Source organism: Natrix helvetica (genome assembly GCF_964273705.1).
Source record: "Natrix helvetica genome assembly, chromosome: 3".
Taxonomy (NCBI): domain Eukaryota; kingdom Metazoa; phylum Chordata; class Lepidosauria; order Squamata; family Natricidae; genus Natrix; species Natrix helvetica.
This window is the reverse complement of record NC_138549.1, coordinates 137,454,836-137,526,924: the sequence shown is the minus strand read 5'-3', so window position 1 is coordinate 137,526,924 and position 72,089 is coordinate 137,454,836. Positions and strand designations below refer to the sequence as shown.

The 72,089-nt window shown below is 36.7% G+C and overlaps 2 protein-coding genes across 9 annotated transcripts; both read left to right on the top strand.

Moving 5' to 3' along the window:
• Positions 1 to 9,422: 9,422 nt before the first annotated feature.
• SIKE1 (suppressor of IKBKE 1) lies at positions 9,423 to 18,557 on the top strand. Of its 4 annotated transcripts, none has more exons than XM_081946158.1 (7): positions 9,423 to 9,534; positions 10,888 to 11,105; positions 11,192 to 11,356; positions 11,466 to 11,571; positions 12,624 to 12,766; positions 14,034 to 14,147; positions 16,504 to 18,557. In XM_081946158.1, the coding sequence occupies exons 3-7, from the start codon at positions 11,198 to 11,200 to the stop codon at positions 16,618 to 16,620; spliced, it is 639 nt and encodes a 212-aa protein (XP_081802284.1). In that variant the 5' UTR covers positions 9,423 to 9,534; positions 10,888 to 11,105; positions 11,192 to 11,197; the 3' UTR covers positions 16,621 to 18,557. The 4 variants fall into 4 exon arrangements, with proteins under 4 accessions (XP_081802284.1, XP_081802287.1, XP_081802285.1 ...); XM_081946159.1 differs by lacking the exon at positions 9,423 to 9,534 and adding an exon at positions 10,563 to 10,591 and having other exon boundaries at positions 10,940 to 11,105; XM_081946161.1 differs by lacking the exons at positions 9,423 to 9,534; positions 10,888 to 11,105 and adding an exon at positions 10,480 to 10,591.
• Positions 18,558 to 31,788: 13,231 nt separating this feature from the next.
• Positions 31,789 to 71,615, top strand: CSDE1 (cold shock domain containing E1). Of its 5 annotated transcripts, none has more exons than XM_081948581.1 (22): positions 31,789 to 31,948; positions 36,973 to 37,364; positions 37,996 to 38,155; positions 40,115 to 40,261; positions 42,071 to 42,269; positions 43,205 to 43,314; positions 43,674 to 43,766; positions 44,159 to 44,256; positions 47,961 to 48,042; positions 48,884 to 49,012; positions 49,436 to 49,561; positions 49,763 to 49,975; positions 51,590 to 51,730; positions 51,829 to 51,987; positions 54,018 to 54,125; positions 54,665 to 54,840; positions 57,564 to 57,676; positions 62,710 to 62,829; positions 63,413 to 63,588; positions 67,388 to 67,551; positions 69,229 to 69,361; positions 70,317 to 71,615. In XM_081948581.1, exons 3-22 carry the CDS (start codon positions 38,030 to 38,032, stop codon positions 70,362 to 70,364), a joined length of 2,661 nt encoding a protein of 886 aa, XP_081804707.1. In that variant the 5' UTR covers positions 31,789 to 31,948; positions 36,973 to 37,364; positions 37,996 to 38,029; the 3' UTR covers positions 70,365 to 71,615. The 5 variants fall into 5 exon arrangements, with proteins under 5 accessions (XP_081804707.1, XP_081804706.1, XP_081804709.1 ...); XM_081948580.1 differs by having other exon boundaries at positions 63,410 to 63,588; XM_081948583.1 differs by lacking the exon at positions 40,115 to 40,261 and having other exon boundaries at positions 63,410 to 63,588.
• Positions 71,616 to 72,089: the final 474 nt, after the last annotated feature.

Below are 72,089 nucleotides of genomic sequence, written 5' to 3'. Positions count from 1 at the left end.
AGCGTTTAGTCCTGCCATCCACGTGACCACGGAGACATCTTTGGACAGTGCTGGCTCTTTGGCTTTGAAATTGAGATGAGCACCACCCCTTAGAGTCAGGAATGACTAGCACATATGTGCGAGGGGAACCGTTACCTTTACGATGAAGTAATATGCAGACATTGGAGAAGCAGAGATCATTTATCAGGATAGGAAGCTACGGAGGGGCATAGTTACTTATAGAGGGGTTTTCTCCCTTTTATCTCCTTTCTTTTAATTTCTTTTTTCACCTCTTTTCTGTGTTTAGCCTTATGCTAATTGACCTGAAAGGGAGTTGTGCAATGTAAGTGGATAAATGGCAAATATGCTAAGCCCAAACAAGCAAACCATATAAAGAATGTGTGGTATGTGAACCCAGATAATTGAATTAAAGGACCAGTGCTCTGGCTTCAGTGTAAAGTTGGTTCTTATGATCCATTTGTTTTACTGAAATTCTTGTCTCATTACAAGGTCATTTGGTCAATATTTAATAAATATGAGACAGAGAATTTGTGTTCGTTCTTACATTATACAGTCCTCCTGTTATAGTGGACTATCAGAATACAACAGTGGTAAATAATTAAATTACATTGGTTAACCACTTGACTTTGGCTTGTTGGAATTGTGAATGTTTGTTCCAGTGCTACAGCAAGTGTTGAAACACATGATACTAAAATGTAGAAGGTTCTGTTCACTTGAGCCAAAAATTAAAGAAACAGATTTTCCTAATCATTTGTGGGTGAATGTCTGCACTTCCTTAGAGTGCACAGCAGATAAAAATGTGCTCCATTGTAAACAGATGCAACACTGCTGATTCTAAAACTGTAAAACATTCAGAGTTGTATTCAATGCTGTTAGTCAGCCAGTAGAAAATATTCCCACCAATAAAACTGTTCTGGGAGGATGGGGATCATCCGGGCAGATTGAAGAAGACTAGAGATGATGGGAATTGAACAAGGGATACTTCTAAAATGGAAACAGAGAATTTGGGGTTACACCCCCCCTTTTTTTTTGGCATGGAGCTAAAGAGGATTCTTAGCTCTTACTGACTTTTTCCAAAAGTACTTGAAATATTTACCCAGTTTCATGCCTGTTTTCTGTAAAGGCTGTGTAGATGAATACTCACAATTTACTGTAAAATTATAATTTTGTCAGCATTTTATTAAAAAAAATAGATTAGAACAACTGTTTTTGTAACTCATGAATACATTTGAGAGGAAAGGACACTGAAATAATATTTATTTTAGTTATATACAATGATTTAGCATCAATAAAAAAGACTCAAGTCTAGTCTGTAATAATCTGCCAGAAATGTTTCTTAGCATTCTGATAAGTTTTCTATTTTACTTTTTTTAGATTTAGAAACAGGAGAGTAACATGCTACAGAGGAAAATATTGGCTTTCCAATGTCTTTCTCACAGAGACTTCCAAAGCATTCTAAGAAAATAAAATGGGGGAGAGGTCAGGGATGAAAGTTTTGTTTGTATTCTGGTAGCTACGTAGGTACTTGTGATTGGCCACATGGCAACCATTTCATTTGACTGATTTGAACATGCTCTCAAAACTCCAATGTTCCAGCTAACATAAAATGTTCAAACTGCCCAGGCTAAAACATATATACTGGATTCATACATTGAACCAAGTTTTCATTTTCTAAAACTTGATTTGTTGACTAAGACTCAGTTAGCATGATTTACACAATGCACTAAATTTATACTAGTTATTTATACAAGTTATTATTTATAGCCATGTGGGTGAGTCCAGTCATAATGGGCATAGGAGTACAAAGAACCTTTTAGTTGAGTGATCCATTGGAAAATTCCTTAGCTGCTACAGGAAACTCTAAGAAATGATAAGCTTCTAAACTTCTGAAGTTGCAAAGTGAACTAATTTATCATTTTTACTGTATCTTCAGATTCTACCTGTGCAAAAGTAAACAGTAGACAAACAGTGGGTGTACATACTGTGATTGTAATATTTAACTATTATGCAATGGCATTTTCAGGAAATGTAATTCACTGTTTTTCTGTTTAAACTTAAGCTGTTTAGGAAAAAGACTTTGTTCTTTTGTACCTCTAGATTTGAAAAGGGAAGCTGAAACATCACTCAAAAGCTGCTACCTTAAGCATAATTTGGAAACAAGGCAAGCACCATTGAACTGAATGAAACCACACATTCCAAAAGCCATTCACTTTTATATGGGCATGTATGCCTGTTCTATCAATGCATGGTTGCCAGTATTTGTGTCACAATCAGAACAGGCTTACTGAACTTTGAGATCTATGTAAAAGCTTGAATAATGATTAAGCAAGTAATGCTTAAAGCAAATTCTATCCTTCCTCTTACAATATTTATAAATCAATAGAAGTGCCATTAGTTAGAGATGCTAGATGTTGATCTCAGGAACATCTGAAAAGTCACCCTACTCTAAATGAGCTGGAAAAATGAACTTCAGTGGAATGAATATTTGATTTTTTTAAAGCTTTTAAAAATATTTACAGGTTGCACATGCTAGACATGCAGTGCAATTCTATGCATGTCTACTCAGAAGTAGATATATTGAAAGTGGTGCTACCAGATTCGTAATTTTCTTCCAGACAGTTGTTCATGAAAGCATGAACAATAATTCTGATTCTTTGTTTTGTAAATTTAATTCAAAATTAACTTGTCATAGTCTTGCATGCACTACACCAAGAATGAATAGTTCGATGAGTATTTATGTAGATATCTATAAATAATTTTAGTTAAATGCCAATGCGATCCAATAAAATTACATTTATTTTTCTACTGACCACACTATTTATGGCCCTTGCATTCTATTCAAAAGCAATGCAGAAGCAGGATCAGTAATTACAGTATAATTCACTATCTCTTTGTACAAAGAATCTCAAAATTGGAATGACAGAGCAATCTTTCTACACACACACATATACATACATACATATAATAAAAACAGCTTTTTGAAGTATTCATCCTTTTGAATTTCTGAGCTTTGTTACCTTTACTACAGAATCTTAATAGAGCTTCATGTGAATCATATGAATATATAAAGGGAGACTGACTAAACAAAACATCAAATAATGATGCTTATTTGGTTTAGTTCATTAAAAACAATCAATACATGACACACCAGTATGAAAAACAAAGTATGTCAAAATCAGACATGGTTTTGAAATTGAGATCACCATAAATACAATGTAATAAGTACATTGTTAATTTTATAATGAAGTAAAAGCAATTATATGAATTAACTCTAACATCTGAACCAGTGAAGCTGATGAGCAACTATTCTGTCGCCTGCCATGTAATTTCTATGGGTGGTATAACAAACATAGAGGCAAGATGTTTATTGTGTTTAGTTCATTATCAGGTTACATATCCCCCCCCCCCAACATATAGTAGTTTTGCCCTTTTAGAAGAAGCATTAGTTAGCTTGTTCCTATCTGTATTTTTCTTCTTGGGACAGCTTTGTGCTTTATTTGACAAAACACAGCCATGTGGCTAAAAGTTATTAAAAGCATTAAAGCATTAACCTCTCATAACCTCATTTTTCACTTTGTACACTTCCATAAGGATTTAATCGAACTGGATTTAAACAGAGAAAACTTGGAGAAGTCAACTTTCTACATTCCCTTTGGTTTACACAAGGCCAGTATGATAAGGAAAAGACAAAATAAAGCCGTATGCATAAAATACCTATTTTTTTCTTCATAGTAACTTATTTAAATTGGCTCATGGACAAGGGTTAGTTTGATATGGACAAACTTCTGGATGTATGCTATGATTTCTGTATACAAAGATTTCTTCAAAAGTGCTAGGAAACGTATGGATAGATGTATGGAAAGTATTACATCTGAAGAATGAAAAGAATATACATCAATCTCACTATATATTTTTGAATCTTACAATGCTTAGTAAACGCATGTCATTGAAGGAGTCTGTACGTCTTTTTCCAGATGCAGCTTTTTATTTTGTATAAAGAAAACATCTTTGTCAATTGTAATATATTATGGCTACGACTGAAACATCAAAATACCAACAACTACAACTGATTCTTCCCCATAATGATGCCATGGAATTTTGAAAATATTTTCCCCTCTCAAACTATTTGCTTGTTGGAAGCTGCAACCTCTTTAATACCCCATAGTAATTGCTTGACAGTAGCAACAGGACTGCTGGGATGTCACATGACATCACACTTTACAATGGTATCACTTAGTGACAGAAATTCTGGTCCCAACCCACAATAGAAAAATGGTTGCTGAAAATGATAGAACTTGCTGAAAATGGTGTCTCAATTGACTGCCTTGATTACAGAAGAGAAAGCATCAGGAGTCGTTCCTGTGTTCACTTCATGCACACTTTGCAAATAGAATAGAATATTCTAATAGTAATAGAAAAATGAAGGGATTTTTTTGTAAATCTACAGTAAGGGATAATTTGGTAGTCATATTTGCTGCAAAGGAAATTGGAAGCTTCCTTCCATTTCTTTTCATTTCTGTACTTTTTTCTCTTTTTCTGTTTCATTTATTCTTTGTTGGTTTGGGTTAGTTTTTATGATACACACACACACACAGTTATGTATATATGTCTATATTTTCCAATTAACTGATGCCAATTAACTGAAAACTACCTGTATTTTATTAGGTTCACATATTTTGCTAAGCCAAATGGATTTGGTGCTGATTTACATTGTTGTGCAATTAATCTGACTGTAGCTTGTTCAATTATTTATGTTTTAATAATGCATGTTTTACCCAATCTTAGACTAGACCAATTGAAATCAGTGGGACTTGGGGACTTAAATTAGTCATGAACAATTTGATTTCTAATTGATTCATTTAGGTGAGATGGCAATGTAGAAATGTGATGAATAAAAAAATAAACAAATTTCCATACTATTTTTAAGGATGGTATGCTACCAAATTCTACAAAATTGTGTTAAGAATCAGCTTGAAGGATACCACTGTAGTCTGAAGTTGCAGCAATTTTTGATTCAAGGTTTAGTCATGCTATTTGAAAAGTCAAATAGCTTTGAGTAATTACAAATAAAGAAAAAAACAGTCCATGAACAAAGTCGGATTAAGCTTCAAGGACATCAAATCAGTAACAGTATCTTCTCTTAGCAAATAAGTAACAAGGTTTCCAGTCCCCATTACAGAATGTCTGGAATGAATGTGTTTTAAATGGAATAGAAAGGTCTGCTATGAAGAGGAACAAATAAGAATATTAGATAAGGAGACATATTGACAAATCTCAGCCTGGAATTCATTAAACACTATTTCAGATGGTATTTAAATAGATAACCAGGGCCTATCAGGTCAAGGAGAGCAGTCGACATGCCATGCAAATACACCAATCCAGCTATTTACAGTACCTACCGTAAGAACAGTGAATCGGGTATAATTCAACTAATGTTGAGAGTTAGGAAAGCTGTTTTAAATTATGTTCCATGAATTCCCTAGGGTTTTCCAAGAACGATAGATTTTAAAAGCAAAGTCTTTCAAAAAAAGTTCATTTGAGTGAAGTCTTTTTCTATCCCCAATGCTTCTCTATGAGGGGCTGAGTGGTTTTTATTAATAGGTTTCTGAAAAAGTTTGAAATCTCACAAGTTAGAGCATGAATAAATGTAAGTCCATTTTTCAAAGAGCACACACATGCTGTAATGATTAGATGGGTAGGTAATCAGGCATTTGAAGATGTTACTGTTGCTCCCATTGGCCACACTGACTGCTGCAAGTGGGAATTGGTGTTCATCAAGAATTGCAGAACCAAAGATTCATAATGCTGGTTGAGTTAATTGAGTCATTGGGAATTGAATTCTCCATTCAATTATGAAATTAACTGAGAAATGTCTCTCAGTGACAAAAGTCACACAACATACTAATCTACAATGTAATTTGGGCTAAATACTCTGTAATCCCAAATAATTTAGTCAGCAAAATATGGTTAAGTAGAACAACTAATATTAGAATTGTTGATTTGTTACAAAAATGAAGAAGAGCATATATAAAAACTTGAACGATTTGAGATAATGCTTTTCTGGGAAGAAGACATAAGAGATTACATTGTTAAATAAAATTAAAAATTCAGATCAGCTAGTTCTTTAGCAGTGCTAACTTCACACACTGAGCCAACGAACTAGCTAATCAGCTTTTATCCTAGCAGGGTGTGAACCTAGTCATTAGCGTAAACAAGAACCCAGCAAACTGAGTTGAGTAAGCCATGTTTAAGTTATATAAAATAAGAATGTAGACCAAGCATAGTTTATGTATTCTGCCTTTTGAGTAGAGATGACTGTTTCGGACTCCGTCACATTCTTCAATGATCGTTCTACAATCCATGACATGCTTTTGCATTTAAATACAGAACCAGGTCAAAAATGTTCCTGCACAAAGTCACAGAAAACTCAGCAAAGTAATTGAGACGAACAAGCTATAATCAAAATTGGAAATATTTTTATTCATATTTTCAAGAGAACAAAGCAATGCTTTGTTTTCTGAGAAATATTTGATTGTTTAGACTAATTTTTGTCCCCCGCAAGTTATTCAAAAAACCCGAACAATTGTACACAAACTTTCACCATCAAAGCAATGGAGAGATTTCAGGCCATTTTTTTTTTCCAAACTACTTGCCGTATCAGCTCCTCAGATGCAACAGCAAATGAGAACATAGTGCAATGGGATCTGTTTATAAATTTTGTTTACAGAAATGTTTAATTTGCCAAATTTTTGTTTCTTGGCATCATAATGGTTTAAAAACAGCATTCCTTACATCATCAAATTCCTTCCATCCACGAACAGGCCACTCTAATATAAATTGTGGTGGGGAAGTAAGACCCCATTAGAGGGGAGGTACAGAGTACAATTTTGAAAATGTGTATTGGGCAGATTAATTTAATTGCTTACCATCCAGCTGCTAAAATCACTGTGGTTTGCTTGGTTTTAATTTAGAATTATGTGCAAATAATCCAGCTATTCTAGATTATAAACCATGGTGTATGGCAAAAAACTGTTACCTTATTCAGCAACTATGATGAAACAAATCATATCTTAATGCAATGTTACTTGTTACTGGCTGATTTAATAGATTTAGTATATGTCAATTTACTTACGTGTAAGCCTTAGTATTTAATAAAACTCTCAAGTAAGTATACAAAGCAATAGCTGGATGATTGTGATTTGTAACCCTTGTACTTTAATATTTAAGTAAATTTTACTCAGGTTCATACTTGGTGCTGAATAATAATAAAATGTGTTTAATTTTTGACCTAATGTGTACTGTATGAATCAAACTCTAGTGGTTTGTAAGTTGTTGTTTATAGTTTAATATTCTGCACAAACTAAACTAATTGTTTTTATTCTATAAACTATGGTTAAGTATATCATAATTTAATATATGATCCTAGTCTTTAGGCCACATGTTTTAAGAAAGAAAAGATGGAAAATAAGCAAGCAAAGTGATTTACTTTAACAGAGGCAAATTGTTTAGCACCTTGTTAAACCAATTGCTATTATACAAACATTGAGACTAGCAAATATTTTCCCTTAAAAGACTCTTTGATGATATTTCCCGGTAGCAATATATATGCTTAGCATTTGTAGCATATTTAACTAAAGCAAGACACCAAGACATTACACTAGACTACTTCTTCTGTAGTATTTTTGCAGTCTTGTATACATTTATTTAGAAGAAACTTTTAGTTGATTTTACTCAACAAATTAATATACAAAGTTTTAATAATCTATGCACTGCATTAATGTTATACAGGGAAAACAAATCAACACAGCATCAGAAAGTACAAGGATACAAACATAAAGCTAGTAGCTCAGGGATCAGGAGTATATATTTTTTCTAATAATAAACAAAGTGTTGTGGTTTTCAACTCCACAAGATGGAGGGGTACGTGTGTGTGAACATTAGAGTGAGTGTGTGCCATCAGTCTGTTTTTTTATTTGATTTGACAAACAGGACTTCTAACTGGCCAGCTACTGAGGCAGATAAGGTTGCTAAAAGCATGGAACAAATGTTTTTTGGAATAGCACCCAAAATGTGGGATTCTCCTTCCTTCTTTGTTTGGTTTTAAGGGGCTTCAACTTTTATTATTCTATCTAACTATACTATTACTCTGATACTTAGTTGACAGATTTTTAAAATTGTTGTTGCTATTTTAAATATATAACAGTATTGTAGGTTGCATTTGGTCATTATGATTTATTGCTTAGAAAGAACATCAAAATTCAATTTCTGGATATATTTTTATTTCATTACCATCAATACTATTTGTTTTTAATAAAAAATGTAATTAATTGATTTGGATTTCTGGATCAGGTTTTTTGAAAATGTATATTCTGGGCCATTATCCTGAAACATAACCTCTTCCCATGCTAAATTGACTTTATGAGGAAATCCAATATAAAAATTGGGGGGAATGATGTGAAGGAAAAATTGAATGAAAGCAGAGATATTGACTTTGGACCAATTGAAGAGGATGGTGATAATTTTTTTACGCCATGCTGAGATACAAATATGATTTATCAGATGTAATTCTGGCAATATTTATACCTAAAACATTTAATATTGTTTGTATCAGCAGCATTTTCAAGTTGTGAGACACCTGAGAAATTACAATAATAATTAAATTTTTGAAAACTAAAAAAACTTATTAGTTTTAATAGATAATTCTTATAAATAAATCAGCTTGATATACAAAAATTAAAAAATGAAGGATTCAAAAAATATAGAAGTTCTTATATTGCTTGGACAATTGAGAATGTCTTAATTTCTATAGCAAAAGTGTCAATGTACCTTAAACTACAACTTACACAACAACAAAAAATAAAATTTGGAATTTATTGGACTCCAATAAACCTATATAAAAAAGTACTGTCTGGAACAGTATTTTGTTTGGAATATAAGAATGACAATGCTTCTTTAAAAAAACATGTTCTTATACTTAAGTTTTGGGAGAAAATAGTGGACTATATAATTGTGACTCTATGACAAGAGTTAAAATTCCCAGAGGATAATATTCTCTTGAATTATGTACCTAGTTCATGGAACATGGCAGCTAAATGGCATCAATTAATTCTGTGTGCCCTATGACTAAAATTTGTTACTGCAATATTGGAAAGATATGGCCACATTTGCTCAAAATATTTGCATTAGATACAATAATACAATAATAGAGTTGGAAGGGACCTTGGAGGTCTTCTAGTCCAACCCCCTGCTAATAATTATGTAGATAATTATGTATAGAATTGTAACTTTTTACCGTAATGACATATGCTTTATATTTTGCTTTTTCTGCTATATTTTTTCACTAACTTTAAGCTACTTAATTTTAAATATATATTTTATTACATATGCCTTTTATGTATGTGTTTTGTCTGTTCTGTTATTTTAAAAAGCAATACTTTTTTTAAAAAAGCATTGACATTAGCTATGCAAGACTTCTGGGGTTAAGGGACTAAGGCTGACACAGCTTCTTTTTGGCACTAAACTTTAGACCAGCATGTCAGTTGGGCAGCATTGATTGCCTTCCAAAAACAATTTGAACCAAGCTCTTCTGGATCACATTTGGGCTGCAATTCCATTTTGGTTAGATTATCATTGGTTTGTTATTTAATGTTATTCTTTTTAATAGTTTTCAGGTGTTTCACTTATGCATTTATTGTATCTTGTGTATTATGTATTTTATCTTGTAAGCTACTGATAATCATTTGGGATAGCAGTCGTTCATAAATGCAGTTAATAAAGTTATCTGAGATTCAATTTAATATTTTGCTCATTACATACTTGGGGTAAAGAAGATGGTAAAATCCCAAAGAACATTGCAGACAAATTTCTCATATAAATTTAAAGCTTCTCAAGCAGAACTATATTTCTGTGTTTATTTACTTGAAAGTTAAAAAAAAAATTGAAATCCACTTCTTGGATTTCGTGTTCATATCTGCCAAGAGTGGCCTGCGAGAACATTTGGGTTTAGTCAGGGAACGAGGCAGCAGTTTTAACCAGTTAAAGAATTATTTTAACTCTGCTCTTGATTAGGCTGCCAGGTCTTCTACTCGGCTCAAATGCTTGTCCGCTTTAGAAATCCGTTAGAGGGGCTGCTACTTTGGGGGCTCTTCAACGACTTTCGAGATGTTGTACATTGTACACCATGTACACAACCAATTTCGTTGTATACATGATGGACAATGACAACGAAGGCTATACTATACTACTACATTATGTTGCGTTGCTGTATAGACAACTAACCTCGCGCATCACTACCACCCCGACTAACAAAGGCAAGCTACACCAGATGAACGCCCAGCCTGCGCGCGTAGATTAAACCCAGGCTCGTGTCTCGCCTTCTCGCCCCCCCTTCACCCGCTTCACTGGGGAGCGGAAGTGCCTTGGGAGAATCGTGACGTCCTTAGTTTCCGAAGCCGAAAGTTACACCGGAAGCGACGACGGTTCAGCGACTCGGAGCCCGTCACCTCTGCGCCCTCTAGTGGTTCTCTTACCCACTCCTCGTTCCTTCAGCTAAGGTCCAGTATTGCGTGGCCAAGTGGGGGCCGCCACACAGGTGTGTGTGTGTGTGTGTGTGTGTGTTTGTATGCGCGCGCGCGAGGAAGAGACATTGCGGGGAAGGAGGGGGGGGTGTTCCTCGGGATTTCCAGGTGAGCGGTGGGGAGTGTGTGTGTGTGTGTGTGTTTGTATGCGCGCGCGCGAGGAAGAGACATTGCGGGGAAGGGGGGGGTGTTCCTCGGGATATCCAGGTGAGCGGTGGGGAATGTGTGTGTGTGTGTGTGTGTTTGTATGCGCGCGCCCGAGGAAGAGACATCGCGGGGAAGGGGGGGAGGTGTTCCTCGGGATATCCAGGTGAGCGGTGGGGAATATCCCTTTCCTTCGTCTCTTCCCCCTCCGCTCTTAGGATGGTACAGACCAAAGATTAGGCAGTGCTGTTTTCCTGAGTGGTTACTAATAGCTGAACCGAAAGCTTTGAATTGGGGTCACGGTGGCGCGATCTTCCCACTTTCTTATTCCGGCTTGTTCTCCAACCTGACGCGAGCCGAGATCTTTTGGCCAATGCTGGTCAGGTATTTGTACATTTATTTACCCTCCCCTCACCCAATTGTTACATCCTGTCAGCTTGGAATCTGGGCTCTCTCTCCTGTCTTCTCAGAAAAAAATGGCCTGCACAATAGAAAAGATCTTGACAGATGCCAAGACATTGCTGGAAAGGCTGAAAGATCATGATAATGCTGCTGAGTCTCTCATTGATCAGTCCACTATGTTGCATAAGAAAGTAGTAGCCATGAAAGAAGCTGGTTCAACTCTTTCACACAAGGTGAGTGCAGATTTATTAATGGCACAAATTGACTGGCAGTGCGGGGTTAATGGATGTGTTGCATTATACAAGTTTTCTGGCTCATACAAAACATTTTTTCTTTTACAAGTATCAAGAAGATGCAGCTGAGCTAAAGGATCTCTCTAAATATAAACCTCACATTCTCTTATCTCAGGAAAACACTCAGATCAGAGATCTGCAACAAGAAAATAGAGGTGAGCATTGTTCTAACGAAGTAGTTGTGAGCTAGAATGATTTTTATAGAAATAATGATTTAATTGAGGGCTTTGGAGCTTAATTTAGAATATTTTAGGAATGTTCTGAGGCTTGGAAGTATGTGAGATCTGGGATAAATAACTGATAAAATGAGTATAATTTGAACCACTGTTTCAGTTTATTACTTATTGTGCAACAAACCATATGGTAAAAATATCAGCTCAAAATCATTTTATTATTGGTGTTCTTCATGGCATTATATGCTGGCTGTATAAGGATACCAAGACAAACAAATATCTCCAAAGTTTTGTTCAAATTATATTCAATCTGCAACTTATTTGAAAAATAGATTGTAACGTTACTGATGAACTGTTATGTTATATAAATAGGTGACAGATAGTCTGCCATACATTTACATAACAATAAGCTTCAGTGAAAAACAGAAATTTGCCCCCAAATAAATGCATAGGATTAGACTATAAACCAAATTTGCTTGATTATAAAATATTAATCCAGAGTATGCATTGATCAAAGAAGTTTAGTGGCTCTCCCTGGTCTGCCATCAGGGAAAGAATTTGGAATGGAAGTATAACCAAACATATAGTAGGGACCAATGTGTATACACAATGTGTTTGGATATTAGGACCACTACTGACCTCCGCTCCTTCCGTGTCAAGCTCAAGACCCACCTTTTCCAAATAGCTGGCCTGGCTCAACCATAACTTCGTATCGCTCCTGATGGGTTTTTTAATTTAGTAATTTTATTTAAGGGGATTTTAAATTGTGTTTTTAATTGTCTTTCACTTATAAGTCAACTCTCCTCCATGCACATATGTATATGTCTCTGTTCTTTTTGTATATATGTTTGTCTTATGTGTATTTTTATTTGTTTTGATTGTACGCCGCCCCGAGTCCTTCGGGAGGGGGTTGCGGCTAATCAAATAAAAATTATTATTATTATTATTATTATTATTATTATTATTATTATTATTATTATTATTATTATACTACCAATATAGTTATAGCATGGAATTACACTTTTTTTTCTCAGAGCTATGGATCTCTTTGGAAGAACATCAAGATGCACTGGAACTTATTATGAGCAAATACAGAAAACATATGCTGCAGCTCATGATGAAAAGAAAAGATGTGGATTCTCAATCGGTTTTGCAAGTACATCAAACTCAGTCTGAGGTAAGAAATTACTATGTTCTCTCTAAAAAAAAAGTAGAAATAAATTTAGGAGAGTTGCTTGGATGTGTGCTCTGTTCCAGAGGTGGGTTTCTCCTGGTTGTAGTAGTGGCGGTGGGAGGCTCTGCCCACCTGCCCGGATGCTTCTGCGCATGTGTTGCACATGAGCATTAGCAAACCGGTAGTGCCAGGATTTGGAATCCATCTCTGCTCTGTTTTTGACTCCCACTTTTTCCTCAAGAGTCTCTTCTCTGGAGTATCTCAGAAGTGCCTTTTCTTTCTAGGAGGAAGCATTGCAGCTGAGCCATAAAGAAACTTAAGAGTTCTTATAATGCAAATAACTGTAAATACCATGGATGGTAAAATCAATTATTTTTATGTCACAAAAAACCTACAAAATTCCATTACATTCTGCTTCAAAGTAGGTGGCTATAAACCTATGATTGTTCAGAAGGCATTCCATATACTACAGGTTATTTTAATTTTTTTTTGGAATGGAAAACATGACCAGCAAAGTAGATATACAAGAGCTCTTAAATGAAAACTGAGTATGTTGCTACTTCATGGCGAGACTGGATGATGACTACATTTTATAAGCATAGCACATATTAAAAATATTTCAGAGCAAAATAATATGTTTCTTACTAAATAATAATAGGGTCTGTGTTAAAGCTATTTTTCAGAAAATTAAAATATATCTTAACAGAGTTACGGAATAACAGCATTATTTAAAAAGTATATGATGGCAATAATTGGTTCCTTTTCAACTGCTGTAGTTCCAAGACATACACCTGTCATGGTATTGTATATTAAAAAAGTGAAATATACGGTAAAAATGTAGTATAAAGGCACAACTTAAAATTAGCCCTTTAGAATTCAACAGTCATTCATTAAAAGTTTTCTTGACTTGGATAGACAAGTCTCATTATAGATATTTTTTCCAACCTTATATTGGACTGATTATCATTTAAAGTATATTGCTTGTCTGTGGCATTTGTTTTACTATCTCTAATGAATTGCATCAATTTAAGCATGTTTTTATAATTGAAAGATTTCAACAACTCAGTCTAATGAAAAGGTTTATTGAAGCCTAGTTACATCAGCTGTTCCCCCTTGTTGACAAACACAAGTTTAATTAAAGAGAATTCCTACGGCCAAGCATTATTTTTCTCTCTTCATTACAATAGTATTTTAAATTTGCAATAGTGATGAATATCTGTTTTTATGTGCTTTTAATTGAGAATCATTTTGTTTCGCAATCTATCTGCAGGAGATTGAGAGTCAGATTGACATAATCTGTGAAATGGGAGAGGTTATGAGAAAAGCAGTTAATGTTGACAGTGATCAGTATTATAAGATACAAGAAAAGCTAGCACAGTTAGAGGTAAGTGCTGAACATCTGTGAAGTGTGGAATTGTTGAAAAGGAAGATATTTGTGATTTTTCAGCATCCAAATTTAAAAGAGCATTGATTGTTTCCTATAAGGGTTGTTACAGGCTCTAGACTGAAGTAGCTTCATAGTTGTACAGAATGAATAACAAAAGTTTGAAGGGACATTGGAGATCTTCTAATCACATGATGGCGAACCTATGGCACGCGTGCCAGAAGTGGCACATGGAGCCATGTTGCCTGGCACACACGCTACCACCTGTTCCTGTTCCGGGTTTCTGGTGCGCATGCATACACGCCAGTCAGCTGGCCTTTGCATGTGCGGCAGTGCCGGAAACCCGAAGAGCTCGTCTTCCATTTTCTGGCGTGAGCATGCGTGCCAGCCAGCAGATTGGCCCGTGCGTATGCATGGCAGTAGCCAAAAGTCTTGCCGTCTGGCGCGCATGTGCATGCAAGAAACCAGAAGTTCATTTTCCAGTGTGCATATCCCCCCTGGGCAGCTCCTCTTCCTGGTCGTGGCCCACACGAGCATGTACATCAGCTCGCACATGCATGAAGCACACAGTGCTCCCTTTTTGGCACTTGGTGTCAAAAAAATTCGCCATCACTGCTCTAGTCCAACCCCCTGCTGAAGCAGGAAATCCTATATCATTTTAGATAAATGGATGCCTAAAACGTCCAGTGCTTGAGCACCCAAAACTTGCGGAAACAAGTCATTCCACTCATTAATTGTTCTAACTGTCAGAAAATTTCTCCTTAGTTATAGGTTGGTTCTCTCCTTGATTAGTTTCCACCCATTGCTTCTTGTCCTACCTTCGGATCCTTTGGGGAGCTTTGAAATCAGAGTTTCACAAAGCTGGAATTCTGCAACATTTTGAATAATGACTTTTAACTAAGTTGTATTATATAATTAAATAATCCAGAAAGAAAAAAAAGAAGTAACTTTCCCCTTCATTTCAGCAGGTAAAAACAATTTCAATATCTTATCACTATCTCTAAATAAAATCTCTCATCTCTTCATAGTTCATCATCTAGATAAGGAGGAGAAATTGAAAGTACTCCATCAATCAATCTTTGTCAATAAAAATCCAGCAAGATCAACCAGATATAACTATTTTCTTCTTTTAACTCTGATCAAAGAAGACAAACTTATAAAACTTTCCTGTTTTTAAAAAAGATTATTTGACACACACACACCCCAAAAAAGAATTCTGCAGGGAATTTGCTGCTCATCTGTGTTTCAAAGCAAAAATCCTTTAATAGATTCTTCTTATACCCATAAGTAAAATTTATTCTTTTGTTATTTCTTAAAAGTCCTTACCAGTCTTGGTAGAGCTCTTTTGTATATACTGAAGAAAAAAAATTATCCAAATCAGTTCCCTAATGTCTGTTCATCTCCTCTAGACAATAAGTCTCCATCAGATACATTTATATTACATTCAAATGCCACCCTCCAAATTAATTTAATAAACAGCCACTGCAGCTTGTTCTTGTTTTACAACTTCATTAGGACATGCTCCATCAATCTTATCAACCATCTGATCCATTCTGTCCAAAGGTTTAACTGAAAGGTATTCAAAATTTTGCATTAAGGATTTCTGCTCTGTTTTCTTTCTCCTGTAGCTCTGGGGTCTAGCCTTCAAGATTTCCTTGTCATACAAAATATGCAAATCTTCACTTCCCTATGAGAATGTATCTTCTAAATAATTCAAAACTATTGTTTTAAATTCCTTTAGCCCCTTAATCCATTATTAATTCTCCAAAATCCATATACGCAACCCATATAAAAAAACTTTTAAAATTAAATTTACACAATTATCACTTGATGAAAAACCTTGCCAGTCTGAAGAATCTTAATCTCTACAATATGCATTTTTTTTTAAATCCCAAAAAGTGATTAAGATATAAGGTTCTCTCCATCTTAGTGCCCATAATGATTGCTTTGAGAGCTTGAGGTAAATCCTGATTCTCAGCTACTCCATTCAGAACCTTATCATAAAAAGTGAGAGTTTGGGTGATCTACTCATGAGGAGCAGCTATCTGGAATCAAAGAGTGAGCGCAACAATCCTTTGTTCCAGAAAGATTACATTGACTTGGATCCAGCATTCAATGGTAAAATTCCCCTCACAAAGCTGTCTTGCTAGCTAACAAGCTAGCAACGTGTATGTTTGCTATGGTGCGCATAGGAAGTGTTGGACATTTATCTGATGATAAATCTTTTTAAAAGCGGCATGGAAAGATGATAAGAGTGATATATGGGAAGTAATTATGGATTTTCCCCAAATTTATGGCACTGAATGAATATATTGTCTCTGTCACTAACAGATCACACATTATTTTTGATTTCTAGCTTGAAAATAAAGAGTTGCGAAAATTATTATCAATCAGTAAAGAATCTATCGAAGTGAGGCAAGAATTACTTGATGTTACAACTCAAGCTACAAAACCTCAGTCCTGGAACAGTTGATCCTGGAAATTGGAATCTCTACTGCAGGAATGAGGATGCTTTCTCTCTGAGCTTTCCTTTAATTCCCTTTAGTTTTCTCTTGGAAACCATTCCAAGCCTGTTATTATATTGTAAGTTCTGTGCTTGGGGGTGGGGATGTTTTAATGTCCCCTTCTTTGATTAAGATTTGTTTTGCTTAAACATGCAGACGAGTGAAATAAATGTTTCCTTTAGGTTACCCATGATTTTAGAAATCTCAGTAGGATACAGCAAGGATCATCTTAACATGAGCAAATAACATTAAAGTCAAGTCTTTTAGCATGACTTAAATTGCATTGGAATTCAATTCTTAAATATACTGTATTTAGGATGCACTGTTGAACAAAGCTTAGGCACTCCTACTCTTAATGCTAGAATTTCTGCTTCTAGCATTGTTTTTGGTGCTGCATTTATTGTATCATTTAAAAATAAACTGTCATATTACCTATTTTTTTAATATAAACAAAGTCACCCAGTGTCACCGTGTAGGGGAGTTAAAATTTAGCATAGAAATGTAATAAATGAAATAAATACCGAAAGTAACACATAATGCCAAAGTATTCTTTAAGTCCTCATGCCTGTGACTATTTCACACAGGAAATGTCTCTGTGGGTTATAACAAAGTCTGGTATTTCTGCCTATCTAGAATGTTCAATGAGTATGATAATCCATTATGGGGCATAACCTCATTAGTTCTTTTTCTGTCTTTGTCAATATCTACTTGATCAAGGAATCTGCCTCTAATTTCTTATAGCCACATTAAGCCACTGTGCATGGATGTCAGAAGGGAAAGATGCGTGGAAACAAGTCTCTGATATATTCTATAAAGATTATGAAGTGTGTAGGCATTTGCACAAATATGTCATACATATTATTCCTGTAAAAGATGAATTTACTTTTTTGCAAACACCTGCTAATATTTTAAAAATTATTTTTCTTGAAAGATTGATGATTGAAGATAAATATACCTAATATTTGTTAATATTGTTCTAAAGTGTTCACATTAGAAATGTCTCTTTTAACATTTCTTGGGTATCCATTGTCTGATGGTAAAACAGAATCTATGGTTTGTGTCAGTATTGTGCACATTTATTCTTGCTCTTCCTGGTTTAACTAAGTTTTAGAAATATAACTAGTCAATTTATGTCATTTTGCTGGTTTTCTTCTTGGCCCCATGTGTTAGGTGGAAAGGAGTGATAGGCTAATTGATTAAATTCATTTGGGGGTATTTTCAGGTTTTCACATTTAAAATTTTATTTTAAAGGCTGAGCAGATTAAAAAAATTCTTAAAATGTGGGCCCTATTTGCATAATGCAATCAGCTGAACACACTCAATATCTTTGCAGTGTTATGCCTTAAATACTGTATATGCCTTTGGTGCTGTCTTCAGAATCAACAAGATCTTGTAATGAGCTGCAATTTTCCCAGTCTTTGTATAGGCTTTGGATTATTTTGTAACTATCCTGTAGGATGTAAATGTAATTACCTACAGAGGTGCTGTACTATTGTTTATCATCTTATCAGCCTATTCTATTCAGTAAATTAAAATATTATCTTTACCTCTTGTCTTATTAAATATGTATATTGGCTCATTATTTTCTTGAAATAAATGTTTTGAGGCAGTATTGTGTGCTAAGGCTTTTTTGTACAGATAATTATTTATGGCAGAGTATGAGAAAGAATATCCCATTTAGACATTGTTATACAGCCCCAGCCATCATGGCTGGTAATTAGGAATATTAAAACTGCAGTTTTTCAACATGAAAGGGACCATAGGTTCTCTCTTCTTTGATGTTTTTGGACATATTTTAAATTTGACTGATATCAATATTTTCTGGTCAAATCCTTGGACATTAGAGTTATATTCTGTATTCTCAGTTTGTAAATTAAGTTTAATAAAGAAATGGTATAGCTTCACATTTCTGAAAATGATATGTTGACTCTGAATTGAGAACCAATAGAACACTTCTCAAATAATGTGATCCACTTGTAAATTCTACTTTGCAAGTATAAAAGTATTCTAGATTCATGTAGTTTTACTTACTAAGCCAAAAACAAACAAGCCATATTGTAACTTATAGCAGAAAGATTATTCTTTCACATGGCTACTAATAAATTTATTGTTGCCTTATATTATGTATGAAATTATTTTCTTCACATCCTGTCAGCAAGCAGCTGCATCCTTCCTGCCACCCAAGAAGCAGGTTTGCCTACATTTTTATAAACATGCACCTAAGCATTACTTTGCAGGAACTAGGCTGCTCCTAGAATAAAACTGTATGTCATGAAGTAGAAAAATCAGTCAATGACACACATTGTAGTTGCCTGTTTTACAATTGTCATAATGGCTCAGTCCCAAAATACATTGTGTTTGGTTATGGACTCGTGTTTATTTTCTGCTTTTCTTATGGTAACGGACCATATTGTATAGAAAACCTATCCTAAAGATTAAGCAGAAGCAATGGCTTTTGAATTTGGGGAGATAATCTTATGAAGCTTGTGGAAAGGGTGGCTCCTCGTTGCATGTTAAGTCTCGGGACACAGTTACAGTATTGATTTTTAGGCTTGATCTAGAAAAATAAAATAATGAATCTAGCTAGGATGGAGGCAATGGGAATAAGAGAGGCCTGATGACAAAGAAGATGACAATTACTTCTGAATGGGTTTTGAAAGCAAATCGCTATAATGGGTGATTGCTTACTTATACAAAAATTACCATGGAGATATGGCCAATCAAAAAATTCATTTATTGGATGTTAGCTTCCCACTATATTATCTGCCATCCCAGTTTTTCCACTGACATTTCTATAAATAAATATGGTGCTAGAATTATGTTTAAATTTGTCATGTACATGTTTGGTTGCTGTTTGGTAATTATTAGAGCTGTAAGTAAAATATGATGCAATATTCTGATTTGGTAAATTTTATTTACTTCATGATTTTATTTCCTGGTGTCAAATCTAGAGGTAATCTCCCACATGATATTGATTATAGCTCACAGTGCACATATTGGTGGTAACTTTGCCTCAATTTACTTGTTTAGCTCAATTTTCTCTCATTTGTATGAAGCACTGAACAACAAATAAACCATTGGAGTTGGATGTCTATGGAGATTCTCAGTCATCTCGGTCATGGTGGTTCCAAAAATACTTTTTGCAAGTGGCAGCTGGATTTTCTGGTTTTTCTTTGAAGATGTTTTGCTTCTCATCCAAGAAGTTTCTTCAGCTCTGACTGGATGATGGGGAATGGAAGGATTTATACTCCTTGCAGACAATTGATCATTATGAAATGACTAGCTGTCTGCAAGAAATATAAATCCTTCAATTCCCTACCATCCAGTCAGAGCTGAAGAAGCTCATTTTATTTTTATTTATTAATTTATTTTTCTTAGTTTGTCAAACATGTAAAAGATAACAGGTATAAGTATAAACATAAATATGAACACAGTAAATGGGTACGAATAAATGGAGACAGTAGGACAGGGACGGTAGGCACGCTGGTGCACTTATACATGCCCCTACAGACCTCTTAGGAATGGGGTGAGGTCAACAGTTGTGAGTGTATAACAGTAGTAGTAGATTGGTTCAGGCTTTGCTGAAGCTGAAACGCAAGTAGGCCGTGAGAAAATGACCTTAAAAAGTGCTTGCATAGGATGTTGGCTAACTGCAACATTTAACTATAGCTATTTGCTTGTTACAATACTTGAACTGTTTTCTTGTTATTTGTGGGAAATTACTGAGTGTACTTTTCTTGTACGTGCTTATCTCCCAGCCTTTGAAAAACTATGCAATAAATGGGTTTGTGCAGAACACGTCAGGAGAAATGTAGCTTTCACATTCTCCAAGCATTCTGCGCTTGCCTCCCTCGAGAAAACTCTTTGTGTGATGTCTTGAATTGCGGCTTTCGTCCACGCGTGGACCCTCCAAATTCCCGGTGAGGACCGGGGCTCGTTCTCCCTCCCATGGGAGAACCCTGAAGACCCAAACAGGCGAATCCGGACTCGAGTGTGTCGCAAACCTTGCAGCGACATCTGGGGGCTCGTCCGGTCCTGTCTTGGCGTCTTCATGGGCACGATCGTTGTCTAGCGGTGTGCTCTCCTTCACTCCTGTGACCTTACCCGGCCGGACGCGCCACTGTGCACACGTAAGTCATGGGCACCCCGTGCTCTAAAGCTTCTGCTCATCATCGAGAGGAGCTTTTAGCTCTTGTGAAAAGTGCAAATTGTATCCAAAAGATTAATGGCATTACTGTCTACCCGCTTTCTCGCAAATCTATCGCTTCCTTTCTGTTATGTTTGCTTTAGAAACTCTCTATCCTAATCCTCCTTCAGAAAATTCCTTTTCTTCTTCCGTTCCTAACTCTTCCCCTTCGAACGTAACTCCGAAGGTGTCTCCACCTCCCTATGAGGCTCCTAAACTTTCAGTCGCTTCCTCCGCTCCCCCTGCGGAGCCCTTTGCTTCTCCTCCCTCTGAATTTCCTGTTGAATTGCCCGATGTGGATCCGCGGGCTGCCTCCTTTTCTGCTTTTGTTGCTTCTGCCAAATCCACACTTTCTCTTGAATCAGAAGCCTCAACCCCCCTCCTCCTCCTTCTCCTTCTTCTGCCTCTTGCCTCCCCTCTCCCTCCCAGGGTGGTCATGTTCCTCCCTTCTCCGTTCTCATTCCTTTTCCCTTGACTCCTCCGATCTCCCTGTCGCCTATCCTTTTATCTTTGTGCCGGGCATCCCCGGCCCCCCTGTCCATACCTACATTGAACTGCGTGTTTTAAAACAATCTATGAACATGTGCATTTTGTCCTGCCTTCTGTCTTAATCATGGCAAACTCACCAATAAACTGAAACAATTGGCTGATTTTAAAAATAATGGAAAAGTCCTGCCCGTGATATCAAAAAAGAATTTGATTTACCTTTTAACATACATTTGGTAGATATGATTAAAGTGTGTCAGGACATAAGAACATCTTCTCATAAAACTAATTTGTTAGCAGCTGCTCTTTGCAGGCAGCAAACCTCAAGGAAAGTGTTATTTTACAAGGGAGTGTCTGTAACATCTCGCCCTCTCTTTCATCAGGGATCAAAACCCTAGTATAAAATGATTTATGTGTCTATGGATTGTACATTGCCTTGGAAAAAAGATACAACTCTCGCTCCCCTTTTCCTGACTTTTGCAATCCTCCCCCGCTGTGCATTTAATTTCCTTTGACTTACCGTTCTTTGCATCTATAATGATAGTGTGTAAAATTAATGTGGCAAAAGAAATGTAACTATAGATGTGAATGGGTGTGTATGTAGTCAGTATTGGATGCTTGAAATGTAAGGTTTCTTGGCTGAAACAACAGAGCGTGTGTGGTGCTAAAAAAGGTGTTTTTGAATGAATGATAAATATTTTTTCCCTGTATTCCTAGGAAAAAAGAGCCTGTCGTTTTAACAAAACATTTTTCCCTTTCCTGTCACCCCCCCCCCTCTTTGCCTCTGGTGAGAAGGCAGGAGGAAGGGGGGGGCTGTGTTCTTTTCACCATTTTTTTTCTCCTCTCCCTGCGAGTCTCAGAAAGGCAGGGCTGAGGGTGATATCTGATGCCTGCATATTTCAGAGTATACTCAAACTATCTTAATTGTTTGTTTGATTTTTGAAGCTGTGTTTTTTCTCTTTTATGTTTTTATGTTTGCGCGCACTTTGTATGCTTAACAGATGTCACTCTGTTTGTTTAATTGTTTGTTAGTAGCACTGGTTGCTGTCCCTTTTAGAATTTTAACAGAGATGACCTAAAATATACAAAATGCAGTCAGAAAGAATGAGTAACATTTTTGCTAGAATCCAGATCAGTTTCACACGGACATTTAGATCAGATATTGGAGCCAGAAAAAGGTTACTTTGTATATAGATGGGAAGAGAATGTTGTAAAAGGCATCTGAAAAAGATGTGCTTTGTTGAATGGACTGGAGATGTTGCAGAAACAAAAGAGAGGAAATAGGCAAGTTGATAAGGACAGTTGAAGCTTGGCAGTTGATGAGGTCATTTTGGAACCGAATCAATGTGCATTTTAAAGGATTTCAGTAAGTGAAAGAAAGTTAGAGAAATGTTTTTTCAGACAGTCAGAGATATGTTTTTGTAAGGATTTTAGTAAGTAGATATATGTTTTTTCAGAGATATGTTTTTGAAGAAGATGAATATGTGAGGACTTGTGTATGTGAGGACTTGTGAACTCTGGCATATGGATGATTCAATACCTTTTCTTTGCCCCATGGAAATATTTCCATGGATATTTATTCAGGATTTATTATGGCACCCCGCAAAGGGGTGTGATCAACCACTGTATTTGTACCTTTGCAATGTTGGGACGCCCAATTGAACTGAAAACAGACAATGGCCCTGTTTACATCTGTACTGCCCTTGCAGACCTTTGTGACAAGTGGTCCAACATGCCCTGAATAAATCAAAAGAGGAAAAATGCCTCGGCCTCCCAGCCTTGCAAAACCAAACCCAATCCTTGTTTATTTACTTTCAATCAATTGAATTTTTTCACTTTCTAATTTGACCACTTATCAGAGGCATTTTCAACAAAAAACAAGTTTGCCTCTCCCTCTGGTATATTTTTACCAGACAAAACACCGATTCCTTTAATTACTTGGGGACATATATGGAAAATTTGCTTTTTACATGTTTAATCTCAAAACCTAAACTTTACATTTTAGAATGGTTACATTTGGCTCACACCCCTAGGGCTTCTATTACTACCAAAGCCCTACAAATGGCTCTCCTTATTGAAAAGGGGAGGCGCCGCACTAAGGCACTGATGGGAATAGAGTTTTGTTCCCTTTATGTACCTTTTAAATTAAGCCAGTGGGAATTTTTGTTTCAATCTTCACATGCTTTGCAAAGTGCTCTGGAGGACTGGAATGGCAATGTCTCCTGCCATCTCCCTCCAGATCCAAGAATTCAAGTCCTTAAGACTGTTCCTATTCTCTTTACTACCCCTGTCGCTTCTTCTCCTATCAAGGAGGCTCTTACTGTGTTCACTGATGGCTCAAAATCAGTGGGCGCTTGTGCATGGCAAGATTCTGCTAACCAATGGCAGACTCGCCAAACTTCCTTACAGCCCTCTGCCCAGCAGGCGGAGCTGTCCGCTTTTAATCTGGCTCTGTCAGTATTCCCCAACCAACCTCTTAACATCATTACTGACAGTTTATATGTTTTTCATTTGGTGTCTTGCATCTACGATGCCTATATTTCTCCTTCCACCCCTGTCCCATTAATGAAGCTTTTTTTACAGCTCCAGGATTTGTTACACCTCCGCGCCCATCATCTGTTTGTGGCACATATTAGAAGTCATCAAAATTTACCTGGTTTCCTCTCTGAAGGGAACCATATGGCAGATGAAGCCTGTAAGCATGCTTCACCAGTCTGTCTGTTAACTCTGACGGCTGGGGAAAGCCATGACTATTTTCATCAGAACAAAAAAGCACTTGTCAAGCAGTTTGGCGTTACACATCAAGAAGCCACTGCAATTATTCAACAATGCCCGACCTGTAGTCTCCAGGCTGCTGCTATCCCACAGGGCGTAAACCCTAGGGGTACCTCGGCCTGTGAGACATGGCAAATGGATGTGACTCAATATTCATCCTTTGCCCCTTGGAAATATATCCATGTTTCGGTGGATACCTATTCGGGTTTTATTATGGCTACCTTGCAAAGGGGGGAAGCCTCAAAAAATGTTATCAACCATAGTATTCGGACCTTTGTGACGTTGGGAGCTCCAAAAACACTGAAAACTGACAACGGCCCGGCCTATACTAGTTCTGCCTTTGCACAATTTTGCCACCGTTGGTCAATCGTTCATAAATTTGGCATACCATTTAATAGCAGAGCTCAAGGAATTGTTGAAAGAACTCACGGTACCTTGAAGCAAGCTCTGGACAGACATTTGGGGAAAAAGGGCCTTAGCCCCCCATCTCTCCCGGCGTTACAGAATGTGTTGAATGTTTGTTTATATTCTTTGAATTTTCTAAACTTGACTGGATCTCCTGCTTCTACTGCGGCCTCTCGACACTTTTCTTCCCCTCCCCTCCCCTCTTCTCGTCCACTTGTCTATTATAGGCATCTACCTGATCCTGCCTGGAAGGGTCCTGTTCCACTCATCACCTGGGGAAAAGGATACGCTGCAGTACAATTGCAGGATCGAGTCCTCTGGGTTCCGGCTCGGTGTGTCCGTCCGTGTCACCTGACCCCCCAAAAATCAAAAAAGGAGGAATCTCCAGTCAACGAGGATGAAGACGATTCGGCTTTTTCTCTCACTCAGCTGTTTCTTTCTTCCTCTTCTTTCTGATCCTTTTGATCTTTCTTCTGACCCATCATTTTCAAAATTTTCCGACTCTTCCTTTCCTCCTCCCACCTTCCTTGAACGGCTCAGCGCATACATTCGTGTGCCTCACTGCAGAGTTGCTGCACCACTAGGAGGCAAAGCTGAACTGACCTGCAAACAGCGATATCCAGTAATACATCCGGCTAACTGGTACTGGTTTAAAGAAGGAAGAACTATCCACTCTTCTGATATTACCCATATTGTGTCTTCTCCTTGTTCTACTTCTCTTTTTCTCCTTAATATTTCTTTTCAGGACTATGGTACCTATAGGTGTGCTTTAGATTTTCCGAAATTAAGACGAGATTTTGGAATGGATGTTTCTCTTCTACACCCTTCTGAGATCTCCTATCCTGTGTTCTCCCATGCCCGCCACCGGCGTGCCTTGCAGAAACGTCCCGTTAACCAGCATCGTCCTGTAAACTACACCTGGACTATTTTGGACTTTCAAGGAAACATCCTTCATTCCATTTCTAATCGAACTCTGTGGCCTTGGTTCCCTGTGCTTTCCTTTGACTTTGCTGAAATGCTGGTTGGCGCTTATGGCTTTAAACATAAGACTAAATGTGATCCTTCCCCCCGAGGTGTTTGGAAGACTGGTCCAGGCCTGTATATTTGCCCTGGACATCCCACGGACCTTTCCCACCAGGATAAATGTGGAACCTACTCAGACTATTATTGTAAGTCATGGCAATGTGTGTCGACTGGAAAGATTTGGTGGACTGCTCCCTATACCTCGGACTATATCAAAGCAGTATTAGGCCCTGATAGTAATTTGCCTTGGAACTCATGTGAGAATTGGGCCTGTTGTGGTGTTCGCCTTAACCCCATGACTGTCACCTTTACCTCATATGGCAGAAATCTTCCAATCGCTGAATGGCTTGCAGGGAAGCAATGGGGGGGAAGGTCAAACGATAACTCTGACTATTGGTATCGGGGCCATCCAGGTAATGTTTTCACAATTCGCCTTACCAGGACTGAAGAAACGTCCCCACCTGTAGGCCCAAACATGCAACTTAGTTCACCTTTTTTACAGCCCTTGACTAAAAATGATAATCCATTGGTGACTTTGGTCTCCTCTGCACACGATGCCCTCGCGGCAGCTGGTGCCTTCCCTCACAATGACACAAGGTGTTGGTTGTGTATGTCCTCCCAACCTCCCTTTTATGAGGCCATAGGTTCTGCCGTACCTTTTACCAATAGTATCACAGATACCACTTGTCGGTGGTCTAACTCTTCTATAACAGTGTCCTCAATTGAAGGTCAAGGTTGTTGTCTTGGGTATGTACCCTCTAACTTTTCTCACTTTTGTATTAATGCTTCTTCTGATGCTTATCACCTTTGCCAAATGTGGTTGCCTGGTGCAAGACTAGGACTTCCCACAGGTGGATGGACTACTATGCACACCCTCCTTCCCACAGCCGATCTCTCCCGACGGTATAAAGGTCAATTTTTTATTCCCTCCAATGGCTCTATTTGGGCCTGCTCTACCGGTGCCACTGCATGTGTCAGTGGGGACATCTTACACAAACAAAGAGCTTTTTGTATTCAAATATATCTTCTCCCTAAAATGTCTGTCTTTTCTGATAATGACTTTCTTTCTCGAATGGAAACACCTCAATACCTCCCACGGTCAAAACGTGAAATAGTCACTACTATGACTTTGGCCCTTCTCCTGGGCCTAGGAGCCTCTGGAGCGGCAACAGGCATCGCAGGAATGGTTGTAGCGGACCAAAACATTCGCAGGCTCAGTGTTGAAGTTGATGCCGATCTCAAACGCATTGAACAATCTATGGTTGCTCTCCAGAATTCCCTTACCTCCTTATCTGAAGTTGTTTTACAGAACAGGAGGGGATTGGATTTGTTATTTTTAAAACAGGGGGGCTTGTGTGTAGCTTTGAAAGAAGAATGCTGTTTTTACACCGACAGTTCAGGCATTGTACTCGATTCTATGGCAGAATTAAATACCCGACTGAAAGATAGAGAGACAGAACGCACCCAGTTTCACACATGGTATCAGGGAATGTTTAATTTTTCCCCATGGCTTACAACTTTGCTTTCAGCACTCATGGGTCCCTTGATTTTAATCTTCTTGCTTGTGCCATTGGCCCTTGTATAATGGGAAAATTGCTTCACTTTTTACGCATTCGTCTTGGTGATATAGATCGAGAAGTTAGTGCTACTCGAAAAGATTTAAACTTACTGCAAAACTTGCTACCCTCCTCACATGATACTTGCAAACAACCATTGTTGACATTTTCAGATTTAAACTCTGACACAGAAGGTGATCTTCAGTTCCCGGATAAGGTGAGTGGTCCTTCTCGCTGCCTACCGGAGGGTGGGTCGTTAGAGGAATACCTAGCCTTAGAGGGATACTGACCTTTCTTAAAAAACAAAAACAGAGGAGATGTGAGTGTATAACAGTAGTAGTAGATTGGTTCAGGCTTTGCTGAAGCTGAAACGCAAGTAGGCCGTGAGAAAATGACCTTAAAAAGTGCTTGCATAGGATGTTGGCTAACTGCAACATTTAACTATAGCTATTTGCTTGTTACAATACTTGAACTGTTTTCTTGTTATTTGTGGGAAATTACTGAGTGTACTTTTCTTGTACGTGCTTATCTCCCAGCCTTTGAAAAACTATGCAATAAATGGGTTTGTGCAGAACACGTCAGGAGAAATGTAGCTTTCACATTCTCCAAGCATTCTGCGCTTGCCTCCCTCGAGAAAACTCTTTGTGTGATGTCTTGAATTGCGGCTTTCGTCCACGCGTGGACCCTCCAAATTCCCGGTGAGGACCGGGGCTCGTTCTCCCTCCCATGGGAGAACCCTGAAGACCCAAACAGGCGAATCCGGACTCGAGTGTGTCGCAAACCTTGCAGCGACAAACAGTAGACAGTCTTAGGTTAAAATTATGGGGGTTTGGGGATGTAACAACAGAGTCAGGTAGTGCATTCCAAGCATTGGCCACTCTTGCTAAGGTCGTATGGAGCGACTTATCTTGAATTTGTATCTATTGTTTGCTCGTGTATTATTGTGGGGTAAGTAATGTATGTATGGTATGTATGTGTGTAAGTAATTTATGTATGTATGTATGTGAGCTTCTTGGATGAGAATCAAAATGTCTTCAAAGAAAAAACAATGTCCAGTTGCCTCTTGAAAAAGCACCTTTGGGACACTGGAGCGGGATTTGCTTAAAATAAAGTGTTTCTTAAAACTATGATCCATAGAATATCAGGGATCCCAGAATATGTTGAAGGGGCTCCATGCACTGAGTTTGTTATGACACCAAATGTCTTGTGATGCCACTACTTTCAAATGGACAGAAGTTCAAAAACGGCACTTTATAAAAGTAGCCTGTGCATTTTAACAGCTCAGGAAGAACTTTTATCAGATACAAGGGCTGAGTGAAAAATTATACCTTCTGTAACTATAGTTTAAATAAATATTTTAAAGAAAACAGAAAAAAACCTTGGTATTGACTATTTTGTTAGCTGTATTTATTTTTCCAATAATCACACGCCTGCAAAGTGGGACAATTTTTTTTAAAGCCATCACAAATGAACTTACTTTTTTTCTTTTATCAAATCTTAATACTCCATTCCACCTTTTCATCTGAGTGAAGTACATGCCCGCGAGGTTATTGCTTCATTTTGGAAAAAGGTGGAAGTATATGGGGCTAAATGGCAGATGGGATAAGACACCAAAAATCACAGCTGCCTCTTAAGTGCAGCAAAATGTCATTCTGTGCTTCTAAGCTCTATTTAATCCTTGTTTCAAACTTTTGAACACTGTAGTGCAGTGGTACCAGGTTCAAAGAAATCCAGGGAATCCATCTGTCTCCCAAAAGCTGTAACTAGTTTTCCTGCTAGAGCCTGGGTTTTTTTTTCCAGGTGGAGCTTTTTGATAATATTTAATATACTGTCACTTCATTTCTGAATGATGAGTTCATATCATAATGCTATGAAGAAATACCTCACTTTCTTAGCATAAATAAGAATTGCTGGCAAATGTCAATTCTTGAAGATTTTTATTTTTGCTTTTATTAATATGAAGCCTCATAGTAATTTCCCTTTTGTAAGGCATGAACCTTTCTGATGTGAAACTCATCAGTTGTTATCGTGGATTATTACTTTGTTCTTGATCACACAAATCAGCTTTGTGGTTTTTTTTGCGGGGGATGGTTTGGCTCTCAGTAGTCACATCAACATAGTTACACTATTCTGTGTCTCTTACTTTTTCTTCTTTTTTTTCTTTTATTTGATTTCTTTCTGTTTGCCAATGGCTGAAGAGCTTCTAAAACAGACATTACTCTATTCTGCTCCCACACCAGTTCAAAGTTTTATGTGTATTGACAACTCCACTCTTCTAAGCCGAGAGAAAACTCAAATAGGAGAGGAAGGTAGCAGAGATAGTATTTTTTCTAAGCAGCCTGTTTTTCCACACTTAACCAAATAATTGTACATACATTTTAAGAATTGAAATAGGTTAGACATACTTTCAGAACTATTTGCAGCTATATTAAGAAACTTTTCAGGTGATAACATTTTGAAACTTTTCAGGGGATAACATTTGTGTGAACAATTGAATGCAGATATAAAACAATTGTCTGCAGCCTGGAATCTTTGTATGAAGGCTTTCTTTTGAGCTGGAATTCCTGCTGCAGCAATTCCTGCTATATTCACATGGTAGTTCCACTGTCAGGAAAACTGAGAAGGGGGAAAGACTCCATATTCTTATTCATCACTTCAATTCTGCCTGCAAATATATCATCTGGATAGAGTTTAAGCAGTTACCACTATGGCACGGGTGTCAAACTCACTGCGTCATGTTGATGTCACATAACATCGTGACATTTTGCCTTTGCGGAGCTGGGATGGGCGTGGCCTGTACATGACACATTCGGCCCAAGGGCCATCAGTTTCACACCCCTGCATGGGGTATCCAATAGCAGATCAAAACTTTAACCTAGATTACAAAATCCATCGGGATGGTGGGAGTCCTAGGATGCAAAATACTTGTATTATGCCTCCTGGATGCTTAGTTTAAAAAATTTTTTGGGAAGAGTAAACAAACAAAAAAAAAAAAAGGTAGAGTAGCACCAAAAGTTCATACTTCCTAAGTGCCAAACTTACTTTTGTGATGGAGCCATTGGCACTGGGTTCTCTTTGCCATAATTTATAACAACTTTTTTTCATTGATTGGTTGCTTTTCCTCTTCAGTCTCAGCATACTGTATGAGACTGTTCCCCAATTTTATCCCCCAAATAGAGTGTTACTGGCTTAATGAAGTCTCCCTAGCACAAATCCAATGTCTTAATCACTACATAGATTCACTATAGGTACATTAAGCCAAAAACAAACCACAATTTGGCTTAACATGTTGTGTGAATTTAGCCAACATGTTCTAAAGTTGTTGCCTTTATGTCTAGAGATTTCCAAAGAATGAAGTAACTACCAACTGATCCTTGCAGTTAAGCCCTGGGACAATTTGCCTAACATAACTATTAATTGCAGCTGTTAAACTAATACATTTTGCCAACTAAGGCAAGGCTGAAGAACAAAAGGCACTTCTCACTTGTATACACAAGCATTTTCAAAACTTACAGATCCTAAATACAAGAATTGGGCATATGAATATGAATATTTCTTCAGTCCTTTCAAACCCTCACAAAAAAATAGCAGGTTTCTAACAAGTTGCAGTTTCCTAAAAGACCGAGAAACTGCTTGATTGACACTTCTTTTAATGACCTTTGTGAACAATGTTTTTCAAACTGTTCACTGTCATCCCCAAATCATGTAGTAAAACCATGTTTGCATATGATAGTGTAACGCACTAGTTCAAAAGATAGTCTGTTGCTTTGTGGCTCAGTATATTGTGACTGACTAATTGTATTAATACATCAAGGGGTGATACAATTTAACCAGGGATATCTGCTTTCTGACACACAGCAGTAAAAGTGAGATAAATAAGTGTTGGACTTCAGTATAACTGTTTAAATTTCAAATGCTACTGAAATAAAATGGGATTTAAGACAGATTTCACATATTTGCTTAAACCAAATGTAGACAAGCTTTTGGTGATTGGAACCATACTTCCTAATCCTATTTAAGAGTTTTGAAGACTATGTGGGCTACAAAATGGAAAAAATGTATCATATGCAAGGATTTGGTGGATGGATGGATGGATGGAGGATATAATTATTTTGATTCCAATGCAGTATTGCCCTCTTATTTCCCAATTTAAAGCATCAGGAAATTGTACTATGTTTTCAGCAATCATGCTTGGAGGAGTACCAAAAAACCCCAAATATACTCTCTAATTTATATGATCCCTGAATCATGCATCATTTACTCCTGTGCTGTGCACCAGTGATGGTGATATTATTCTTGCACTAAATCTGTTTCCAGGGACAAGCACGTAAAACATACCTCCTGTAATTAGGTTTTGGGGTGAACAAAACTTATGTATTATGCAGAGGAATAAACAAAAAAAAGAGGAAATGGGACTGACAGGTTTCTCTCCTAGTTTTCGGGTCTTTTAATAGTCGCGTGACGGCTAGAAATAGGAACTGCAACCCCCACCCCCTCCAAGTTTTTTAATCTCTTCAGTTGCCTCATAGGCAACTGTAAAAAAACCGGAGCGCCAAGCATGAGAGCGGGGGAGAAGAAATGGTAATCTTGGCCATTTTCGGCTTAGCAATAGATGCTCAGTGAACCACCTTATTAAAACTTCCCCGAGAACAGCGCTTCTCATGCACGCATGCGCCGTATGTCCCTACTTACTCGAACCCTCTGCGCTTCGTTCCCCCTGCCTCTTTTCCTGGCCTGGATTCCTGCGCATGCGTGCATCGACCCTTCTCCCCCCCTCGCGAGTCTCGCGAGAAGCCGGGATTTATTCCTACGTGCTGTGCCGTGCTGCTCATGGCGGCGCTGGAGCGGGGGCGCTGAGCTGTTGGGGTAAGTGAGGTTCTCCGAAAGGAAGACTAATGGCCTTTCTTGTCCTGCGTCGCGGCTTCGTGGAGGACAGACGGGGAGCTTGGAGTGGCTTGGAACGTCTCCTGTCACAGTCCCTGGGACCAACGGTCTAGTGCGGGTGGACCCCTCCCCCACCCACCGAGAGCCTTCCGATTTGACAGCAAAAGGGAGCGGGAGTGGGGGGGAAGGAACGTTGCCGAGACAAGCCCGCTCTCTTCACCAACCCCTCGGTTTGCCCTTAGGCAGGGCCGAGAGAGAGACGGAAAACCAATGGGGCCAAGGCTCGACATTACTACGCTTCCCAGTGTGCGCGACGCGTTTTGCCTTTTTTTTCTCCCCCGCAGGGGCCGATGGGGCATTGAGTTTAGGGGTGCGGCGGCAGCGGCGTTGAAAAACACTCCAATTCCCATCGTGATTACCCTGAAAGATTAGGCTACTAGGCCTGCTGGGGGATGGAGTTCTTGGTATTTTACAGTCTACGGAGCGAGGCTAGCCGTGCAGACTACCTCTCCCAGCATGCAGCGTGCGGACGTGGGGAGGGGAAGGGGCGGTCAGTCTTCCTTTGTGTGAGGGGGAGCGGCCGCCATTTTCCTTCTCTCTCTCTTCCCCTCCCCCCCCCCAAATATCTTGTTCGGGGAGGGGAGCTAATAGTGGACACGCCTCAGATAATTGAGGGAATTCTCTCCAGTTGGGGTAGTAGCTACTATGTAGCCAGCAGCGGAGCGTGCATTTCTAGATTCCACTCTTACGTTTTTCAGTAGTAATGTAATTGCTGGGAGCAAGGCTTTTGCACCCATCCTATTCGAATAGAAAGCCTAGTGTTATCGCCCCTCAGTAGCAGGAGCCACCATCTTGCTGCTTAAGGACTGCATGCTGTGGCTGAAACGTCTTTGTAAATCTACAGGAGGAAATGGGGTGGTTACTCACGTTTCCCTTATTTTCTTTAATGAAAATGTTGAAACTATTTCCCCCCCAAAGTCTTAGATTCCCATTTGAATGCTTCTAATACAATAGGACACTAGTCACTTACCAAAATGAGCAATCGTTTGTTTTATTCAATTCGTGTCTGAGTGGCTCACGATGCAACAGGATAAAAGCAATATAGTAAGAAACAACATAACGAAAACCAAACTATAAAAGGGGGACGACAATAAGATGACCAACCCAGCAGACGCCCAAATCTCAGCATTTTAACATTCAGAGGAGGGGGCTTCAACCATCTTAGCCCAAGGCCTGAGAGAACAACCAAGGCTTTATCCAGAACACCAGCTGGGTGGAAGCCACTAGCCTCAATCCAAGAAGATTTTAATTTTAGAGCAAATTATTGAGACTTCATTGCCATATACTTTTTTCAAAAGTGCTAAATATATTGCTAAGGACATTTTTTGTAGACACAGAAAATTGTTGCTAAGAACAAGTTTAAATTTGCTGCCATTTGAAAGAATAGATTTTTCTCCATTTTTGTTCAGTTAATTTATTTGAGTTCACTTTGTTTCCAAGCCACAGGCTCCAATTCTGCTGGTTTTTCCAGTGAGAAAAGAGTCTAATGCCCTGTTTTCAAAGTCATGTAATCTAATTACAGGTCATTCCTATGCAGCTATATTTAAAAACAAATCTAGCTGAATTCAGTGGGTCATGGTTACACCCTTATTGCACAATGCCATGCGTGATTATTCCAATGTAATCCTTACTGAATTCTGTGGGAGTTAACTCCAAATAAGTATAGGATAGTCATTACAGCATTTTGCTTTTGCTGTCTGTCTTTAATAAAGTTATATTTAATTCCTAATTATTCTAGGTGAAACAGACTTTTCCTCATATTAATTCATTTATATAAAGGAATATTAAATAGCATGTGTTGACTACACATGAAAAGATATTTTGAAAAATATTTTTAAAGTGATTTAAGCTATATATATATTCGTCTTGAAGAATACTATGCCCAGAAAAAACTTTTTCATATCAGCAATAAGGGTTACTATTATTTAATTCACTTATGCAGATAGATATAAAAACAATATCCATGTGTCAGAATCAAATAATAAATATTCAGAGGGGGAAATGTCTAAACTTTCTCTTTCCTCTGGCTGACTTGTGCTAATCTTTCAACATCACATGATGTATTAGAGACCACTGAATTGAATGAAAGCTTGGCAACTGCACTGGGTGTTTACCATCAGGAGGAATATTTATAGCTGCTGAGTTGAAAAGTAAAGAATTTAAAATAGAGCCACAAGCTAATTTCACAAAAGCTCTTCTAAGGTTTTGCAGCTTTGATAAAACATTGGATTTGATCATCGAATGTAGAACATTTTGGAAATAATTTTGTTTATGTTGTCATATTTCTTAGAGGCAAACCCTAGTGAATTTAGGCATAGATAAACATATTTAGTAAATATATAGGAGATTACGCTTTTTGTATTCTGCAGAAAGGATATTCTGATTCTAGGAATACTATTGAAATAAGAACCACTTACTATAATTTTTCCCAAATAAATGTGCATATTCCACATTCTGAAAAAAGAACCTTTGAGATTTCACCTTTTTCTACATAGACTAGGGCTGCTAGGCAGATCTTTTTAATGAAACTTCAAAGTTCCTATTCTTATGTTTAAGCAATCTTGATGTAGTAATTAAGGTGCTGGCTTAAAAACCAGGAAACTGAGTTCTAGTCGCATTTTAGGCATGGAAGCCTGCTGTGTGACTTTGGACCAATCACTTTCAGCCCAACCCACCTCACAGGGTTGTTGCTATGGGGAAAATAGGAGGTAGGAATATTATGTATGTTTTCCCACCTTGAGTTAGTTAAAAAATAAAGGGATAAATAAAATATGAAGATGGGTACTTTTCAGTTTTAATTATTGGGATTGTTTTTAAAGCATACTGTGTTGGCATTTCTTCAATAATATATGAAAACACTTCCAATTGGAAATGTTATCTTCCACCCAAAATAAAGTGGAATAAACAGAGCTGATAGAAAAATATATAATGATGTTTTAAAACTGGAGGAGTCATTCCTCTTTTCTTCTCTCCTGTTCCCTAGCATTTGTTTCTGGTTACTTCTGACTTCAGATTATAATTTTAAATATTTTACCTTTTCCTTTGGCTAAATGACTCAGTTGTTCCTTAACAGCGTTCTATATTACATGCCCAGAGATTGTTGGTTGCTTGGAAAACTCCTTCAACATTAAACATAATTGACCCTATCCTGCATCCTGCCTTTTACATACAGTATAAGAAAAACATACTTGCCTATAAACCATTTCTGAGGAATTGCCTCTTTTAAAATATTCTTTTTCTGGGACATAGAATTTGAGAATAAAATTATCTGTAACACCATTGCCCCCTGAATATAGAATCATAGCATAAAAACTATTTTAGGAAAACATTTTAACAGTTAAATATATTGGTGATAAACTTTATTTAACTATATTAAGTACCGGGATTAGGTTAAAAGATACTTGTATTTGGTTGCTACTTAGTTATGTTTTTTTGTAATATTTTATAGTATCTATAATAGCCAATAATAGTACATTGCAGACTAAACATCAGCATTTTCAGATCAACTGTTTTTCTCAGAAGAAAATATATTTCTTTTTTAAAGAATTAGGTATCTCTGGTCTTTCTGTGCAGTTGGAATTTAGAATATATGAAGAATGCCACCATAAAGGTTTTTATTTTTCACAAAACTACTGTCACTACACATTCGAACAGAAGATACCCATTTCATAGAAAGAAAAACTAGGATAGCTGGAAGCTATCCTTGTCCAGCTACCTAAACATGAAATACAGATAAAGCTTTAATTAATTTTATAAGTACAGAAATGTATGCTACTACATAAATTAATTTTGTGAATACAAACATTTATAGTAGTAAGGAAAATAATTTCAGAAAAATACCAAACTTTTATTGTTATTAAGAAATAATTTATTTAAAACATGACTGATAGAAATGAAGCTGAAGTCTCAAAACATTTCAAAGAAAATAATTGAGTTTTGGTTTAAGAATGTACATATAAGAAAACTGAATATTAACCTTAAGAGGTAAACCATAAACACCTCATTTCTTAATACTCAGGTTCTGGTAGCTTCCATTCACTCCAGTTACCCCTGTGTTTGTCTTTGAAGATAACTTTTCTCCCCATGACTCTTCCTCTCTCTATATATGCAGCAACCCTTTGAGGTTGTAGAAAACAGATTCCACAAGACTAGAGCTAATCTTTATTGGGATATGCTATTATTAACCGGTAATCTTGCAATTCTGACTGTTTTGTTTCCTCTTATAACCAAATATCCTAGCGAGAAGTCCAGTTCCCCAGTGTCCCTTTTTTGTAAACATTTCTAAACTTTCTGAAGACCATCTCAGTAGCTGTTTACAGTATTAAAAATGTATGTCTTGAACTTAATATATTTATATATAGAACTTGAGGTTTCTTCATTAGAGCTACTACCTACATTTCCCAAAATATCCCAAGCCATTCCATGTTATAAGACAAGGGGGTTCAATTTCAATCTTTTCAGAAGTTGCATTTTATACTGATACTTATAAGGCCTTGATGAACCAACCACAAGGTCCAAAACAAGACATTATAAAAATTGTGAGCCATAAATAGTGAAATATCGTGATTAGTGTGATAGATGAGAATTAGCAAGACATAAGTTAAATTCCAATTCAGTCATGAAACTTAGCATGTGACTTTGGATCAGTCATTTTATATTTGCCTAATCTGGCATGAGTTTAAAATAAGACACGAGAGAGCAATATGCCTTTAGTTTCTTGGTGGAAATGTGTACGAATCAGTAAAATATGTTTTTGTTTAATTGGTTTTGTATTCAGTGCATTGGCAACACTTCTTTTTCATTGAATTCTTTGAAGTTTGGTTAAACACTAGTAATGTCTGGAATTCTTGTGAGGAACTTTTCTTTTCAGAGGTGGGATCATATGGGGTACAGAAATATCTAAAATGTATATCATAATAAACTTGTTTATCCTTTTTCCTCTCCAGTATGAAGTGTAACAGAATAGAATTTACCACCTGAAACTGCTGCTTCAAGTTCAGATCAGGAAAGGAACACATTACATCGTAACAACAAGACCAAAGAAGAGTAAACTTTACACTGAAGACACAACACTTGATCTGAAACAAGAAGTTGGTGCCTACTCAACAGCTTCAAAAGAGCACGTCCCAACGCTGCTAGTAGTCTTTGTTTTCTTCAGTACTGTGCTGAAATTGCCCAGTGCAGCACCAGTTATTCTTTATTAGCTTGATAGATCACTTGTCTCTTGCTATTTCTTTTTTTTTTTTTAACAATAGCAATCTTCAAACTTTGAAACGTGTGCTGAAACGAAGAATCGGCAAATACTACTGAAAGTGCAATATTAGAATATCACTGCGAGGTTGGTCCATGTACTGTGTTGAACAGCGATATATTTATTTGAAATTAAAAGTGCCATATAAAATGAGTTAAATATTCATTTTGCTTAAATCTTGTCTTCATTGGTCAAAATATCAAAGCAGATCTAACATTTAGCTATGATGCTAGTCTTTTTAAATTGAAATTCTTTAAAACTGCCATTTCGTTCTATTTGTTGCTAACCATGGAATGCAGTCTTATTATTGTAACGTTCATTAAGCTTTCTGCTACTATTTTCCAGTTTCTCGCTTTTGAAATCAGTTTTCTCTAATGCTATAAATCTGGATCTCAAACTTTCTCCATATCCTTCTCCCAGTTACTGGTATCGGTCAGTGAGTCTCCATTTCATAAGCTGGTAGGCTAAATGTGAATTTTATACTGTAAATAACTCATTAATAGTAATCATGAGTTCAATTAGCAACCAGCTTGTGTTGTTCATTTTAGAACCCCTCTAAAAACAAAACAAAAAAACCTAATGCTTTCTTAACTAGCACATCAATCCCTTCCTGTATAATATTCTAGGAAGCTGCCACAATGGCAGCTTTTTTTATGACACTGGATAAGTGGCAGATATACATTGACAAGGTTGTCTTGTTTGATTTTGTTATATGCAGCATTATAAAATTAAGTTGAAACAGGCGTAAAAATATGGCAAGCACCTGGAAAGAATTTGTTGAATTTTCCATGCCGTCTTCTCCCCCTACTGCATACGTTAGTGCCAACCTGGGCAATGCATCTCCAGTCGGACTGAATTTATCACCTTATGGCCAATCAGTAAGTTCTTTTGCCATACTAGCAATATTCTTAAGGGTAAAGCCAAATTAGCTCAGATGGTGTGATATAACAACCTTTGAGCAAAAGAAAAAGTGTGGCCAATTTGCAGATAACAGAAAACACTGCTCATTTTATGACTTCTGAGCCTTCTTTTAATCATGCCAGAGTCATGAGCAGACTAAAATATCCTTAGCTTCAGTTTGGAATCATTTCACACTCACTCCTCATTCCCAATCATTCTTTTCATTGGTCATTGTGCCAGGCCTAGTTCCCGTTTGAGGGCAATTGGTTACCTCTCCAGCTGTTTAAAAAACAAAGCTACCCTGGAACATAGATGTCCACATCCTATGCAGATTCAAAATTTGAAAGTATCCAGTTGAAAATAGGCAATGCCCACACACATCAAATTTGCTCGTATAAGAATTTCACCTCTTAACAAATATATTTGTTAATTATTTAATCCTTTTGTATCATGGTCCTTTACAAGTACAGAAATTATGTGGTTCTCCAACACGCTTTTTAAAATTAGCCAGTAATGAAATGTAGTGGAGTGGTGTTTTAATATGATAGCCTTCATCTAAGAGGTGCATTTTGGTTCTTATGTTTGGTGTATCAAGACATTGGAGAGGGAACTGTCTTAACATTTCTGAAGGCTTGCTTTTTATTAAATAATAAAGTATAAGATAGTCATGATCCTGAAGCGTATAAGACACCTTTCTTAGTAGCTTATTTACAAATAGTTGAGAACAGTTAAAACTGAACTTTCAGAAGTGGGGGAGGGGAAAACCTTAGGTCAGTTGTAGAGCTCATGAAAATGCCTTTATTAATCTCTTATATCTCCTGGTTAAAAACATATATAGCAGAAAGACTTGGAAAGACCTTTGCTCAAGACCATGGATGCTGCTCTCAGTCAAAAGATATAGCATTGGACTAGATAGATATGGGCAATGATCTGACTTGGTGAATGGCAACTTCATAGTTTTAATACAAGGATCATTCTAGGCTATAGGCCTTTGCCTCAGTTACTAACCTAAATTTTTAAAATTTATGTTGCATATGTATGTAGAAATGTCTTATTTCATGGATTTTGGCATACAAACAGATGACCAACAAATTTGTATGATTTAATATTAGTACTATAATACATTCAGTAGTATGTATGCCATAAATAAGTGATATAGCATTGTCACTTGAATTCATCTATGTACAATTCAATTGATATTTGCTTAATATGTGTATATTTAAGCTGCTGAAGAACTGTGATTTTCTGTTATTTTGCCATTCTTCCTAAGACTAAATTCAATTAACCAAATTTTAAAGTGCTTGTACCTGATATTCAGGTTCGTCTATAATTTGTCCCCTAAATTAAGGATTGAGAAAATGGGAATGGCAGTCTCTATAGTGATGTGAAAATAGACTAGTATCTTAATTTTAAATAATAAATTATAATTTCAATTATACTTTTTATAGTTTACTGAAGTCTTTGGGACTTTTATTCAGTTGAAAAAATTCAGCCACAAATGCAACTTGCATAATGTATTTGTTTTTGTTTAGGTTTTTTTTTCTAGCCCAGTAAAATTAATAGCAGTTCTCAAATTCAGAGTTATGCTCTCCCTTTGAAATAGAAAAGGAGAAAAATAGATAAGTATATTATCTGCCATAGTGCAAGGATATTTGAAGTGGTACAGCTTTTAGCTCAATCCACCGCTTGCATATATTTCTTCCCAGTGACATATGTTGGATTTTTGAAAATAACTAGAATATTGTTGGAAAGAAATTACTGACCTGGAAATAGAGCTTGGTCATACATTTACACTAATTCCAGAACAATAAGGATATCTAAATTGACTGCTTTTGATTTCCAGCTAAGTCTCTTGAAACATGGATTTAATAGTTATTGGATATTGCTAAAGATGTGCTAATTATTGACTAGTTATACTGTGTACTATGTTATCACAGCTGTATGAGATGGAGAACCATTATACTGTGTCATCAGATCCTCTCCCCCCTCCTGCAGCTCCCCCTCCTTCTCATCCTTTACCTTTTTCTTCATCTACTTCATCTGGGTCTAAAAAACCGAAGAGGACCCCTCTTTATCAGAGATCTGTAAGTCAGGGCATCTATTGGCAGACATGCCATCTCAGCATGGGAATCCTTAGCATTTAACTCTTCTCTGCATATGTTCTCACTTCTAACCTCACTGGTATTAAATCTCCTCAACAGGTTAAGGAGTATAATTCATCTATACCAATGGGCAAACTTGCTGAGTTCTCAAATTTTGCTTTCCTGTATCTGTTTTAGAAACTTGATGAAAGCCTGGTTTTCTCATAGATACGTTGATTGTATTTTCATTATATGCTTTCAAAGGTGTTAAAAATTATTTTATTGGCTTACAGATGTGAACAAAATGAACAGACTTCTGTCCTAAGCATATGGAAAAATTATTATTGTTTTTCTCCTCTAGATGATGTCAATCATGTCATTCTGGAGTTGGTATGGAGTTTAATCCAGCTCATGCTGTTCTGGATTAAATGGGACCATTTGTCAAATATCAGGTTTTTTTTTTTTCAATTCAGCAGATTAACCTCTACAAAAATCACACCATCTCTGAAATGGCCAAATGGCTTAAATCTGATTATATTTATATTAGAAACAATAGGATGGTGCAAAAATTATAAACACGTAATGGCTTCCATAGGAAAAGGTTGCATCTTATGATGCTATTCTTGAATTGTAACATACACATTTGTGGTTTTTAGTTTTAATTAGTAATTTTATGTATATATGGGGGCTTTCTATTCTTATTTTTTGACAATAGCATTTCACATCATCAGTTCGTGCACTATTTGACTTTTAAAAAATCTTATATTTGTTTCAACTCTCCAAGGTACACTTATCAGAAAGTTCTATGCTTTTGAAGGGATTTACTATTAAATAATTCTGTTTAGCGGGAGCTTTGTATATGCAGGAGCTGCATGCCAAATTAATTCATAGCATTGTCGGTAAAGACAACTCTCCTTTAAATGAAATACTTTTTAAAAACCTAAACAGTTTGCTCAGTCTCAGTTTAATGAGTAATTGACTATTCATCAAAAGTAGATTTCAAAGCTGCTTACGTGTACAATTCTGAATACTTAATAGCTCCTGATGGTTATAGGAATGTTAGTTTGTTTTCTTAAACAGATACACAGGAAACTCCATAAAATACAGAGGAGCAATATGCATGATTTTGGCATTGCTTTGCCTTGAACTCTGACTTGCATGAAATAGTTACTGTAAATATTTACAGGGAACTTCTGATACTAACCTCTTTTTGGACTTAATTTAACTTGATAGCTAAACAGATTGTAGTTTTTTTTTGAAAGTGTGACTTAAGAAAAAATATTTTAACATGTTGATGAGAACTTAAAATGCCAATCTTTCTTTTATGTTCTGTGGGTTTAAAAATCTCTATGGATGGAAAAGTATTTAAATTCAGTGAACATAGCAATTAGCAGTTAAATTTAATAAATATTAAGCTGCTAGCTATGTTCCAAGAATAAATTGCCATGACACTAATTAAGTGGAAAATGTCTTAAAATTGCATTTGTTCGTTTTTTTATGGCTTTGCTTTCTTGGGTACCTCCATTAGCAAAGTCAAATGATGTTAATGGTTAACTTCAAATCTGTTTTAATATTATGTGTGTAAATGTGAAATAGAGTAGCATAATAACCTTCAGTACAAAGTTATTACTTCAATGTGGTATAGAAAAGTGTCACACAAAATCTGTTCAAATTGCTAGAAGCCTACATGCCTATTTTATAATGTTTACGCATTGGCTATTACAGTATATTTATCCTGAATTAACAAATAACAGTATAAACTGGAAAAGAGAATATCCTTAGAGGAACTTACACATTTCTTTTTAATTCCAGATGAGCTTTGATCCAAACCTTCTCCATAACAATGGACACAACGGGTACCCCAATGGTACTTCTGCAGGATTGCGCGAAACTGGGGTTATTGAAAAACTGCTGGCCTCCTATGGATTCATTCAATGTTCAGAACGGCAAGCTAGACTGTTCTTCCATAGTTCACAGTATAATGGCAATCTACAGGAGCTCAAAGTAGGAGGTATTTAATTAACTAGTAGATGGTTGTTTTTGTATGTGAGAAGGTTAATTTCTTCTAGAGACATATCTGCTACTGTAAACTAGTGGCTGAACCATCAGATAATGAGAAGTAAAATCAAATTTCAGTTCAAATGTTAATGATGGTATCAGATTAATCGTATGAAAGAACTTTCTTCTAAAAAGTTATTCTTCATACTGCATGTTGGAGAGAAGATTCTAGGAAGTTTAGTTAGGATTCCTAAGTGAGAAGATGACAACTGGCAATAATTTTGCATATTAGTATTTTTCACTGTGCACATTCAAGAAACAGTTATTAGGACTCTGCAAATATTCAAAGGATTCAGAAGACAAAGTATAAATCAAGCAACTTGAAAGCATAGGTAACATTTTTTAGGAACAATTTAAATATGCCTTGAACTTGTATGTATTTGGGGAGGATAGGGCACGTCATCTACGGTATATAGCTAGGAAGAAACTGCTTGAATTTCTGGACATATAATATATGTGCATTTGCAACACAGGTTTTAGCCTTTGATTCTGGATTTTGCATTGTATTAGAATGCATATTATGGGATGTGTTGAGAATAGTGGAATTTGAGCTATGTGGTATCTGCTATTTTTCTTTTTAAATTATGCAACATTTTTTGGTACACAACTTAATGTGAAACAAATCCCATGGAATCAGATGGTTAAAACAATTGGAGTATAAGATGTTATTTAAAAATCACATTTCCTTTTCATATTAACTAAGTGTAAATGAACCTATGAAGCCTTATTTTATTATGTGATTTAGTTCCTATTAAATATTCAAATTAGAGTATTTTTTTATTGCTACTGCTTTTTGAAATTGTGTGTTTTATTGACTTAGAAGTTATATTGACATGCTTTTACCACTAAATTGAAGCCTATAAATTAATAAATATCATTTGTTTACAGATGATGTTGAATTTGAAGTATCTTCTGACCGGAGAACTGGAAAACCGATTGCAATTAAACTGGTGAAGATAAAAACTGAGACCTTACCTGAAGAACGAATAAATGGACAAGTTAGTGCCTATTCTTAGGGGGCAGGGTTGTTTTTCTTTTTAATATGCATGCCATTTTCAGCTGCTGTGGTCAAAAAAGAATAGAATTAAATGTAGCATGCCTCTCCTTAGTTGCATTAAAATATTTTTTTCAAATATACTTTTTTTTCCTCCTTTTGGTAAGCACATAAAAATTAAGAATTTTACCTAACCAGGAACAATTCTTACAGTTGATAAAAGTACTGTAAGATAAAAGCTTTGCAGCATGGCATACTGTTATGGGTTACCTGTTAAATGCATCCCTGAGTGTGTTATAGAAGTCTGATGCATAATGGTGCCTCTAGAAATAATTAGCAATGGATTTTTTTTTTGACTGGTAGGTTGTGTGTGCTGTTCCTCACAACTTAGAGAGTAAGTCTCCAGCTGCCCCGGGTCAGAGTCCAACAGGGAGTGTATGCTACGAACGTAATGGGGTAAAAATTATGTATTTACTAAAAAATGTTTCACTGATCCTCCAGTGTAGTTTAAACTAAAATACTTACCAAAATAGACAGTTAAATATGTATTTGCTTTAAAAAGTTTAAATTGCTTATTAATCTTTTGATATATAAATGCATACAGTTTAGCATACTGATTATAATTATGAAATATTTTCAAAATACAGATAAAATAAAAGGTCAGTTAAAATATTATTAGCAAACAACTTCATTGTTGCAATTTATGTATTATAAAATTCTATAATATTGTAAATTTCTGACCTCTTCCTAAATTCCAAAATTCATGTTTAAACTAACCTGGAGATTATATTTTGTCTCACTTTAAATATGATAGCAAGCTGTTCATGCAATCAAATTATAATTTACAGGAAGTCTTCTACTTAACTTACACCCCAGAAGATGTTGAAGGAAATGTTCAATTGGAAACTGGAGACAAAATAAACTTTGTTATTGATACAAATAAACAGTAAGTGGATAACTTGTACTAAATCATTTTTAGCTGGAATGATTTCTTTTTAAAAACATTTTTACTTGAAACATGGTTAACAAACTTTGAAACATTCTTTTGGATATAGTACTGTATATCTTGGAAAAGTAATTGATAAAGCACATTTATTGTCTATTTCAAGGGTAATCTGAGATAATGTCAACCAGGGCCTATAGTTCTTGTTTTTTTAGATGCAAACTAAGAATATATTTTTCAAACAAAGTTTTATCAATATGACATCTTTTAGTTTGTTCTAAGTTTTCCAATCATAGGAAATGACTGGTTTGTTCCAAGGCTCAGTTGTGAGAGAAAGTTTGTGAATCTTCTAGAACTATCTACCATGTTTCCCCGAAAATAAGACAGGGTCTTATTTTCTTTTGCCCCACGAAATATGGCCTTGGGCTTATTATAGAAGGAGGGCTTATTGTTTTGGGGTTTCCGGGCAGCTGCTCCCTTGCGAGCGGGCTCCCGAAGAGCTGGGCACAGCCTTGGGCGAAGCAGCCATGAGGTGACCACACTCACAAGCAACCGCCTGGCAAACCCCCTCTCCAGCCGGGCAGAGTGCCATTCACTGACCTAGGGTGTATTCCTAAGGCGCCCAGGCACATGGTGCTCTGTCTGCTTCCCATCTCCCATGGCTTGGCACATTAGGGATACCCTCTAGGTCAGTGCATGGAGCTCTGCCTAGCTGAAGAAGGGGGTTGTGCGAGCACCTGTTCCACCCACAGCAAGCATGCCTCCCAGCCTCACCATGCCCTGGCCCAGCTCTCCCTGCAGAGCCAGGGCGCTGCCGCTGCCACGCTCTGAGCATAACTACTTCTCTGGCTTCCGAACTCCAAAACTCAGCTGCTGAGTCTTCCAGGAGCGGCTGCTCTAGGAGTGCGCTGTATGGTTGTGGGCCGGCTGCTGGAAGACTCTCTGTCTGGCAGCCGGCCCACAACCATACAGCACACTCCTAGAGCGGCCGCTGCTGGAAGACTCTCTGTCCAGAAGACTCTCTGTCCGGCGGAGTGGGGGTTTGATAGGCGGCTGCTCGTGAGCATGGTCACCTCATGGCTGCTTCGCCCCTGAGGATGTGCCCGGCTCTTCAGGAGGCTGCTCACAAGGGAGCAGCCATCTGGCAACTCCCCCTTCCGGCCAGGCACAACGCTACTCCCCAACCAAAGGCGGCAAGCAACGTGAGCGCCTTCCCCCTCCCGGCTCTCATGGCTTGGCGCCTTCGGGATACTGCTAGGTCGGTGAGCGGTGTTCTGCCTGGCCGGAGGACGGAGTTGTCCAGGGGGCTTATTTTTGGGGGTGGGCTTATTTTTTGCCCAGGGAAAAAATGTGGCAAGGCATTAGTTTCAGGACAGGTCGTCTTTTCATGGAAACACGGTATAATCTTGTGATTAGAACTTCATGTTTATGAATGAAGAGAAGCTGAGTAAAGAAATAGTATCCCGAACTGTGTATTATGTCATATTTGTATTGAAAATACTGAGTTAACATTTGTTGTTAGAAAAGGAATATGAAACATTAGATAGGAGTCAGCAACTTAGCCTGTGGGCCAGATGTAACCTGCTCTCCAAAATCATGCAGCCCATAGTTCCAAAAGCAAATATATCCATCCAGCCTATGAGAGAAAGGGAGAGAACAATTGTCAATTTGACTGCTCTTGTAAGCACTCATAATCTCTTCAGGCAGGAATATGATAATGGTTTCACTAGCTGCCTAAGTGTGAATGGGACTTTGTGAATGGCACAAGTCCCCTGCCTGATGCTGGCTAGAGCAAGTTATTAGGATGAGATCGCAATGTCATGGCTTTGGGCTCCTATGCAAAAGATGATTGCTGCCCTAGAATAACTAAGTCTTAATGGAGTAGGTTAAGATAGAAATTCTAATCAATTAGATGATGTTTATGTAGCAATTTGGCCCTCTCCAATCATTAACATACATGCTCTTTGGCATCATTGAAGTCTGCTGTTCCTGACACAGGTTGCCATCATCAGAGACCGCTCTCCAGTCCAGTCAGAAGAGACTTCTCAAGAAAAAAGGGGAAATCAGTGCTCATGAATCTGGAATGGATTACAGAATTATTATCAAAGACTTTGCCTTCTATCAGACAATGGTTAAACAGATATTATACAAATGGAAAAAGTAGAATACCATTATTACCCTTATATGAGTGCTATCCAAGTCATTATAAGACCAGGGCATGCAGTACTTTAGAAAAGCACAGATAACCTCAAGGTGACAGCAAAGGAATTGCAGGCCATTCAGATATCAATGTTTATGAATCTTCTATAAGGAAAACATTGAACGAGTAGTGTGCATAAGAGGAAACCAAGAAAGAAGCAATTTATCTTTAGAAGACACGTTGCTGTTCATCTCATATTTGCCAGCAATTATCAGGATGGTCCTGCAGGCTATTTAAACACTGGAACTTTTAACTATTAATGAGAAATATGTGGGGGGGAAATGAAATACAGGTAGTCCTGCTTAACAATTGCCTTGTTTAGCAACTATTGAAAGTTACAACAACACTGAAAAGGTAACTACAACAGGCCCTTGCACGTAAAACTTTGCAGTGTCCCTATGGTCATGTGATCTACATCCAGACCCTTTGCCGTCGATGGGCATTTCCTGTGTTCACATAATCATCATCTGTGTGCTTCACAGCTGGCTTCCAACAAGCAGAGTCAAAGGAGGAGCTGGCAGAAAAATCACAAGTTGCTATCATGTGATGTCTCATTGATAGAATTGCTAATCCAAATTGTGCTTGTTAAGTGAGGTCTACCTGTACTGCATTCTAACAAAAGAATTTTATCCTGACTGATAAATGATTTGCAGCATCAAGATTTAGACATTTCTCTGTCCTTGAAGGAACAATATGTTCCGGGTGGCACCAGAAAATTCTACAGAAGAATGTCTGAAGTTTCCATCTGCAAAGTACTTGCCTGAGCTGTAGCTTAAACAAATGTGAGTCATGGCACCATAACAGCAATTATAGACACAAAAGCAAATACAGAACAAAATGGCTAAGCAGAAACAATTTCGTATTTTTAGAATAGCTAAGTCAAAGTCCTGACATTAACTCAGTTGAAGTATACCCTGTAGGAAGTAGTTCATATCAGTGAGTTGAAGTGATATGGGCAAAATGTCTTCAAGACAAATGTGGAATTGATTTAACAGCTGTTAATACTGCAAAGTACATTGTATTGTATGTTGCTTGTTTAATCAGGATCTATTAGTGGCACATAGATGAGGTTCAGATCACATCTATATCACAGAACAGTATTGCAGATTTTTTATTTATTTTAGTTATTTGCTGCCCATCTCATTTTGAAGTGATTCTGGGTGGCTTACAGCATTAAGAGTATTAAAATCAGTGGTTAGTTCTAATGGATTCACAAACTGAGAATAAAACAATATTTTGTGCTGTCCCCCCCAAACCTTCCAAAACGCAAGCATTTTTATTTTAAATTTAGAATGCTTTTCTTAACCATACTATATAAGAGGTTATTTCATAATTGATCTTTAAGATAAAGATTTCGATTAAAAGCTGGATCTCCTTTTCAAAATTATGTTATAATGAGGTGTGTGTCTGTGGATTTTGCATACAAAATTAAAGAAGATTCTCTATAATTGGTAAGATAAGTGAGTTGTATTTATCTTTATATAATCTTAATTTACTTTCTTCCTAGTACTGGTGCTGTAAGTGCTCGTAATATTATGCTTTTGAAAAAGAAACAAGCTCGATGTCAAGGAGTAGTTTGTGCCATGAAGGTAAGGAATGCTTTACTAAGTTTAGTTACATGTAATAGAATTAAATATGATATTTGTACTTTCACTATAAGGTCATAGAAATTTGAAGGAAATCTTATTTTTTCATTTTATGTCTTCTAAAGCTGTAAATCCTATGTATCCTTGCTTAGAAATCAACCATGTTGCATCCAAGAAAGCTTCCTTTATGCCTTTTACCATGCACCTTATAAAGAGTTACAGAGCAGTAGATTCATACATGTAGCCAGCCCCCTGGGTTCTTTTCTACAGCCCATGATGACTCAAAGGGTTTCTGGCATTGCCAGATCAGAGATTGCATCAATGCAACAGTATTTTACTTTTTTCATTGTATACATCATAATAGTTAATATTAATTTAATAGTTTTCACATTTGTGCATGTGCATGAATACGCCCACGGATGATTGCATTTTTTGTAGTGTAGCGCCAATGTTCATTGGAGTTTGAGACCATATATACATGTTCTGTAGCTGTGAATATTTTTAAAACTCATTTTCTCCTTGATTACTACAGTAACTAATAGCTACAATTGGGACCAGAACTGTCACTAAGTGATATGGTCTTTAAGTGAATTGTGCCTGATTTTACAATCTTTTTTGCCATAACCATCAAGCAAATTTTGATCACATAATCCCAGGGACATTGACAATCATATGTGCAAGGACCAATCATTAGTCATTTTTTTTCATCGTTATCATAACTTTGAATGGTTGTTAAATGAATGTCATAACTTGAGGACTACCTGTAGGGACTAGCTCTATCAAGTAACTTAATGAATGTTTGAGGGCATTTTGGCTAAATAATTGCGATATTCCCTTCCCTTAGGAAGCCTTTGGATTCATTGAGAGAGGTGATGTTGTAAAGGAGATATTCTTTCACTATAGTGAATTTAAAGGTGACCTAGAAGCCTTACAGCCTGGTGATGATGTGGAGTTCACAATCAAAGACAGAAATGTAAGAGTAAATTTCATACATTTAAATTATATTAAATCTAATATAAATGAAGATTAAATTTAATACAATTAATTGGTTTTATTTATTTATACACACACATGTGACCTTTGTAGACTTTGTATGTTTTGTATGAGGTTGATTCCCCCCCTCCCCCAATGATTTCAGTGAGAGCCAGTTAAATGTAATGGTTACGCCACAAGACTAGAAGCCAGGAAGCAGAGCAGAGGCTTTGAGTTTTAGTACTGCCTTAGGCATGAAAACTGACTGTGTCTCTCAACTAATCACTCGCAGCCCAACCCACTTCACAGGGTTGTTGTGGTAGTAGGGAAAATAGGAGGAAAGAGTATTAGATATGTTCACCACTTTGAATATTTATAAAAATAATAAAGGCAGGAAAATAAATAAATAATGTTCTTTTAATAGGGTAAAGAAGTTGCAACTGATGTAAGACTTTTGCCTCAAGGAACTGTTATTTTTGAAGATATTAGCATTGAACACTTTGAGGGAACTGTAACGAAAGTAATTCCAAAAGTACCCAACAAAAATCAGGTAACAAATGCTTTTTAAATTTTCCTATTTTTATTCAGAATGCTGTAGCTCTAACTGCATTATAAGAGCCTGATAAATGTGGTAATAGTGATCTTGCAAATTATGCTTGCTATGTGGTAAAATATTTTTTAAAATGAAATAATTGAAAATGTAGGTTAAGTACAATCAGCATTATCTCAATTTCTTATGTGTTATAATTAGAATGACCCATTACCTGGACGCATAAAAGTTGATTTTGTGATTCCTAAAGAACTTCCATTTGGAGACAAAGATACAAAATCAAAGGTGACACTTTTGGAAGGTGACCACGTTAAATTCAACATTTCAACAGATCGGCGTGACAAATTGGAACGAGCCACTAATATTGAAGTTCTTCCTAATACTTTTCAAGTCACTAATGAGGCTAGAGAAATGGTAAGCACTTAATAAGAAATGTGGCAGAATGAAGCTGGAAATGTAATGCATAATACTTTTTAGTTATGTGGGTGTTGTATTACTAGGACTGTATCATGGTGCCAAATTTCTTATAGTGATGGGATCAGCACCTTATCAGTTCAGGGTGCTTTTTTTCCTAGGGAAATATCTTAGGAGGCAATGCTGTGCACTTAAGCAGAAGTTATAGAAAATTGAAGCATGGAGTTTATATGTACCAATAAAGGAGAGTAGCTCAGGGTTGAAATCAGGGGTCCATGTTGCTCTCCGAGGTTGTTTGTTTTCTTGCAGACATTTTATTATACAAACTAGGTAATATCATCAGTAGCTGATCAGTAGCACTGATGTTACCTAACTTGGGTAATGAAACATCTACAAGACAACAACCAAGCTCAGAGAGCACCAAGGAGTTTATAAGTGTCTAAACTGCAAATTAAAGCCTTGCTATAAAATATGTTTCACTTTGCATCCATTTAGAATAATAAGCATTCTATTACATAATAAGCATGTCTTTGTCCTTTTTAATGGCTTTTTCTCCCTCCATAATGGTTTCCTGTATGTGTGAGATGGATATGTATTTTTTCTTTCTTATTTGCATGGGTGTATTCTATTTAGTTTACTATCTTAACTGGATTCTATAGGAGAAGCAGTGTAATTTGAAACCTTATGTAGTTTGGGTTGACTTGAACATTTATATTATACATGTGTGGCTACTGGAGAGTTGATATAGTGCACAGGTTATGAGATTAGTTTCAAATTGAGAAGTCTGCTTTTACACTTTTCTCTACCACATTCTAAGTGTTTAAGCAAAGTCCTTCTTGTCTCAGCTTAGATCTATTGTTGGGATAATAAAACTGGCTTTATTTTGAAATCATGATATATAGAAACAGCAATGATAAAAATCTTCATATGCCTAGGGACAGACCTGAGCATTTTATGGTCCACGTCTATCCCTAGGTCTTTTTTTGCTGTCACTGTCTGGCCTGTGGCAGTGGTGGTCGGAGATGGTAGAGCAGTGACATCCCTCCACAATTTTGTATCCCAGGTTCTCACGTGTTCCCTTGGGAAAATTAATTGTCCACCACTGTCCTAGGGCATGATCATCCTAATTTGTTCATTATCCTTTCTAGTTAGCTGTGTATGCTTCATTACAAAGAGTTAGGATACAGTCACTAATCAATTTTATTTCCTAAGAATGCCTCTAGGCTCCAGAGACATTGTTAGAAATAAATACGGTGTTAGAGGCTGTTAGTCTATTGACAACAAGAAAATATATTTTTAAATGCTTAAATTAGGAGCTAAATAAGGATACAAAAGATACTCTGCAGTATCATAATTAATATCCCAAAGTACTTCCCCCTCCTTTTTTTTCAGGAGGCAACTGGACTTAGGGACATAATAGTGTTCATAGCCTTAAGCCTAAGCTTGCATAACTAAAAGTACAGGCTTGTTTAAGTCCCAGTTTTTATCCTAGCTGTTTAACTAAATTGTCTCTTTGCTTCACTTTCAGTATGAATTGATATTACTCCTGTATTGGATAGATATCCTCTAAGAATTCTTAGAGATAAAAATAACCAATATATCTTGCTTTTATAGGGTGTGATTGCTGCAATGAGGGATGGCTTTGGTTTCATTAAATGTGTTGATAGAGATGCCCGCATGTTCTTTCACTTCAGTGAAATTTTAGATGGTAACCAGTTCCACATTTCAGATGAAGTGGAATTTACTGTTGTTCCTGTAAGTAGAATCATAATTATGTAGAATTTGGGACATTAAATTTAGGAAGCTTTAGAAAGCTTTGCTTCTTTCGGTAATAATTTGCTTTTTCCATTCAGGATACGCTGTCTGCTCAAAGAAATCATGCTGTAAGGATTAAAAAACTACCGAAGGGCACAGTTTCATTCCACACCCAATCAGATCATCGTTTTATTGGAACTATAGAAAAAGAAGCCACTTCTGTCAAATCCACTAGTCCAAATAAAGGCAAAGAAAAGGTAGCTCTGTTTTATTTCTCCCCTTTTTCAAATATATGCATAATTGCCTTTCAGGAAAAAATTAATTGTGTTTTATCCTGCATGCATAGAATTATTCATATTTGATGATATTGTCTCCACTATTACCACAAATCCAGTAGTCTAATGCTTTTTGTTCATTGTAGCTTTCTGGTATACAGACATAGAAATTATGCTTGTCATAAATGCATATTACATCTAGTAAATGGCTCGATTGGTGGTGGTGAAATTTCAAATCAGATCAGAATTCTTCCCTCCTTCTAAAATAAACCAAATAAAATAACCTTAAGTGCATAGTTTGTGCTGTAGTATAAATAAATTACTCTGCAGTATCATAATTAATGTCCCAAAGGTGCTTTCTCCCCCCCCCCTTTTTTTTTTTTCTCCAGGAGGCAACTGGACTTTGTTGTTGTTTTTTTGAAGACATTTCGCTTCTCTTCCATGAAGCTTCTTCAGCTCTGACCTGATAGTGGGGAATGGAAAGATTTATATTCCTTGCTGACAGCTGGTCATTTGCATCCTTTTAGAGGGTCATTAAAGCACTAGGAGGTTTATCTGTGTCCTCAGGGTCACCTGAATGCTCCCAGTTCCTAAGACCCTCTAAAAGGATGTAAATTCCAGCTGTCTGCAAGGAATATAAATCCTTCCATTCCCTACTATCCGATCAGAGCTGAAGAAGCGAAACATCTTCAAAAGAAAAGACAAGAAAGTCCAGTTGCCTCCTTAAAAAGGGGGAGGGGAAGCATCTTTGGGACAAGCATGACTGAGAATCTCTACAGACTTTTATTATAATTAATGTATCAGAAATACTTGTTTAAACATTATGTTGCCACAGAGAATTGAAACAAGAGCAAAGTGGAACAGTATTCTTAATTTCAGCCTCAGAATTTCAGGATGGTTTTACCTCAGCCATAATGATATTTTTAATTTAAATAAATAAACCTATTTTTCATTTCATAATTTTCCTTTTTTCAGTGGATGTTTCATGGTTAGTTACTTGGTAGATACACCCAGTGGTGGGTTTCAAATCCCGTTCCAACTGGTATGGTTGGAACGGGGCCGGCAGTGTCCTTGTGGACGCGTGCAGCCCACGCATACGTCTTAACGCCTCCGCAATGCTCCAGCTGTTCTGCGGAGCATCGCACAGGTGTTGTACGCGCTATGCGCCTGCGCAGAAGCCTTTAAACACCGGTAAGGAGTTTGGGTGGGTGGGTGGGCCTTCCGGAGCACCGTACTGGAACGGTATCTGGTGCTCTGGGCTGGCTCCAGCATGCCCGTACCGGGGCGTACCGCCTGCAACCCACCACTGGATACACCTTATAGCAATATTACAGCACAAGATCAAAAACTTGGTGAAGCTCTTTGAGAAAGTTTTAGTAGTTAATTCCATTTAGGTCAAGGTAAAAAAGATTTAATAGCAAATCATTCCTTATCCAAGAATTGAAGGTCTTCTAATAAACAATGAATGCACAAAGCTAAGTAATACAAATTATTTCCATACTTTTAATTTGTATCAGGTATTGTAGGGCTAAATTTTTTCATCCAATATGATATAGTGTTCTACTGAATTGTTATGCAGATTTTAGGGATGTTCCTATGTTGGAAATTTTTAAAGATAAACTGACTAGTTTAGAATTCTGTACATAAAAATGTTTCAGTTCATCATTTGGAATAAGATTTTATTTTCATTGCAATTGTTTGTGTAATGTTTTTGTTTTAATTTAGTAAGGTTCTATTTATCAAAGAAAACCAGTAATCTATTTCTCCAAAGCAGAAGTTTTGAATGACCTGGATGATTAGGCTAAATGTATAATACATTTTTCATGCTAGCATATTCTTGTTAGCAGTAAAGATACCATACTTGTTACAAAATGAAGATCATATAAAATCCTGAATTACACTTTTGTCTTGGCACTGAATAGTTACGCCATTAAACTACATTTGTGTTGTTAGACTGGCTAAGTGGATGAATTGAAGAACAATACTTCTGACATTCTTGCTTCTCCTTTTAGGAACCTGAAGAGGGAATAATTGCTTATGATGATTGTGGTGAAAAGCTGACTATTCCCTATCAGGCTAAAGATGTGGAAGGATCTACAACTCCTCAGATAGGAGATAAGGTATTATATTCATAAGTAATTATTGGAATATTTTCTAGTAATTTGTTCTTTACAACTATTGCTAATGATTAATCAAGGCTATTTTAATTGCAGATATTAAAAATATTGGCAATCCTAGGTTCTTATGATTTTCACATAATAGTTGAAATTATAAGATATAATTTTAGATATATGATACCCATATATATGTATATTAAATGTAGATAAAAATTATATTTTACTAATATCTTCAAATTATATGAGATTCCTTAATAAAAAAATTAAATTGTAAAAGTTGGTCAGTATAAAAACACCTCTCTTGTTTTGAAAGCATTAAAGTAAGAAGTAGCCTCCTTTAACTTCTCCTTCCTTGTTGATACTTTAATGATAAAATAAAAAGAAAGCTTACGTTGGGAATAGTCAGGAAAGATCTAATAGGACCATATGCCATCTTATTTCAGAAGGCAGGATGTATATAGAGATACATTACCCCTAAAATACATGTAACCTGTCTAACCCTTTCAGAAAGCATTATTGTTAATAGTACATTTTTTGTACAGGTTGAATTTACAGTCTCTGAAGTAAAAAGAACTGGGTTGCAAACAGCTACTTCTGTTCGACTGCTTGGTAGAAATTATAGTTCAAAAAGACTTTTGGGATATGTTGCAACTCTCAAGGATAACTTTGGATTTATTGAAACAGCCAGTCACGATAAGGAGATCTTCTTCCATTACAGGCAAGTGATATTAGTGAAGACTGACTATACATTATGTGAAAATGGAGTCTTTGTGGCATCTCTAACATAACCGCAAAGAATCTCTTTATATCTCTTTGGTTTTTTTAAAACTACAATATTTCTTTTGAAAAGCATATAACATTTGAAAGGAAAATGCACATATTAGGGAAACAATGCAGTAGGATTTGATGACAAAACTTTTATCAGTTATATATACGGTGAATATTGACTAATATAATGCCCGATCATTTATACTCATTGGATTATTCATGGGATTATTCACAAATTTAGCCACAGATGATTTATCCAAAATTGTTGCTGCTTTATGCAGTGGTTCGTTTCTTCTTTTTTTAGTGAAAACTCAAGGTGCTGGTTGCCACCTTTCAAGCCCTTCATGGCTTGGAACCCGGTTATCTGAAAAACTGTCTCTTGCTGGTCACATCTACCTGATCCACCAGAGCGGGGAGGCAAGGAATATTGCAAGTCCCATACCCTAGGGCAGGGGTTCCCAACCTTCTATGTACCCAGTACCCCTAAAACGCTTCTGATGTATTCTCACACCCCTTACAAAAGTAAATACTTGGTTTCAATTATGCATATACGCTATAGTTTTGAAACTTCTAAACCCAAGTTTTCACACCCCCTGGAATATTGCCTTGCACCCCCAGTTGGGAACTCCTCCTCTAGGGAGATACACCTGATGGGACCCAGAAGAAGGGCCTTCTCCATGGTGGCTCCCTCTATCTGGAACATCATTCCCCTCAGAGTTTAGAATGGCCCCCACTCTAAGACTCTTCCGGAAGGCGATTAGCACTTGGTTTTGTCAGCAGGCCTAGGGAACGCAGAACGGGATGGAGCCCATTAAATGGCTCGTGTGTTATCGCCAGGGTGTGGGGTGGCGGGTTATTTTATTTTATTATATTATTTATTAATTTTATTATATGATTCTTTTATTAATTTTATTGTTTTTTATATGAGGTTTAAAAAAATATTCTTGTAAGCCTCCTTGGGTTGCCATTGCGAATAGGCAGCAATATAAATTTCCTAAATTTAAATAAAATTAAATAAAAAACAATCCTCCTATTTTGTTTTTCCTAATGCTAATATTGGTTTGGAATATTGATTCAAAATACCTGCATATGTGCATTCTGTTGTAAAACAGAAGCTTGAAACCAGGAGGTAATATGTGTGTCTGATTTCATCCCATATTCGGATTTTTCAAGTGTGTATAACAGTTGAACATTGATGTGACTGATTCCTATATAGACAAATATCAGTTAGATACTCTTTCCTGGTAGTCTGTAAATTTAAAAAAATCACTCAGGATATATATATATGTATGTATGTATGTATGTATGTATGTATGTATGTATGTATGTATGTATGTATATACATACCATGTAATATATAGAAATCTGATGGATGTCATGTAAAGCCTCATACACGGAGAAATGTTTGTTTATTTACTTATTTATTTATCATTTATATATCCACCAATCTCACCAAAGGGTGGCAAACAACAACCAGATAAACCCTGTATAAAAAGATATAAAAACACTTTAAAAATAAATATTGTAAAAATATACAAACCCTAAGTGAGGAGGGGATAATAGTAAAGAAATCAGCAACAGAGTCAGTCTCTTAATTCCCTGGAATCCTTCAGGGCTCTAAACATAACCAGATCTTGGATGTTCCAGAATGTCAAAAGGGATGGAGTTAATCTAATTTCTAGGGAAATAGTACTCCATAATGCAGGTACCATGGCACAGAAAGCATATCTCAGGACTGACCAAATGCAGGTTCCTAGCTAATGGTACCTGCAGCATGCTTTTTCTGCCATATCTAATGAGATATAGCATGTATATATTTTTCTATCCATATGTCTTTCTCTGAGAGCTTAAGGGAAAGTATGTTATATATTGTATTATTCTGATAGAAGCTTAATACTAACTCATTGTGCGGAAGTCAGAATAAAAACTTGAATTTGTTTTTGCTGCCTCCACCCTCAACAAACTACTCAGTGGTATTAACAAAGAATTTTTTTCTTGTGAAGCAATTAAAAAAACACAAAGTACCAGTATTTTGTTTAATAAAATTCCCATTAGTACAGTAACTATAGAGTGCTATGTGGTGTGACTGTACATACCTTTAGATTTGAAGAGATAGATATATTTTGGAATGTGATCATGTAGCACCTAACAACTCTATGAACCAAACATCTATTTTCATAAGATCGCTCTGCCTTGTGGAGGGAAGCTGCATAGTCCTTGAAAAGCATACAGCATTATGGAGTTGCTGTTAGTTGCTTTATGACCCTTTTATACTTTTAGGAGTGGTTTCCCCTTCAATTTTGAAGCTTTGTAATGCTCTAGTATTTGATGTATTAGTTCTGTAAAAAGTTGAATTGATTAATGAAAACATTGTAGCAAGAAAAAATAATACAAAAATAGTTTTCATGTTGAATTTTCATGTGACATGTATAATCATGTGAAAAAGCACATCCCATTGACATTTGTGACTTTTTCAACTTATTTCAATATACAAATACTTGATCTTCATTTGAACAATATTAACAAAGAGGATATACTATAACTAATTTCTTGAATTCTGAGTTACCCTGAGATAAGACGAGCAGCCAATAAATAAACGCACTATTTACATTTTGAGGTAACATTTTAGGTCATATTTTTGCATATTCAAGATTTTTGTGTGATTGTTTTCAGTGAATTCTGTGGTGATATCGATAGCTTGGAACTTGGAGACATGGTTGAATATAGCTTATCGAAAGGCAAAGGAAACAAAGTCAGTGCAGAGAAAGTGAACAAGACACATGCAGGTGAGGTACCCTCTTTTGTTGTTTGTTTTAAACAAGCTTTAGTCCTGGAGGGGTAAGGAGAAAATATACTTAATAATGACAGTTTTATGGATGTCTTTTTCTTAGTATAACTTTATTACATGCTAGTGACTTAGATAATCCAGGAGAAAATAGAATCAATTAAACCATGTTTCTCAATATAGCGCTTTACGTATTACAGCTGCAATAATCTAAAACAGGATATAAAAAATATTTGAATCCTTGTTGGATTTCAAATGCAGTCCTATGTTATGAGGATGACATCAATAAGATCAAATCCAATACCTAGATAGATATCTTTACATAGTAAACTATTTTACTCCTCAATAGATCTAAGCAGGTTCTTTCTGATAACTTTGGGCCAAGGTGATGCATAAGAAATCAAAGTTTTAGATTTTTCTTTCATTCAGATGCATTTGCTATGACATGGGCCTGAAGTAGAGGCAACCAAACAACACCTTAAAGTCATGGATATTCAGTCAGATCTGATGTCTTTTCTTAAATACATATTTTAAAATATGTATCTTGCACCTTTTCCACACCTGCCAGGTACTTAAATTACTGTTCTCAAACTTGAAGAAGCCTAATCTTGACACATATCAGTCTTATAGCAGCAGTATTAGAGGGCACTCCATTTGAAACTAGAATATGCCCATGCAGAGAAGGAGACCCTTGAAAATTCAGACATCTCTTGTTTTATAATAGTAGCCACTGTGAGTGAATAACCCATACCTAATCAGATTTCCCAGTCATTCTGATCAGTTTTATTTACAATTAGTACTTTCAGACTCGAATGATTCTATTTAATTTACAAATTTTGACATGTAATATACAAGATGTGTTGCAGTTTGATTGGCATGCATAATTAATTATCTAACAAATATTAGTTTTATGTATGCAGTGTGTTTTAAAGATAGATCTTACCTATGAGAAGGGAAGCTGCATTTGACATACTACATAGTTTTTCAGAGAAATATTCTTGAAGGAGAAAAAACAAAATACAAAATTCTTGAAGGAGAAAAAACAAAATACAAAATTCTTGAAGGAGAAAAAACAAAATAGTTCTTAGTGAGTCTCTCAGAAGCTGGAAGTGGCCCTTGGCCTGAAATATGTGTACACAACTCATATAGCGTATAGTAAATATAGTAGTCAAAAGGCCTTGATTTGATCCTTAAGCTCCTCTGCAGACTTGGTCCTACTTTCCTTGCAAGATTTATCCTTGTCATATTCAAGTCCAATGCAGTCTCTTTGTGTTCTTTCCTTTTGAACACATCTCCTTTTTCTATTTACCGTATTTTTCAGAATATAAGACGCACCTTCCCTCCTCCCTCCCAAAAAGAGGGTGAAAATCTGGGTGCGTCTTATACAGTGAATACAGCATTTTTGGCCTCCCGAAACCCTGCCCTCCTCCAGCCCCCAGGAATGCTTTGCAGGCCTCTCAAACACTCTGCATGGCCCGTTTTTCACAAAAAAATGAGGCATGCAGAGGGTTTGGGAGGTCTGCAGAGTGCAAAAACTTTTTTTTAAATTTACCTCTTCAAAATCTTGGTGTGTCTTACACTCTGAAAAATACGGTAGTCTTGCTTCTGAGGTCAATCCAGAGTGGTTTTATCAAGGCCAAACACGTCTATTTTCTATAATCTTCCTTGTCTACCTCTTGACTTAGGATGGATTATGTAAGAAGACTTGTCTTTGTACCTAATAGGTATAGGATAATCTTACTTTGTTATATATTTCCAATAAGTCAGTAATACATTGTTAATTTTTTCTCCCCTTCTCCAATAATCATATCCTGTTCCCCATTTAATCGCTATATGCTTAGAATTGTTGTTGCAGAAATCCTATTACCTTTTTCCCTTCTATTTTGGTTCTATGTCAGATCAGCCACTTAAATATTTTTGTCACTTTTTCCAGCCAGCCAGTATCAAAGAGGCAATATTCTTCTTTCTAGACAAGAGGAAATGTCTGTCTGTCTGCTGCTCTCTCTCTCTCTCTCTCTCTCTCTCTCTCTCTCTCTCTCTCTCTCCCTCCTTACCTCCCTCCCTCTCTTTGACTGACATGAAAAAAAACATTGCAAATTTATGATTATTAAGAGCTGCGCTGACACAGTGGTTAGAATGAGTACTGCAGGCTACTTCTGCTGACTGCCAGCTTCCTGAAATTTGGCAGTTTGAATTTTAGCAGGTTGACTCAGCCTTCCATCATTTCAAGGTCGATAAAATGAAGATCCAGATTGTTGCGGGCAAGCTACTGACTATAAACAGCTTAGAGAGGGCTGTGAAGCGGTATATAAGTCTAAGTGCTATTGCTATTAGGAGAATGAAGATTTCTGGATGAAATAGTGAACTACCGTATTTTTCGCCCTATAAGACGCTCCGGAATATAAGACACACCCAATTTTAAAGGAGGAAAATCTAGAAAAAAAAGATTTTTGGGCTCAATTGCCACTCAATTTTGGGCTCAATTGTGGTCATAAGTTTTCTTTCTTTGTTTGTTTCTTTCATCTCTCTCTCCCACTTTCTTTTTTTTTCTTTTCTTTTTTCATTCTTTCTACCTTTCTTTCTCTTTCTCTCTCTTTCTGTTTCTCTGTGTGTCTGTCTGTCTGTCTCTCTCTCTGTGTAGCTCTTTGTCTCTCCCCCCTTCTCTGTCTCTCTCTGTCATTCTTTCTGTGTGTCTGTTTGTCTGTCTCTGTATCTCTGTCTCTCTCTCCTCCCTCCTCCATCTGTCACTCTGTATGTGTGTGTCTGTCTGTCTCTCACTCTCCCTCCCTCCCTCCCTCTCTCTCTCTGTTTCTCTCTCCTCCCTTCCTCTCTGTCTGTCACTCTGTGTGTACGTGTGTGTGTGTCTGTCTGTCTGTCACTCACTCAATCACTCACTCTGTGTGTGTGTGTGTCTCTCTCTCTCTCTCTCTGTGTCTCTGTCTGTCTGTCCCTCTCTCCGTCCCAACTGGAGAACAACCTTTTCTGTCCCCTTACCAGCCCATCCGGGAAGATGAGGAACGCGAGGGGGATCCCTCCCCCCCCCGCAGATGGGCTCCGAGCCAGAGTGGGGTGGGGAATCCTCCCTTTCCCCCTCTCAGAGATCTTTTGGGAAGTGAAAGAGCTGACAGGGGGAAAAGCCTCCCATTGAAAACAGCGCTGAGTGAGGTGGGGAATCCTCCCTTTCCCCCTCTTGGAGATCTTTTGGGAAGTGAAAGAGCTGACAGGGGGAAAAGCCTCCCATTGAAAACAGCGCTGTGTGGGGTGGGGAATCCTTGCTTTCCTCCTCTCAGGGATCTTTTGGGAAGGAAAAAGTGAGGTGGGGAATCCTCCCATTGAAAACAGCACTGAGTGGGGTGGGGAATCCTTGCTTTCCTCCTCTCAGGGATCTTTTGGGAAGGAAAAAGTGAGGTGGGGAATCCTCCCATTGAAAACAGCGCTGAGTGGGGTGGGGAATCCTTGCTTTCCTCCTCTCAGGGATCTTTTGGGAAGGAAAAAGTGAGGTGGGGAATCCTCCCATTGAAAACAGCGCTGAGTGGGGTGGGGAATCCTTGCTTTCCTCCTCTCAGGGAGGAAGAGAGAGAATCTCTCCCTTAAAGATCGCCTGCTTAAAGATCCTGCTTTAAAAGAAGCCTTTTTCTCTCTGATAGCTGCCTGCTTAAAAAGAAGGACTAGGCTTCTTTTTAAGCAGGCGATCTTTAAGCAGGCGATCTTTAAGGGAGAGATTCTCTCTCTTCCTCCCCCCCCCCCGTTTCTCTCTCCCCTTTCCTTCCTCCTCCTTTTCCTCTTTCCCAGTTTTTCAAGCTGAGCCATTGGGGGACGTCAGAGGGAGAGAGAGACGGATTGAAGGGTGCAAAGAGATGGGGGCCTCCCATTTTGAGAAGCCTCCCTTAGCAAAATATCGCTGAGAGGAGGAACTGGAGGATTCCCCACCCCACTCAGTGCTGTTTTCAATGGGAGGATTCCCCACCTCACTTTTTCCTTCCCAAAAGATCCCTGAGAGGAGGAAAGCAAGGATTCCCCACCCCACTCAGCGCTGTTTTCAATGGGAGGATTCCCATTAGGCTGCACAAGCGCTGCCTTCTTCTCTCTGATAGCTGCCTGCTTAAAAAGAAGGACATGCAAAAAAATGCCATGGACTTGCGAGTGAGTTACAGGGGCGGGGCTTCCAGGTTCATTGACCAACCAGCAGAAACCCACCACTGCCCAGGTGGCTACATTCGGCCTATAAGACGCAACCAGATTTTCACCCTCTTTTTTGGAGTAAAAAAGTGCGTCTTATAGGGCGAAAAATACGGTATATCTTTCCAAGCCATTTTAGCTGCAAACTTCTGATTTTCCATTACAGTAAGCTAGAGACCAACTTGCTTGGAGATTGGGAGGAAACTCTTTGCTTAGGATAATTCATATAGTGTGTGTGTGTGTGGGTGTTTGTATATATATGAGAAAATGAAAATTAGAGATGTATTGCACTTCAAATCCAAAGTTTAAAAGTTGCTTTGAAATGGGCATCAGTATGTACATCATACCTGATCAAGTTCTCTACAGTAACTATATGCAATTTATTTATGTGTTGTATTTTTAAAAAATAGTATATTTTACTACAGTATGTCCTGAATCTTCCCTGAATTATTCAACTTTTTAGTATAACCCAAGACTGATATTGTGAGAAAATTGGATATTTTTATCCCTTGAATTTTAACAAGCAGTTTCTTCATAATGGATTCTCTGTAGCGTAATATATTTGGTTACCAACCACAACTCGTTTTAGTGATTATATACATATATAGTTATTTAACAAGCCGGTCAGCCAGTCAATTTCTGTTGCATCAGAAAATCAAACAAACAAACAAAAGCGGGCCCTACTCTTGAAGGAAAGTACTAATAAGCACATTCAGCATAGATTTCAGTGGTTTTCTGAGTTGTTTCATTATGTCAGTAAGTTAAAACAATGTAGTTTCTGCAAATTATACACATTGTTTTGCCAAACTTGGTAATTTTATTGCAGTAAATGGCATCCTTGATCTTTTATTGCAGTAAATGGCATCACAGATGAAGCTGACCCAACTTGTTACACGGGTAAAGTTATTCGCACTCTCAGGAGTGTAGATCCTAGCCAAACGGAATACCAAGGAATGATTGAAGTCATGGAGGATGGTAAGTAAATTAAAGGTATCCTCACTGTACCTTTAATATGTTATTCTTGGTACATATTAGGTAACTATTCATTAGCTGTAATAGGATTTGCATGCTATTCTGTAACAGTATAAATTCACAGAACTTAGTATTTATTTAGAATACAGATCTCAATTTACAACAGTTCGTTTAGTGACTGTTCGAAGTTACAGCAGCACTGTAGTGACTTATCACTTTCACACTTACAGCTGTTGCAGCACCTTCATGATCACATGATCAAAATTCAGGAGCTTGGAAACTGACTCTTATTAATGACAGTTTCAGTGTCCTGGGTCACGTGATCACCTTTTGCAACTTTCTGACATGCAAAGTCAATGGGGAACCCAGATAGTAACTGTGTTACTAACTTAACAACTGCAGTGAATCACTTAACAAGTATGGCAAGAAAGGATGTAAAATGGAGCAAAATTCACTGAACAACTGTCTCACTTAGCAACAGAAATTTTGGGCTCAATTCTGGTTGCAAATTGCGGACTCTCGGTATTAGCTACTTCTTTTTAAAAAAATGAAAGCACATCTTTAGTTTTGTGTGTTTTTCTAGGAGAAATGAAAGGTGAGGTCTATCCTTTTGGAATTGTTGGCATGGCAAATAAAGGGGACTGTCTGCAGAAAGGAGAGACCGTGAAATTCCAGCTTTGTGTCTTCAGTCAGAATGGGCAAACAATGGCTTGCAACATAACAGCTTTCCGTAGAGCCACTGTAGAATGTGTGAAAGATCAGGTAAGAAGATAATTCTTTATGCAAAGCTTGTGTTGTTTGTATATAACAAAGTAAAATTCCAATTTGATGCATATATTCCAAAGAGTGTATGTATGTATGTATGTATGTATGTATGTATGTATGTATGTATGTATACTGATAAATAAATAAAGGGAGATAAATAGGCAAATAAATTTAGGCATACCAGGGGTTGTAACACAAATACATACATACATACATACATACATATATATATACATATATATATATATACACATACATACATACATACATGTATGTATGTATGTATGTATGTATGTATTTGTGTTACAACCCCTAGTATGCCTAAATATGGGAGGAAGGTCACTACTTCCTCTTTCTGTCCTTCGGCTTATCACAGAAGACCATGCAGGCAGAAAACCATATTTTTATTTTTAATGTTGCCTTTTTATATTTGTGTTGTATTTGTACTGATAAATAAATAAAGGGAGACTAGTATTTATCAGTACAAATACAACACAAATATAAAAAGGCAACATTAAAAATAAAAATATGGTTTTCTGCCTGCATGGTCTTCTGTGATAAGCCAAAGGACAGAAAGAGGGAGTAGTGACCTTCCTCCCATATTTAGGCATACCAGGGGTTGTAACACAAATACATACCTATTTCCCTGGCTCAACTGATAAGGAGGAGAGCCTGTGGCTTAGTGGCTAAGACTTCTGCCTAAGATATATACAGCCCGGGTTCAAATCCCAGTAAGGGTATGGCTAGCTGATGAGAGCTAATTAGCTCGAAATAGATCTATCCTAGTCTCCCTTTATTTATTTATTGATCAGTACAAATACAACACACACACACACACACACACACACACACACATATATATCAGCATTGAACTATGGAGTATCCTTGGTATTCTTTGAGCTTGATTGTTTGCTTGCAGACATTTCATTACTCAACTAGATAACATCAGTGCTAGTTTGTGTTGATTTTTCTCCCTATAATCAAATTAAAGCCAAACTGTTATTATTCAAAAGGTAATTGTTTAAGTGAATTATTTTAAGGTACTTTAACCCTTGCTGAGGCCAGTGTTACCTAGCATATTTAAGTGCTATTTGCTAGTTTTCATTTTAATTTTTAAAAATACTTATAGATTACTTTGGCATCTAATTACCACAATTAGATGACATTGTCAGATGTAGTTTCTCCTTTTATGAGGATACTATTTGCCAAATTTTAGACAGGTAATGTCTAAATGTCTTTATGTGAAAGTGGAATGCATCTTTTTATCTTCATCGTTAGTCTGAAAAAGGTGTATTCCCTCCTTTTTTTGCACAAGTACCATGAAGAAAGCAGACACTGTAGAGCCACCCCTTGGCCCATAGTCTGCCAAATTATAGCACAGTAATTGGAAGGACTTTATGATTCACTTAACCGGACTGCAAATCTTCAGTGATCCATTTAACAACTGTGGCAAAAAAAGTTGTAAAATGGGGCAAAACTCCCTTAACAACTGCCTTAATTTAAGAACATTGCCTTTAATAAGAACTCTGGATTGATTTGTTCTATGGTCCATTTTTTTGTTTTGTTTTCTTGGCTGTTCATGGTATTTTTAAAAGATTTCTGTGACCCCCAACGTTCAAATTAGAAAACCAATTTGCTTCTTCAACATCCAACTTTTACTTCCAAAGAGTATCTGAAGGACAACCATTACTTGCATGATTCTGAACTTTTCAATGCATATTTAAGGCATATTCTGGTATCTGAATATGCTTTCCAAGGCTTCATTTTTACTCTACTAAATACTGTGGAGCATTTCATGAGTGCTGATTCCTTTACTGTTGTTAGTTGATTCTAAAAAGCAGACACTATCTAACTCTTCAGCATTGATACTGTCATTTGCATTTTTAGTTATTAGAATAGTGTACTCGGCATAGTACAGATTATTGATGTTTCTTCCTGCAGTTTTAAAGTCATATTTCTTTTCCTCCAATTCAGCTGCCCTCAGAATATTTTCAGGAATTAGGTTGAATAAATATAGAGAAAGTATACAATCTAGCCGCACTCTTTTGCTGACCTATGCATAATGTCACATCCAAAGAGTTGCTTTCTGTCCTGTGCATAGATGTTGCATAAAGACAATAAATTATCCAGGATTCAGTTTTTTCTTTTTTTTTCCAGATAATAATTTTATTAAATTTTGCAATTATAGCAATAAAAAATAATGCAAACTAAAGAAAGAAAAGAAAAGATATAGAAAAGAAGAAAATACAATATAGTAATGAAAAAGAATTTTAACATACAAAGAAGAAACTTCCCCTTCCCCTATTAATTTTAGCAATTCTTGTGGTTTACTTACAAGAAGCAGTTGCCTGGAGCACTTGTGGGTAGTAATTCAAATAAGAATGATCAAAGAGCTGGTCTGCTTGTTGCTCCTTCATTGTGCTTTGATAATCGGCTCTGATTTTCACAGAACCATCTTCAATGTGCCATCACCCCCCACCAGAGTCCTAAAGCCATTGCACAACTAGTCATGGTCAATATGAACAAAGACCTTTTTTTAAAAAAATCAATAAAGCACATATTGATTTTTTTAAGGGTGGGTGTTCTTGGGGTCTCTGCTATGCAGCAGCAATTAATGTCTCCCATTGCTAAGGTTTTTCTAAAACCAGCTTGACCATCTAGATCTCCCTTTCCACGTAGGGCTCTAAATCTGTATTGGGTGATTCTAAGTACTATTTTGGTAGCACGTTACATTAAGAATGTTGTGCAACAGCTTGAACACTTCCGTTAAGTCCTTTTTTTTTGGTTTGGGATGTAGACCAACTTCTTCCAATGTGTTAGCCACCATTTTCTCCAGTTTAATTGGCATAACTTGGTTAGAAACCTTATGGATTATTCTTCCATTGCTTTCCACATTTCTATACATAATACTTTAATATTAGTAGTAATAAAGTATCTCTTCATCAACCTAAACTATACTGTTGGATTTAAGAACCCTTAACTAGGAAAATATGGTTTTATGTTTATGCGTAATGTTTTGTCCATGAAACTGCTGTTTTTTGAGAGCACATGTTGGAACTGAACCACAGGTTTATTAGTGAAATGAACCTGTTATGTTGTGGGCTCAGATCAAAGTATGGTATTATGGCAAAACTGGCATAAAGGCGTGAGAAAAAAAGAAAGGGCATTAAATGATGAGAGGGAAGGAAAGGGAAGGTGCTGGTGAGTATTTCAGATTGATGTCATGCTGGTAGATACTTCATGTTGGGGAGATAGCTATGGTGGTAGCTGAGGAGAAGCATAAAAGGAGAGAAGAAAAATCATTTGGAAGATTGGGAATTAGGCTGGCCAGTCAGATTTGTTGTGCTGGAAGTTAGAGAAGGAATTGGGGTAGCATACACCAGCTGTGTCCATCTGGGAGCCTTCCAGTTAGAACCTCTAAGATAAGATAATTTGTTCTAAAGGTGTTTTAATACCAGATTTCCCTTGAATGGTCTCCAGTTTCTGGAATATATCACGTAGAAACCTAAAAATTACTCCTATGATATTCACATTAATGTTATTCTGAATATATGGAAGCGTGGACAAATTTTAGAGGTCTTATATTTGTCCTTGAACTAAATAAAGTAGCTAGATGTTTAAAAAATTATTTGGGTGGAAGTATGAAATTGTTATGATAGAAAGCCCTTTACTTAATGTCTTAGAAAATGTGTGGTGACAGAAAAACAAAATTGGCAATATAAAGGGTATGGGAACATCTGTAGAAAACATTGCTTACGTTGTTCAATTAACAAGATAATTTCCTTTTCTCTTTCAGTTTGGTTTCATAAACTATGAAGTGGGTGACAGCAAAAAACTCTTTTTTCATGTAAAAGAAGTTCAGGATGGAGTGGAATTGCAGGCTGGTGATGAAGTAGAGTTTTCAGTCATTTTCAATCAACGCACAGGGAAATGCAGTGCCTGTAATGTGTGGCGTGTTAGGTAAGAAACTGCCAATCATTAGCAGTGTTGTTCTTTTTGCAGAAATAAATTAAGCAATCCTGAGCTCGGGAATATTACAAAAATATTTCATTAGCGGTTCATTTCTTGCAGCATTATATCAGTTTGGTGAATTAATTGGTACCAGCATTGGTGCATGTTTTTTGCTTACAAAAAGTATATTCTGTTTAATTCATTTATTCGTTATTAAATAAATATAACTTGAAATCTTCACTGATTATGATGTTTCAAGAAAGCATCATATCTTTTGAAAACGTATATAGGAAAGCATCCTGCCTTCTACTTGATTATAAATTTGTTTTGAAAAGTCTACTATACATCGTTCTTTCAAAATTCCTAGTGCACCCATTGACAAAATTGTTACCTTGCAAAATAGTGTCATAATCGACCATTCATTAGTTCCCACAGAAGCTATCAGATTTTTCTCCTTGGTATCAGGGAGTTTATAATTTCCCACTTCTCATTACTTCAAATTTCCAGTTTAGATTACGCAATCTAACCATTTCTTTTCAGTCATTGCTTTATTTATTTATATTAGATAAGCAATTTGTCTCCAGATTGAATTGAACTTTATTTGTGTGTGATTAGACACATAAGGAATTTGTCTCTGGTACAGAAGCACTTCTAAGTGTCATTTTAAAACATATTTGTGAATTTGAATTTAATTTAGTTTTTTATTTCAGTGGTCCCCAACCTTTTTCATACCAGGGACTGATTTTTGTAGAAGATAATTTTTCCACAGACCAGGATTGGAACAATTTTGGTTTAGCTTGTTCCCCTGCTGCTCACCTCCAGCTATGTGGCCAGTTTCTAACAGGCCATGGACCAGTACCAATCCATGGTCTGGAGAGGTTGGGGACCTGTTTTATTTACCTTCTCAGTATTTTATTTACATTCTCAGAAATTAATAGCATAACACATTGATTGGAAACTGTTTGGTGGGCCTCTCCTTTTTCAATTCATGCAGAGGCTTATTTTGTTTTGTAAATGTTTTCTGAATATATGAATTATTATTATATTATGTATATACCTTCTATGAATTCCTGATTTTTCCATGTTAATCATTGATGCATCATAGTCACCTGCAAAACATGCTTTTTTACATTCACATATCTGGGTAGGTTATTCTTTGTGTAACCATAACTTTTCTATCCCTAGTTTTGCCTACACTTCTCCATACATTTTGTCTGAAATATAATTTTAGTGGCTGAAGTGTGAGACAAATTCTAGAAATCAGGAGTTAGCAGATCTGATGTTTGGACTTATACTAAGAATGGGAGGGAAAGCTATAGCCTTATGAAGCATTTGGACATAACACATTTTCTGATTAGTTTCTTTTTTTAAAAAAATTAATCTGTTTTCTTACACATTTATTGGGCTGTCATTGAGGTTTTAAACATGATGGCAGTTCAATTATGCTTATTGCAAAAGTGGTTCTATTAGAATCATCAGAACAATTTGTCATTTCTTTGATTTGCTCTGTACTAGTGCTTACATTTGAAAATTTTTTGTAGACATAAAATATTCTGATTTTCATTGTATTACTCAACTTAGTAATCATTTAGGATTTTATAGAAGAAACCAAAAGCCATAGTATTTTTATGTGTTAGTTTTTGTCCCCCCCCCCCTCCAATTGATTTGGTTGGTTTCTATTAACAGTGAAGGTGCTAAGGCTGTAGCTGCTCCACGCCCTGACAGACTTGTTAATCGTTTAAAGAGCATTACTTTGGATGATGCCAGTGCTCCTCGTCTAACTGTGCTTCGTCAGCCAAGAGGACCGGATAATACAAAGGTATGTTACAGGAAATTTACCCATATTTCATAATATTGGAATTTCAGCCTTTATGACAGAATGACATTATTTCTGATGGCGACATCATTGGAATGGTGTAATGAATTTATGAATTTCTTACACTTCCTATTTGAAATGGACCAAGATATGCATTAGATAGGAATAGACAACTTAGTATTGAAACATTTTAAATTACAATTCTTATAATCCTTTAATATTTAATACTACTCATATGTGTGAATCACATGACCTGTTCTCTTCACACCCCCTTCGCTTTAGTGTCAAATGACCTCAGTATTCTTTTGGGTCCCATGCTAGCCTATTAGTCTTAGGAATTAAGGTCTGGTGTGAACTACAATTAACTGGCATGGTATATTGGAAGAGGCTATTCCTAGCAAAAAGTGCTATAAGCTCTAGGTTTCAAATAAAGCTCAATACAATCTTTCTGCGTATATCCACAAATGACCATACAAAGTTTTTCTACTAGAGATACAAGTTGCTAGTTCTCGACCAGTGTTTATTTGCCCCTTATAGACAAATCAGGTTTTAGTCAGAACTTTGCAATGGTTTTAATTTTTTTTATTTGTTTAGCTTTATTTTTAGGAAAGAACTAGAATTATTTTTTCCCTGGAAATGTATATTAGGGCACTTCAGAAGTTATTAAAAAGGCAATTACGCATTACATTTTTTTACAGCAAAAAATAATACACTAAGTAGGACCTGCAAACAGGAATGTGTGGAACATTCTATATTCATTTTTGCTTAATTGTAGAAAATATCAGGTCCACAAATGTGTTGAGGCATTTTAGAAGATAGCATAAACACAAATAAGAGCAAAACAGGAAACATGTGAGCTCAGTAGCAAAATGAATATATGTGATGCCTATAGCTGTCTTTACTTTCACTGTTATTTCAACATCCAATTTAAACTCATGATATATTTTGCCATTTACAGGGATTTGGTACAGAGAGAAAGATTCGTCAAGCTGGTGTTATCGACTAACTGGTCTCAAAGCAACTAATATTGGAATAAGGGTGGGGTCTGGTGAAGGGTACTGAATATTCTTGTATTCATCCCTTCCAAAATCTAAGGAGCTATTACACCAGTTTTAACACCTTCCTCATGTTATGTTTAAAAATAAATTTATGAAACAGTTTTAAAATATGCACAGTTGCATCCTGGAGAACCTAAGGTGGCGCCTTATATTAACACATTTTAGAAGCTTTTTGAATGGTGCATTTAAAGCAACTGGTAACTGCAAATCTATTTTGCCTCTTTAAGTAAATATTATAGACAGTTCTATTTGGGAAGACCTTATGAAATTCTGCACTGAAAAGAAATATATATATATAGACACATGCATATATTTTCTTTAATTCAATTTTGCCAAGGTATTACTATGCCTTAGGTGTCGATTATTTTGTCCTCTCCAAGGCAGGGAAGGCTGATTCTCTCGTCATTTTCATTCAGTTTTGAGGCTCATATGAGGATAGATATACTAACCATATTATATAGAATCCTATATGAGTACTCAGACCTTTATTTGATGGCCAAATGTTAATGTTTTTTAATGTCTCATTTAAATTCAGATCCATTTAGCAAGCAAAATTATCGCTTAGATCTCATTGAACTTATTTTCCAAAGTAGACTACTAAGTTTTTTTTCTAATTAACTGCAATTAGCATGCATAGTGCAGAATTTCATAAGGATAAAGTGTGCCATCAGTGTGGTAACTTAAAGATATTTAAAACAATGCACAATTTGCTGCTTACAACACTGCAGCTTCTAAACCCGGTTTATTTTACTGATTTAAAAATAAAAATAAAAATTTGTGCCTGAAGTGAATACATTTTTTTTGCAGCCAACACCCAGTGTACTGTAAAAGAATACTTAGGCTTTCCATAGCTGTATTGAGACTTTCATCAAGGTGAAATAGTTGATGTCTGTGTGCTTTTTTTTTTCCTCCCTTCCTTCCAGGCCCCCCTCTCCCCAATCCCTTCCCCCCCTCAGCCACACTTTATCAAGCAAGCAAACTGAATGATTGGTCTAAGTATTACTTTAACCAAAAAGATCAGGAGTTATTTACTTTGAATAGAGGGCAGTACTGTGTTTTTCCATGTTACCTCTATTCTCAATTTAGGGTTTTTCTTCTCTGGGAGATGCATTATCTTTGTAAAACAAACATTGCTTTCTCCAATTTTTCTGTTAATGGCAAAGAATGGAAATAGAATAAAGTTTTACTGATTTTGAAAATTTGCCTCTGTCTTGTAACTTCTTCATAAACATCTCCCACCCACTTTCCTGCTTGGCCAATTTCTGTGTTTTCAGAAGACATTCTAGATTCTGAATAAAAAACAAGACTTCCCCCATTTTTATGATCAGCCAATATAACTTGAAAAAAACCTTTTTAAAAAACTTGTAACATTATCCTCATATAGTATTCCTTTTCTCCATTTTGCACACATGAAGATTAACTGGTCTTAAAATCCCAACCATATTTGCACATGCACTAGCATCCGATTAACTGAATATTGGGTCGTATTAAACATGTCTTGGTATCAATTTACAATTCACTCTAAACCAAATATACATTATTTGAACTTCTGACCTATCTATAATCCAAATTTCTGGCTTGGTTATGTTAGCATTAAATATTGAATACAATAATTCAGTTGGAAGATGTTTATCCTAAATCAAAATAATTCTGGATCTGGCCTGAAGCCAATT

Coding starts and splice junctions, on each gene's coding strand:
- SIKE1 (XM_081946158.1), top strand. CDS start 11,198: ATGGCCTGCACAATAGAAAAGATCTTGACAGATGCCAAGACATTGCTG. Junction 11,357..11,465: donor GTTCAACTCTTTCACACAAG/GTGAGTGCAGAT, acceptor TTCTTTTACAAG/TATCAAGAAGATGCAGCTGA. Junction 11,572..12,623: donor TCTGCAACAAGAAAATAGAG/GTGAGCATTGTT, acceptor TTTTTTTCTCAG/AGCTATGGATCTCTTTGGAA.
- CSDE1 (XM_081948580.1), top strand. CDS start 38,030: ATGGCAAGCACCTGGAAAGAATTTGTTGAATTTTCCATGCCGTCTTCT. Junction 49,976..51,589: donor CTAATGAGGCTAGAGAAATG/GTAAGCACTTAA, acceptor TTGCTTTTATAG/GGTGTGATTGCTGCAATGAG. Junction 54,126..54,664: donor CTCCTCAGATAGGAGATAAG/GTATTATATTCA, acceptor TTTTTTGTACAG/GTTGAATTTACAGTCTCTGA.